The sequence below is a fragment of the Bacillus rossius genome, chromosome 16 (assembly GCF_032445375.1).
Source record: "Bacillus rossius redtenbacheri isolate Brsri chromosome 16, Brsri_v3, whole genome shotgun sequence".
Lineage (NCBI taxonomy): Eukaryota > Metazoa > Arthropoda > Insecta > Phasmatodea > Bacillidae > Bacillus > Bacillus rossius.
Window position 1 is genome coordinate 11,218,765 of NC_086343.1, and position 60,948 is coordinate 11,279,712.

At 38.9% G+C, this 60,948-nt stretch overlaps 2 protein-coding genes across 3 annotated transcripts; one reads left to right on the plus strand and one right to left on the minus strand.

The window, feature by feature from the left end:
• Window positions 1-569: 569 nt before the first annotated feature.
• LOC134540308 (mucin-2) lies at window positions 570-15,470 on the plus strand. Its single transcript, XM_063382968.1, has 6 exons — window positions 570-886; window positions 3,401-3,706; window positions 7,519-7,655; window positions 9,596-9,748; window positions 10,783-10,968; window positions 13,553-15,470. Exons 1-6 carry the CDS (start codon window positions 570-572, stop codon window positions 14,254-14,256), a joined length of 1,803 nt encoding a protein of 600 aa, XP_063239038.1. The 3' UTR covers window positions 14,257-15,470.
• A 4,710-nt stretch (window positions 15,471-20,180) lies between these two features.
• Window positions 20,181-48,847, minus strand: LOC134540375 (protein rhomboid). Of its 2 annotated transcripts, none has more exons than XM_063383063.1 (5): window positions 48,090-48,847; window positions 40,974-41,150; window positions 32,908-33,130; window positions 30,391-30,491; window positions 20,181-27,832 (listed from the first exon to the last, which is right to left on the minus strand). In XM_063383063.1, exons 2-5 carry the CDS (start codon window positions 41,091-41,093, stop codon window positions 27,509-27,511), a joined length of 768 nt encoding a protein of 255 aa, XP_063239133.1. In that variant the 5' UTR covers window positions 41,094-41,150; window positions 48,090-48,847; the 3' UTR covers window positions 20,181-27,508. The 2 variants fall into 2 exon arrangements, with proteins under 2 accessions (XP_063239133.1, XP_063239132.1); XM_063383062.1 differs by having other exon boundaries at window positions 40,974-41,179.
• Window positions 48,848-60,948: the final 12,101 nt, after the last annotated feature.

Below are 60,948 nucleotides of genomic sequence, written 5' to 3' on the forward strand. Positions count from 1 at the left end.
GTTAAACTATCGTCCGTAAACCGACTTTACAGACAACCAATTTTTTTAACAATAAAATGGTTCTCTTAAAAAAAAAAGGACTCATAACATCGTCACGTAAAACCTTTCATGCCGACTCAACAAATTAATATTTCTGGATGATATTTGTTGAACATAGAGATTAAAATATGTAGAAATAATTGTTGTATTCTCCTCTGAAAAGCGTCTGGGCGCGGCGGTGTTGGGTGTGGAGCTTGGAGCTGATCTACTATCTTGTATTGTGACGTCACCTTTGACATTTGATCTTGACCTTCAAAATTTACCCAAAATTCGCCAAAATTTCCAGTTTTTTTTTTGGAAAAAAAATTTCCGCCAAAAAAAATCGAGAAAAAAAAATTCAAAAATTAGGATTTCGAAAAACCTCAAAAGTATTTTTGCCTTAGAAAGAACACAAAATCCTAAAAGCGGCTTAAAAGTCCTAAGAGCTAGACGCTCTAAGCCGCCGAAGTCATGTACTTGAAAATTAGGTTGCCATGGCAAGCTGTCTTGCTCTTTTTTTTTTTTTTTTTTCGATTTCGTTTCCCGAGCAGATGGGCGCCGCGCGCCTCGGCGGAGACGCGGCCGAGCCGGGGCGGGACGCGCGTCGCGACGCCGGGGGCGGGCGTCGCCACGTGGTCTCCGGTCCGGGGGCGGCCGACGCTACGGACGACGAGGCCACGACGACAGACGCCGCCGCCGACACGACCACGACGACGACCACGACGGCGGAGGAGGACCCCGCGACGACCGCGACGACGCCGCCGCCGCCGGAGGCGGAGGCGGAGACGACTACGCCGATGCCGCCCCCGACGACGACGACGACCGTCGATCCCACGACCGCCGCCGAGGCCTCGCTCGGAGAAGAAAGGTTCGTACTCATCACAACATCAACGTGTTATTAGTTCCGAGGACTGGGCGCAATCCACCCAAAAAATATTAGGGTACTCTAGTATTTCAAACACGCGTAATCATGCGTTTTGAAAATTTACCTTTATTTACTAGTGTCTGCGCTTTTTTTCAGTGGAATAAAAAAATAACATGATACATAACCCTGTATGAAGTGTCTATACAGATTGTAACAATCCTAATGCTATTATCTTTGAAATATTTGTGCAATGGGAGTGCATGACTTGATGTAAGCTTTTGGACATACGCCAATTTCTAAGCACATGTTTGTCTGTAGAAGAAAACTACAAAAAAACCCAAAAGACAAAAACACAAATTAATCAAAAAAAATTGCTGTTGTCAACAGGATATACGTAAACGCCACATGATATTCCATAACAGGATAATATGGTCAACAAACAAAGAATTTTTTTTTTTGTCTTTTGGTTTTTTTTTTGTAGTTTTCTTCTACAGACATACATGTACTTAGCAATGGCGTATGTCCAAAACCTTACATCAAGTCATGCACTCCCATTGCACATATCTTTCAAAGATAATAGGAAACCGATTTGTTAAAATAGTTAGTTGTGAAGATTAAAAATATACAAAAAAACGCAAATTAAAATTTTTTTAAATACCTCCGACTTTGCAAATTTCACTTGAAGCTACTGTTAGTAATTCAAATGCATTAAACACTATCGTCGCATTTTACCATGGTTTTTTTGTAGTCTGTACCGTACTACAACCACCAACATCATCCATGTTCTTGCAATGTCATTAAAGTAACAGGATGCAAAATTTCGAATCGATCAGACTTTTGGAAGTTGCTCACGTCCCTTCATCGACTAGAAAAGAGCCGATGATCTTCAAACGGCTAAATAGATTTTCTTGAATCGTAACTAATAACACACATGATCAAGTCACCAGCCTTTAAACTACTTGAGGAAGCCAGTCACGATTACTTCCAGACATTTAATTAAATTTAATACTGCGCTTTGACCAAGCCGAGGTTTTTTTTTAAGTAAAGTTATAGTGGCATGAATAAGAACCTTTGAAACCAAGATGCCGTCTCTTTCGGTCGGAGGGGAAAAAATTGGGTGTGGCTGTTTCATGGACATGGCCGTGCGTTGTACGCGAATACGTGTACGTAACAAGTAATATTCTCTATACAAAATATAAAATACGCTATTTTATGTATGTTATAATCATGTTTTTTTTTATATATTTGAACACCACATATATTCACTGTAACTATGTTACACCAATATTTTATATATGCAATCGATATATTTTAACGAGAGCTGACGATTGTAACTCAAACGAACGTCGTGGCTTCTCCGGGTCAAAGGTTAATTACAACATGGAAATCTCGAAACGCAGCAAAATGACCTCAAAATGGCGGCGCTTCCCCCTCCACCGCGCACGAAGCGTCACAGTCCTCACTTAGCGTAACAAATTCTTTGATCCTTCAGCTATTCGGTGGTGTAATTAAATTTTGGATGGAGATGATAAATATTTAGCTGCAACAACAAACTGTATCCCCCGATTTTGTTATCATTCTTTTTTTTTTATCTGCCTCCAACAATGGAAGCAATTTTAAAGACGTATTCACGTCAAAATCAATGACGACACCGAATTGCGCTAGATTATCCGTACCCCACAATTAAGGGTTTTAGCCATGCCTTTGACAACACGTGCCCTCATTGGCTTCAGCTCTCCCAACCCTTCTGGCGAGTAATAAAATCTTTTACTGTTTACAACCGGACTCGCTTACGTCACTTCAATCATTTTTCATCGCTGGAACCGGAATCTTGGGCAGAAGTGGTCCATGCTTCTACAGAAACTTCATACAGTCTTCGCTTATGCCAGTTCAACAGTACGGGTGTATGATCAAAAGATTTGATTGGTACGAGCAAACACATTTTTTTGGATGGAGATGACAGATGTGTAGCTGCAACACCAAACTGTATCCCCCGATGATGTTATCATTCGTTTTTTTTAATTGCCTCCCACTGAGGGGAGGAATCTTTGAGACGTATTCACGTCAAAAGACTTGTCTTATCTTCTCAGCAGCAGCAGCAGCAGCAGCAGCAGCAGCAGCAGTAGTAACAGCAGTTATCATTCGTTTTTTGAATTGCCTCCCACTGTGAAAGGAATTTTTGAGACGTATTCACGTCAAAAGACTCGTCTTATATTCTCAGCAGCAGCAGCAGCAGCAGCAACAACAGTTATCATTCGGTTTTTGAATTGCGTCCTACCGTGTAAGGAATTTTTGAGGCGTATTCACGTCAAAAGGCTTGTCTTATCTTCTCAGCAGCAGCAGTAACAGCAGCAGCAGCAGCAGCAGCAGTAACAGCAGCAGCAGCAGCAGCAGCAGCAGCAGCATCAGCAGCAGAAGCAGTAACAGCAGTTATCATTCGTTTTTTGAATTGCCTCCCACTGTGGAAGGAATTCTTGAGACGTGTTCACGTCGAAATACCTTGTGTTATCTTCTCAGCAACAGCAGCAGCAGCAGCAGCACGATGACGCCGGCTGAAGGCGCCCTCCGCCGCCAGGACACGGATGCGACCACCGTCGCGCCAGAGGACGTGACGCCGAGGAGGAACGCGAGCCTCTCGGCCGAGGAAGAGTTGGAGGAAGAGTTGGAGGAGGCGGTCGGAGGACGCAACGGCTCCTCCCCGCGACCGCCGCTCCCACCACACATCGAGGCACTCATCAACATCACCCGCGGCGCGGGGGAAGACTACGGCGACTACGACTACGGCGCGCCGCCGTCGCTGCCGCCGTCGCTACCCAACGTCAAGTACGTAGCCGAGCACCTCACTCCCCTCCCACACCCTTCCCCCAATACGCACACAGGGGCATTGATGGGAATACTTAATTCAACGTGCTGGTCAAACACGTTTAAATTCTTCATTTAGAACTAGAAACTATTTCAAATAGGTTATTGGCACGTATTCCACCGGAATATAATTTATTATGAAAGAACATGGACGTATTCAACATAAACCAGCTGAACCGTCGTCGGAAATTTAAGTTCCCGGCCTGCTTGAAATTTTTTTTGAAAGAGTTATTTTTGAAAAACATTTGCAGTCCATTCCAGGTCAAGATTTTATATCTACAGTAATTACAGATAAACTTGTAGACTTTTTCAATTGTTTAACTTTCACGATATGAAATATATATTATACAGCGTGTACTTTTTGCATGTTTAGCTGCCAAAGTTACATTTTTAACGTTTTTGTGTTGTACAAATAAGGAGAATTTAATTCATTGCAGAACTGTAACTTTTTTTAGGTTTAACTGCAATGCCACTGGCTAATTCAAGAAATGATTTGAATTTCTTTCAGAAAATATTAATTAATTTTACCTGGCATTTCAAAATTCTCAAATGTGTTACACGATTTTGACAGCCAAGAAACATGAAATGGGATTTTGTGATAGAAATGAAAACCATATCATGAAGTAGCCAGTGGCATTACAGTTAAACCTAAAAAGTGTCAGTTCTGCAATAAATTAAATTCTACTTATTTGTACAACCCAAAAACGTTTAAAAAAAAAGTAACTTTGGCAGCTAATTATGCAAAAAAAATTGCGCTGTATATATTTTTAATTTCGTGAATGTTAAACAATTGAAAAAGTCTAAAAGTTGACCAGTGATTAAAATAATATAAAATCATGATCTGAAATGAGAGGCACCTCCTTAAAAGTGCGACGGTATGTCGCCAACCGGGAGTCTGGTGGTCGGACGCCTGACGGGCGACTTCCCGCAGCACGCAGGCACTGTGCAGGCAGCCGCACTTGCCGGCGCGTTACCTGCTTTTGCCTCCCTGACTGGCCGAGACCTTTTTCTGAAGCCGAGTGTTCCTGTTGCAGAAACAATATTCTACATTTATAAAACAGTGTCACACTTTATTCCATTCCTATAACATTTAATGAAAATTCTCTAATCCATTTTCTTAAACGAATAAATAAAATGACAAATCGCTGTTGGTACCAAAACACGTTTAACCTTTTTGACAGCTGACAACTAACTAAACATCCTATTTGGTTAAAACGCGCAGGTATTTTTCAGATATGTTTACCAACACAAAAAAGAAAAAAAAATTGCGTGAATAGGACGAATACAACCCACAAAAATATACAAAATTCTCGTTACTTTTTTCAACACACCTCGTTCAATCTCTGGTAGACTTCACACTGGTAGATAAACATTTTTTAACGCATAAAAGTTTCTTTTAGGAATTAATGTCGAGTTACAGATATTTTTTTTCGTATCTAGCCTTCAAATCCAAATTTATCTAAACAATATTGTGTCGATTATGTTATGTGTGTGAAAACAGGTTCGAAAAGGATGGCCCAGTTAATAAAATAGAGTTCCATTTATTCTTTATATTTAGGGAGTTCGTTACGTTATACCAATTTGATTGCATGTCCACAAATTAATCACTCTTTCATTAAGTACATTATTTACTCTCCCCACTGGAGCTCGGCTCGACAGTGGATCTCTCTACTGCTCGTCTCTTACCTCGCACCTCGGCCCCAACGCACTGCCTCGCACCACTCACTCGTCCGCCGCGCACACAACACAGTTCCAGATGCTTCGGTCCCGATGCACACGAAGCCCGTTTCTCGCCGTCCGCCATCGCTCGCCAACGGGTCACTCACACTCTTCACTTCACTGCCCTCGTAGGTCAGTCTCACCGTTTATATACCTGCCAAGTACTGCCCTGGAAAGGTCTGGTATCCGTCCGAGAGTCCGAGAACAATGGCGTTATAATTACGCCACTTCACACACACGGGGCTCTGGGAACGTGCCGAACCCTTCGAGAGCCGTGGAGAATACCCCGGGCTCAGTAATAACAGCACTGAAGAAGGGTAAAGGGGTTAGTGAGGCGCCGCTGCTAATCGGATTAGGCGTGTAGCAGAAACGTGGCCGGGGGGGGGGGGGGATGGGCGCTACCTGTATCGCGCATGCAGACGCGCTAGCTGGCTCGCACGTAAACGTGCTGGTGCGGATTGGTTCGTTCAGAGCAGGACAGGAAAAAAGTCCGTTTGGTTATTTCTCTCCGGTTTTAGTTATAAATATTGCTAAACGTAGCAGTTCAGAAGACAAGTGGCAGATACGGTTTTCGTAATAACGTGTGTCACCGGCACAGAATCATCAAACTAAATTGGACTTAAGAGTTCATTTTTTTTAAACACAAAGCATAGCAATTATGTCAAACTCCTGACAGAAAACAATGCGCTGTCCGAATGTTCCACTGACAATTGTGATTGCTTAAAAGATTTGGACCCTTTTTAAAATACAAAATTTAAATAAAACACATTTTGTATTCTTAATTTATGTGCAGTAAGTAACTAATTTATGTATATATTTTATTACTTTTATTTTTAGATAAAATTTATTTTTTAATTATGCTAATTTTTCTGTTTCCTTGTGTTTGTTATTGTACTGTGTTTGTCATTAATTTTTCGTTATCATATTTTATATTTATGTTCTCCAATGTTCATTATTGTGATTTTCTCTGTATTTTATGTATTATTTGTTAAGTGCCTGCCTATTAAAAGCTGTACCTGTTGATAGGCACTGAAATCATAAGTTTATAAATGAACATCTTAAAGAAAGACAATTTTAAAAAAAATGTAGGCGCGGAGTCCACGCGCGACAGGTGGGAACTTTTTGCTTTTAAGGTATGGATAGAGATTAATTATTAAAAATTTCCATCACACTATTAACATAAAAATAAATGATACTTATAATGTTTATTACACAAATCAATAACTCTTTTCCACACGAATAAATAAATTGTAGATACTTTAGATAAAATAAAAGAAAAATGGTAGCGAAATCCGAGGAGTAGACAAACACAAACAGCGTTACGAGAATTCCATAGCATCACTCCTGCGTCGCTTATACATCCCCCCTTCCGGCCGTTACAACTAGCATACAGCATGCTAGGCTACGTGCCTATCCCCCCTCCCTTGACGTTTTCCCATTCGACCGCTAGTGCATGTGTTGAAGTGGCGTCGCCTTTGATACACTCTCCTCCTCCACCGGTTCCCTCACCACTATTCCCCTCTTGCGATCGGAATTTTCGTAACACTCGAACATTGTAGCCCCCCTCAGATAAGACGTTTCACTTCAAAAATAAAACATAGTCTGTATCCATTTGGAATAATGCATTTTTGAAGCAGAATAAGAATTTGTTAAATCGTTACAGAATTTTTTATAATATTAGTTTAGAAACATTCGCTTTTAGTTTCAATAATAAAAGTTTTGGGTACATGTGCCTATAGTTTCAGCTTCTGGGAATTAAGTCGAATAATAATTGAAAGTGTAATTTTGGCTAGGTTTGGTCAGCTACATTAATAAAACGTAATATATTTATCAAAATTATTAATTTATGGAGATAACAATGCGCTGTTATTCTCTTTAAAAAAATTATTTTTTTTCGCTTACGTTGTTATTTGATTTGACTTCACAGAAGCCGCGACTTTTAGACGTTTACCAGTAAAACGTATATTTTTTTTTTAATTTTTGAATGGTTGTAGTTTAGCGTTATGATTGAAAGTAGCTGTAGAGCTCTTCCGATACTTCACTTTTATTTGCAGAATTATTCCTTTTGTGGCAGCAGATGCGGTACTGGAAAACGGCGAAGGCAAAGCTACGGCATACCCAATGCAAGATAGGCATCTGCCTACTGATAACCCATTATACAGTCGCTTCTCACCGCCCATCAAGACCGAAGGTATGTACCTACATTGCACAGCACACGTGAAAAAAAAGGGGTGTGGCTGTGTCATAGACACAGCCGTGTGTTGTACGTGAATACGTGTACCTAACACGTAATTTTTCTATACAAAATATAAAATACGCTATTTATTTAATTTTAAAATCATGTATTCACTGTAACTATTTTACACAAATGTTTTATATATGAAATCGATATATTTTGACGAGAGCTGACGATTAAAACTCAAACGAACGTCGTAGCTTCTCCGAGTCAAAAGTTATACGAAATGGAAATCTGGAAACGCAGCAAAATGACCTCAAAATGGCGGCGCTTACCCCTCCACCGCGCGCGATGCGTCACAGTCCACACTTAGCGTAACGAATTCTTTGATCCTTAAGCTATACAGAATTGTAACGATGCACATAACATCAGACTGCATTACATTTCCACAAGTAGCATTGAGCCCTGTGTAATGCGTTAGGGGTCTGTAAGCAATAACTGTATGATCAGCCACGAAAATAGTTTTCATTATTTAATTTTTTTTCTGGTTTGATTTTATTTTATGTATTTATATTTCACCATTTACGAATTAAACATAAAAAATTAAAAAAAAACCTGCATTTTATATGAAGGCAGTAAAAAATATTTTGTAATACATTGGTTATTACATTTAAAAATGAATAACCGTATGCCAAAAATTACAAAAGCCAAAAATCTTTAAAACCGGACAATTGTGTACGTGAAAACCATTATATTCAACCGATCACTAAAACTTAACTTGAAATTAAGAATTCATAAATTTAAAAATTAAATTGTTTGTAACATTACTAATAAATTGAAGAATAAAATTATAAATAATCCTTACATAATTTATTTCTGTTTATTATCTATATATTTACATACTTAGTGTATAAAATGTGTTTTATGTTAATTTTATCTAATCAGCAATACTGTGTTATGTTAGTTAAATTTATTTAGATATCCGTGACACGTATTTAACATTGCTAAATTATTAATTAAGTAAAAAAAATTATTATCAATATTGGTAAATAAATGTGTTCTTATATTAACGAATAATTTTAAAACTACAATTAAAGAGAGAAATGACTATATTAATATTGAATATTTTACTTTAATAAAAAGTAAAACTTATACATAACTTATATATGTTTTATATGTGTGTATATATTTATATGTATATATATGAGATAGTCTTTCAGTCCTCGCCAGAGATGTGTAACATATAACCTCGGTAACGAGCAAATTATTTTGTTCTCTTGCTACAAAATACACTTATAATACGAAACTCGGACACGAAATTTAACGTAGAATTCTTTAAAATAATGCTGAGAGTGATAAATATACTCATCTTGGGTTTTCAACTATATTTAGTGACCTTAATCACACGAAGTTTCCGCACCTGCCGGGGCAGCTATGACGACTATTCAATCATTTGATTGGCCGATCAAAATTCTTAACTACATAATGAAACGGCCCCTATAAAAGATTTTTAAAAAAAGTCGTGAAAAAAATACTAAACCACCGTCTTTGGACTTGAATTTCGACAAGGAATTTTATTAAAATGCTGCCCATCCTTGTAAAAATTCACTAACAGGTTTTTAATATGAAGTTTCCTTTTGCCTTAATTAACTTTGATCCGTCACAGATGGTGGCGCCGTGGTTACACATTTCCGTTCCGTGCGACTTCCGATCCATTCATGAAATTAAAATGCCGTAGGTATACTGAAAGTTAAGGTGTTATAAATAACAGTACAAACTGTCAGGATCATTATTTTTTTCTTACTCTCTACTTAGTTCCTTACACTAGCATTCACTCTCGCTCTCTCTTTTTCTATTCCCCCTCCCCAGGAGCGTTAAACGTTTAACGCAACCTTGTTGGAAGTCGCATTAGAAGTATAACTTCAAAAAAAAATTAAGAGGATTGACTGTTTCAGGTGGATTCCAACCGCGAGAACCTATTCTCGATGGCCCATTCTACGAGTCAAAAATTGACGGGCCTTACGACACAGCTGGTCAATTGCAACTCGACATAACGTCTGGGACACCTATTCCGCCTTCCATCACGACTCTGCCCAAAAGTGAAGAGAGTAAGTTGGCGTAGTTCATAAAAATTTCTCTATGGCATCGTCCTACCTCTAATGTATTTTTTTTTTCACCATACCAATTATCAAAATTCAGTGGCGTGTATTCAAAGCCAAAATTTTCTTCACCCTTCATTTGACCTTTTACAAAATCTTATAAATGGCTAAAAAAAAATTTCAATTCATGATTGTATAGTTAGATGTGCGTGCCAAGTACAATTTTCTGTTTGCATCTGAACCTGAAAAATGATTACAAATAACTCCCACTACAAATTCAGCAAAAATAATGTTTGTTGATTTAGAATGTTCAACAATATAGCTCTTAAGTAATATGGCTTTCTGTAAAGAATATATATATATTTCAAATATTCTGAAAAATAGACACTTTTGAGAAAATGATACCGTTTGGTGATGTTTCTGGACGAGTGATTTGTATTCTTACTGTTTTCATGTACTTAGAATCATGCCAAATTAAAATAGCAGGTATCTCTAAACATAGTTAAGGACTTACCTAGTTTTAAAATTTACATTAGAAGACCCCACTGAAACCTTACGATCACAGTATAATTATTCCAGAAATGGCTCAGTACCTATATTAGAGATTCCAAATACTTAAGTCACAGTTGATGTCGTATGAACCTATGAACTAAAATCTCAATAAACAAAAGACGTTCAAACTATGTAACACTCGGGTGTTTTAAAAATATAAATTTATTGCAGTCAATAATGGTACTTCAATTGTTGTAGCGCTACTTCTGTTCATAACAAACTTAAACTAGTTTACATTATGCCTTTATGAGAATCAACTTAGTTATGTTTGCTTTCAAAAACAATTTAATATTAAATTTATACTATTGAATTTACGTCAACCGTAGTAGTATCACATAGTCTGCAGAATAAGTGACGAGATTACAGGGCGTGCCTTAAACTATTCTCAGTTATAATCTCTTGTTCAGTTAAATAAAGTAAGATGCGAAATGAGTTACTTGTACCTACACACGCAAGGAACGGACGAACACTACGTTGTTTGTTGGTTGCAGAGGTGTGCTACTCGGATGGGCGGGAACACGCCCACGGGGACCTGCTGTCCGAGCCGGGGGCGTGCCTGGTGTGCGTGTGCCACCGCGGGGAGGTGTTCTGCCAGCACACCGAGTGTCCCGCGCCGGGCCCGGGATGCACCCGCGTCGAGGGCCAGCGCGCGTCCTGCTGCGGGCGGCTGGTCTGCGGTGCGTGCCGCCGCCTCCCCCGTCAGCCTCCCGTCAGTCACCCGTCAGGCCTCCCGTCAAGCCCCCGTCAGCCTCCCGTCAGACCCCCGTCAGCTTCCCGTCAGTCACCCGTCAGATCCCCCGTCAGCCTCCCGTCAGTCACCCGTCAGCCTCCCTTCAAGCCCTCGTCAGCCTCCCGTCAGTCACGAATCAGACCCCCCTGTCACCCGTCATGCCCCCGTCAGACCCCCGTCAAACCCCCGTCAGCCTCCCATCAGTCACTCATCAGACCCCCGTCAGCCTTCCGTCAGTCACCCGTCAGACCCCCGTCAGTCACCCGTCAGTCACCCGTCAGACCCCCGTCAGCCACCCGTCAAACCCCCGTCAGACACCCGTCAGCCTCCCGTCAAGCCCCGTCAGCCTCCCATCAGACCCCCGTCAGACCCCCGTCAGGCACCCGTCAGACCCCCGTCAGACCCCCGTCAGTCACCCGTCAGACCCCCGTCAGTCACCCGTCAGACCCCCGTCAGCCACCCGTCAGACCCCCCGTCCAACCCCCGTCCAACCCCCGTCAGACCCCCGTCAGACCCCCGTCAGCCTCCCGTAAAGCCCCGTCAGCCTCCCTTCAAGCCCCCGTCAGCCTCCCATCAGACCCCCGTTAGCCTCCCGTCAGTCACCCGTCAGACCCCTGTCAACCTCCCGTCAGTCACCCGTAAACCTCCCGTCAGTCACCCGTAAACCTCCCGTCAGTCACCCGTCAGACCCCCGTCAGTCACCCGTCAGCCTCCCGTCAAGTCCTCGTCAGCCTCCCGTCAAGTCTCGTCAAGCCCCCGTCAAGCCCCCGTCAAGCCCCCGCCAGCCTCCCGTCAGCCAATCATGCACCACTGCCGTGCGTGGGCTAGGACATGATCCTGTAGTACATGATGCTTGAAGTTTTAAAAGATCCTGAACATAACAAAAAAAATTATCACAATACAAACAAATTACGTCAGGTCTCGAGGAATATTATTTTTGTATTCAACTTGCTATCATAATTATTATTTTTTTATATATTACATGTTTTTCTCCCCTCAAGTCCAGGATCTGTCGACGTACTTAATTAAAATAGCAAGAGCATCATGCACCGCAGGATCAAGGGACTAACCTGGGATGCGTGATAACAGAACTTTCTTCCACCCTGATTGTTGGCTTTCCCATCAGATAGGACCGTTAGGCTCGAGATCTCTCAGTCCGAACTGACGCGTGGGTGTGTGGGAGACAGCGCCTCGCCAGACCGGACTATCAGCGGCTGTGTGTAACCATATGCTGGTTCATTTAGTAACTCCATTATTTGTCGAGTTCATGTTACTATAGCATTTTATCATCCTAACTTAAGGAAAAGCTATCTTATATTTTTTCCCTGGATAGGATATCGCCAGAATAAAATGTTCACTCATGGTGTGATTACACGAACGAAAAATACAAGCAGTGCATCTTGCTTGTGATTTCTTAAATTTGTAACATACTGTTTTAGAACACTTTCATGAAGGACTCTTTCACCTAATTTTTGTTACAGTATCTAATAAATTGATGTCTGAAAAAAAACTATAATTGGAAAACTTCAACACTTTATGAATTTTTGATTTTTATTCAAAACCTTCATTAATTGACTTAACAATTTTTCTCAGCTTGACGTTGAGTTAAGGCACGTTCTGTAATCCTCCACGGCAGATATAAAATATGGTTTTTGTCAGGGGATCCCCACATAATGCAGAAACACACAACTTAGAACAGTGATAACGTAGAATTCTCGAAAAGAAATCCACATAAGATATAACCGTCATAAGTTAGAACGATAATAACTTAGAAACACACGACTTAGAACTGTCCAAACTTAAAACTGTCGAAACCTAGAACTGTCGAAACCTAGAACTGTCGAAACCTAGAACTGTCGAAACCTAGAACTGTCGAAACCTAGAACTGTCGAAACCTAGAACTGTCGAAACCTAGAACTGTCGAAACCTAGAACTGTCGAAACCTAGAACTGTCGAAACCTAGAACTGTCGAAACCTAGAACTGTCGAAACCTAGAACTTTCGAAACCTAGAACTGTCGATACCTAGAACTGTCGATACCTAGAACTGCAGAATCCTAGAACTGCCATAACGTAGAACTGCCATAAATTAGAACTGCCATAACGTAGAACTGCCATAACGTAGAGCTGCCATAACATATAACTGACATAAAGTAGAACTGCCATAACGTAGAACTGACAACGTAGAACTGACATAACGTAGAACTTCCATAAAGTAGAACTTCCATAAAGTAGAACTTCCATAAAGTAGAACTTCCATAACGTAGAACTGCCATAACTTAGAACTGCCATAACTTAGAACTGCCATAACTTAGAACTGCCATAACTTAGAACTGCCATAACTTAGAACTGCCATAACTTAGAACTGCCATAACTTAGAACTGCCATAACTTAGAACTGCCATAACTTAGAACTGCCATAACTTAGAACTGCCATAACTTAGAACTGTCATAACTTAGAAATACATGACATCTATTATAAACTTGTATCCGGCGTGTTTCCAAGTGGTGACAGCACCCCGTGTTCCCGGCAGACGGAGGAGACGAGTTCCCCACGGTGGTGCTGTCTGGAGTGGTGCCTCCCGTGACGGTCGCCGACGGCGTGGTGACCACCATCGACCCGTTCAGGGACGTCATCCGCACCGAGCCCGCCCCGGACCTGCCGTCGCTCATCGGCGACCTCAAGCCGTACCTGCTGGACCGCCGCCCCACGTCGACGCCGCCCACCACGTCGTCTACGTCTTCGTTGCCGTCGTCGTCGGTCAACGTGACGCGACCGCCGCAGCACGAGGAGTCGTCCCTGCTGGACAGCGTGTTCCAGTTCCTGTTCGCAGGAGTCGACACCAGCACCACCACCAGTAGCACCACCACCGCCCGGGCTACCTTGGTCAACGGCAGCTTCGCCGTCCGGACGGAGGCCTCTACCTCGGAGGTCGCCGTCAACGGAGGAGAGGTCGCGACCGGCCCCTTGTCGGCCGGGGAGAACGCTACCTCCGGGAACGCTAACGCTAACGCGAAAGCTAACGCGACCGAGCCGCCGCCGGGCCGGCCTCCCAACATCATCGTCGACGTCGACTCCTCTTCGGCGGCAGAGTCCCCGGGTCTCCTGAAGCTCGCCGGCTGCAACATCTACGGCCGCATGTACCGCGTGGGGCGCATCATCTCGGAACTGTCGTCGCCGTGCCTCGAGTGCAGGTGCACCGAGGTGGGCGTGCAGTGCAGGCAGCTCAAGTGTTGACGTCCTGGGACCGCTTCGTCCGCAGACCATTCCTCATGTTTCTATCCCCTTCCTACCCCCCTTTCCACATTTCCTATGCAAACTGATCTGTTTCTCTTCTCGCTTCTCCCTCGCCATATTGATGCTGAACTCAAAACGAGTTGTTGTAACTGCCAAGTATAGACTGCCATCGTTTTAGACTTTTTCTCAAATTTTACATCTCTCAGATGGTCTTTTTCCCTTTTTTGGCACCGTTGTTCCGATAACGGTGTTTTCGTAAACAACGTCATATGTGACAGTTGGGAAATTCGTACCACAGGTATTTTTTTTTTTAAAACTGTGTTAAAATTTAAGGCAAGTTCCACGAGAAAAAAAATACAATGAACTTAGGAAGCATTCTAAAATCGCATACGCTGTTGAACCTGCAAAAAAAAAAAAAAAAACCTCCGCTCATGTTACATTGTTATGTGGTGGCTACAGTGTTGACTTTGGTCAACTACTCTTATTTCATTTAGACAACACGGTCAGGTTTAACAAGTCATATAGTTGACAAACATACATATTAAATATGTAGATATTTTACGTGAATTTTTTTACTTTTTAGTTTGAAAATATTGGATATTGTGAAATTACTGATTCCAACTTTCAGAAACGGTGTCACCCAAATAATTTATTTATTGTCGTCGCAGCTTCCAATGCATGCTTTTTGAAAATGTTTTCTTCACCTTTCATAAACTGTAGCTATTGTTGTGTGTCTTCCACAGGTTATTGGTGACCGAAGTTGTTTTTAAGTGAAATATAATATACCATGGCAGAAAAAAAATTAAGCCATATAGATAGTAGCTTCCAATTGGTAAAATTTTAAGTAATGCTGACATTATTATAAATAAGGGTACGAAAAAAAATGAGTTTTTTTTTAACCCATAGTCGCTTAAAAACTTATTTGGCTGCTCAGTTAAAGGACTGATACATAGCGTTGTGCTCATTAATTTATACGGCAGTAACAGGAAGTTGTAATCATAATCCATGCAAACAGTTTGATCTAGTAATAATTCAGGAAACCTTGATAATACACATTTTATAATTTTAGTTTTATTCACTTCTGATTTTATTTAGTAACAAAGGCAAATATTTTACCATGTTTACGATGTTTTAAAAGACAATCGTAGCACTGTTGTTTTCCGCGGTTTAAAACGATTAAATTTCATGTTATTTTAATCGCAAAAAAAAAAAAATGAAATGAATACTAGTTTACATACAATTTTTGAAAAATTTACAAATTCGTAATGTGTCATATACAAAAATAGATGTATACTGTATAAAAATTATTTTTTTTTAGAAACTTTACAACACATGCACATCTCTCTACACATAAGTTGCTGATGTATTATTACAAAAATATATTATTTTTAAATAACGTATCTTAAAATCACAGATAAGACAGATATATACTATACTGGTTACTAAGTGGTTACTATGTGTTAAATTTTACCCGAAATTATATTTCAGATCAATATGGCAAAAACTAAATAAGGAGGCTATATATACTTTGTGAAGTTTAAAATTATATTTATAAAAACTTTTAATATATTGGTTTGAGCAACTGCGAAAATGTTATAAAATTAATATTAATGTTGCAAAAACCTTTTGCAGCTTACTTTTATAAATTTTAAATGAATAGTTAGCAAATGTAAATTTATCTGAGTGGAAACGATATGTTGAACTAGCATAGGAAGGACCCGCTAGGCTTAAAAGCTAATACTTTCTGATTGGATGATATTACAAGAATTGACCCGTTACTCATAACTCAATTACCCACCGAAAAATAAAATAAACAAAGAAATAGCTAGGTCTGTCATTTATTCTCGCCCACAGACCACCCAACTACGATTCATGTTGTGTAATTTATAAGTCTGCTCTTAACAGCTTTGTTACTATTAGCGTAAAAGTATGATCATGTGTGTTTATGTTCAAAATGTCGTTTAGTGTGAAGTAGGTGCGTCAATGACGTAAGTGTTGATTGATTTTGGTGATGTTAGGCCCAAAGAAATGTGCCAGCAAGAGGCTTTTTTTTTTTTTAACTGGTGGAATTGATTTCAGTGTTATGCATTTACTGTAGGAAAAAATAATGTTTAGGACTATTGTTATGTTATGAATAAGATGTAAGAAAAACTATACTGTTTGCAACAATTTTTTGAAACATTTTTTAAATCTAGATGTAATAGAATAAATATGACAGCTTGTGCATCTTATTATATATATATATTTTTTAATGAGTAATTACAAAACTAATGTTAAGATTTAGCAATAGTGTGCGCTTGTTGAAAAGTTAATAATTATAAATGAACAATTTTCTGTGATGACATGAATAAGTTAAATTTGAAAATTTGAATAATATTAATAGAATTATGTAGCAGAAAATGTGTTATGGATATATAAACGGCATAAAAATGAAACGTACGTCCTGCTTTAACTTGATAAACTCAATATCAGTAGTATTTACAGCTTTACTGAAAGATAATCCATAGCAATTTTCTAAAAAAAAAAAAAAACTGTATTTCATAGCAAAAATTATTCTATTTGAATGAAATGGTATGTTTTCTTATTTTATGTATGTTAATGATATATAAGCTGTGCCATCAGTCACCATACATATGAGTGTTAATGGTGCTGAAAATAAAAAGCACTCATTTATTCATTGCGACTCAAAAGAAAATTTCACACAATATTAGCAAAAATAATTCAAATCTAATAAAAATAGAAGTGTAATAAATATTATTATTTGATGTGATGTGCACTTAACGTAGGCAGTAAACACTCTAAAAAAATTTCAAGTAGAATAATAATTTGGGAAGGGTAAGTTTTCTGATATTAACTATAACGCGCTAAATAACTTCGAATTACGGCCCCCGCCTACCCGGCCACACACTCTGTGTGCCGAGCTTCAGAAGAAACCGCACAATTTGAAAACTGTTGAAGATATCTGACTGGTGTCTGTTTGCGAAAACCAATTAAGAATGCGATGAGGGCGGACGGGTGTTTCTTTAATTATTTCGCTTTTAAACTGTATTTCTAGGAGTGATAAGCGGTAAAACGCGTGTATTCGGAATTACTTAAAGCATGAAACACCCGGTACAGATCGTTTAAAGCATCCAAGGGCCATGCATTACACATTTTATCTCTTTTTTCTTCGTCATCTAATGCTACGTATACTGTACAAATTTCACAGTTGTCCTGTGCACGACGAGAAGACTGCGCGCCAGTCCAGAGGCGACACCGCGCTAGAAGCACCAGCGAGCGTCGCGCTTATCATCCCGCCTCACCGACACAGATACAGCCCTGACGAGGCGAGGCACCTTAGTAAGGTTTCCACGGAATATAATTCTGTTGGGAATTCCTCGAGCATGCAATTTGAGACTACAGAAATCCATCCTACCCGTTATCATCATCAAAAAACTTAGAGAAAAGCATCTAATGGGTAGCGACGAAAGAAAACAAACCATTTAAACTCTGCACGTGTTAAATCTTGTAGCTGTCCCATTAAAATCAACAGCATGCTCCGTCACACTTAAAATCCGTCCTACGGAATGTGCGTGTTTTCCGTGTCCAGCGACTTACCTCTATGTGCGTGTCGTCCGCCTGACCTGACTCCTCGACGCAGGCTTCCAGAGTCGACCCTTGAGACTCCTGGTGTCAGTTCCTCGCCGTCGACCGCCGCAGACAGCTCTGACCTCCGCACTAGTAGCCGGCGACACTACAAGTCCCGGGGCCGCATGTAGTTCGCACCTCAACACTATCTGCCGCTGCTAGTTTGTTTCTGCACGTCTTCGGGCGCACTCGGCTCTTTCCGCAAACAACCGAAGCGGGAATATTTAGCAAGCGTGCCTCGGGAAAGCGCGAATTACAACCAGAAAAAAATTATTTAAAAAAATTGCAAACAAAAAATATTACTTTAACCAGACTAAAAAATAATTACGAGAAATAAAATCTAATATTAATAAAATAATAAAATAGTAATTAAAAGCAGCTACTAAAGCGTATTTAAATTCCAATTGCCAACTTAAGGAAAAAGTTACCAGACAACTGGTAACATTACACAAAAACAAACTGAAATTCTAGGTGTCCCTATAAATTGCAAATCACTTTAAAATGACGAATAAAATTTTTTTTTTAATATGGTGCGCTAGACAGTAGTTATTTTTGCCAAAATACACATTTTCTGCTGCATGAAAAAAATATGGTGTCTGATTTTATATTATGCTTTGTGATAGTAACATTTTGATGTTAACTTTTTGTTAGTATAAAACAACAGATTATTGTGCACTCAAATAAATTATTTTAAAAAAATTACTTTTTTGTTATTATACTAGCTAATAGCCAGTCGCTTCCCTTGCAGATTATAGCTGATATTTTACCACTGTAAGAGAAGAATGTGGTTAATTCCAAACTTTTTTTCACTTTTTAATTATCACATTTGCTACTATTACGCTTTCATTTAATTTAGTTTTATGCATAGTATAGTTAAAATAAAACTTCCCTATGGTTGGACGCAAATAGGTTCATGCATGTAAATAAAAATAACACCACTAACAACGATGTTTAATGTATCTAAAATAAATGGAATTTTGAATCCAAGAAAAATAATTTCCGGACTTTCCCATCGGTCCATAGGCTTACCCTTGATACTATTTATGGTGGTGTAGTTAACGGCAGCTTTATAGTTTTTTTTTGTGCTCAGGCACCTCGGAAAGAGGATAGAATCACTATGTCTACAGACATACATGTGCTTAGCAATGGCGTATGTCCAAAAGCTTACAAGTCATGCACTCCCATTGCACAAATCTTTCAAAGACAATAGAATCACTTCTCGCTACACAGATGACACTGAATATCTGAACTCATCCCAAGTGTTATTGCTTCAAATATTTTTCGATTCGGGCAAATGATCATTGCTAGGAGTTTACTTAGATCTAAGTGGATGTCTGGGGTGGGGATGAAGATAATTTATACAAATATTAATTTAAAAGAGTTTGCATACACTATTCATGCAATCATGCAGATTTCCTCTCAATGGCTAATTATAATCACACTTGATTCAATTAAGTTAAATTCAAGAGGCATAGTAAAATGAATTTTAAGTTATCATAAGTGTATATATATATGTATATAAACTATTTTGGATGTATAGTCCACCCTGACTGCCTCGCTCTGCAGCTGTTATATGTAGAGATGATAATTAAGAGGCCACTCCAGTGTTTCAGGGGCACTACGCAACCCGCATTAACCTCATAAGATTCAATGCTATTTTCATTTTGCTTATAACTAATTAACTAATATAGATTTCGAAATGATGCTTGCTTGATATGTAAGACAACGATGCTCTTATCAAAGCCCCTTTCTTCAAAAACGTGCATAAATTATGGTTTTATACTAATCTGTACTAATATGAATAAGTGTATTGTCTAGGTTTGAACCATAATTTATGCACGTTTTTGAAGAAAGAGGCATTGATAAGAGTATCGTTGTCTTACATATCAAGCAAGCATCATTTCGAAATCTATATTAGTTAATTAGTTATAAGCAAAATGAAAATAGCATTGAATCTTATGAGGTTAACGCGGGTTGCGTAGTGCGCCTGAAACACTGGAGTGGCCTCTTAAGTGAATGAAACTAAGCTAATAAAAGAATGATTTGATCAGACAATATTTTCAACTAACATAAAAATAAATTTGTATTTTAACAATTAAAACTACAATTGAATTATTTTTTATTATAAAAAATATAAAAACTGTTGGAACAGACCGTTACTGAATTGTAAATGCCATGAATTACTGATTTTATTAAGCATCTTAAGCATTTTAGTGGTTTTATTTAATGCTTATTACATTACAATCTGCATTAACTTTTTCGACTTTTATACACAATAGTAAAAATACTTATTAAGTTTGAAGTAATTTTTTTAATAAAATAATCTATTTTTTTGCTAACACATTTATACAAACAATTAAAAATCTCCTTTTTATACACTATATGAAATTTTTTTATTAAAATACACTAAAATTATTCCATAGAAAATTAGTTCACTACTTTAAAGTTTATCTATACAAATTAAAAAATATATTACTGCAAAGTGAAAATACAGGGCAAAATACAATTATACATTATAGATATTTCATCTGTTGAATGTTACCTAGGTATGCCTGGCTGCACTATCTTTTGATTGTGACCCTTCATATATCCGAAATAAAATATGAATGTTATTGCGTCAACTCGCCCTTTCATGTTAAAAGATGTTGCTACGTCGATTGTGTCATAGAATTATTGTTGGTGCATTTTCGTGGCTATCGCATGCATCACTTGATCATTATTACCTGTATGTAATAAAATGTAGATTCCACAGTTTAGCTGTCAGTAATGAGAAATCACAGAAGATTATTGTTCAAAAGTGTAAGAAGTTGCCATGCGATGAAACTTAGATTTTTGTATAAAATAATTTAATGTACAAAACCCCTGGTTATAGAGCTCCTTCAATGATTCTTCCAATGGGAAACATTGAATTTAAACAATTTCACATACATATACCATTGCTGGTTTACACTGTATGTAATAGAAACATCTTAAGAATGGACAAGAATTTTTTTTATACAAACACGGAGGGATAAGTCAATATCAGCTGAAGTCGAATATTACATGCCTAGATAGCACAGAGAATTCAGTGGAAAATATTTAGTCCGAAAAAATTACAGCACAAATACAATGGGTTGACAACGATGAGAATTTTGTAACAGTAACAGAAAACACGTGAAATAAAATCTACTTTAGACAAAGCAGTGTCTCACAAACCAACCCAACGATGAAACTAAACAGACTAAACATACTTGCCATACTGGTGCTTAGTTTGCATACGTGCTTCTGATGAAACATCAAATCAATGATGTTATTCAAAAGGCAAATGAACATTTAGCCCAATAAAAGGATACTCAACTTTTATGGTTAAATACATACAATTTTTAAGACATACATACAAGAATGTTTGCTTCCGTAAATGACATCGTGACTCTCACAGCAATATCGATTTTTTACGGGTACGTAACGTATTATATAACACTTGTCCAAATTGTACCTGCATTTACAAAGATATTGTATTACACACGTAGCAAAAATTCCACAAGGACACTTGAAACATAGTAAGATAAGAAAATCAAAATAATCAGTCAAAAGCAAACGGTAAATTATGTCAGAAAGCTAGCGGGGTTCTTGCATGTAATCAATTTTACTGTTTACAAGTTATTGCAATCAATCATTATACAAATACACAACTATTAAACAGTGAAAAAAATATTTAGTTAAGCTGTACAAAAATGCGAAAGTTAAGAGCTATTACAGCGTTGGATTTAATGAAATAATGACGTCAAAAATAATTTTTTGACTAAACATTTAAATTAATATGTAGACATTTTTCTTATTTATTATACGTATAATGATCTCTCTTATTGTACATATTTTTCTAGACTATTTAATTTTCGCTTGGTTAACAATTTTACAATTCACACTACTCATCCCACTTTTAGCGGAGCCAACGGTACTTAAAATGTAAGGCTATCTTCTGTTTTAGAATTTTAAATTTTCCACCTTTAGTGCTTGTACTTTTCTCCTATCATTTGAGTTGTCTCGTGATCTGCTTGAGTCTGCTTCATGCAATTTGTTTCAAAACTTAGATTGCTCAAAAGAAGTACCAATCATCTATGTATCCATCTGCCTATGTGGTTTTGTCAGAAATGTCTGTAAACAGATTGCTCAAAAGAAGTACCAATCATCTATGTATCCATCTGCCCCTGTGGTTTTGTCAGCAAAGTCCGTAAACTACTTCACGGGGTTGTTAGGTGTTCGTAAATAATCAATGTGTGTTGCTCTGAAAATTACAGTTGGAGAAAGGGTGCCACTGGTATTAATTTTGAAAAAATGTAAATTTTAGCCATTACACAGACATTAATGCCACAGAAACACTTTTGCAAAATATTGCACATCGTAAATGTGTTTTATAACTGGTGAAATTATTTCAGATGATTTCAATAGCCTGCTGAAAATTTACACAAACTAACAAATCTTTTAAAAATCAAAACTTACTTTCCCAGTTATTAGTTGTGGTTTTGTTTACAATGAACATTAAAAACACATACATAAATTAAAAATTTGTAAGCCTGTTGTGACTCACGAATACTGACATATAATTATTGTGAAATATGGTACTTGGCATGTGCTATGAGTGCACTATTTTACCATGTATGCAACGAGAAATAATCAAAAACGCAGGTGAAGAAAAAAAAATTGGTCAATCAAACAAATATAAATTACTCGTAGTAAATTTTTCCACGCAGGCTTGAATTTCTGCAGGTTGTTACAAATATCAAAGCCGTCTTTAGAATAACGCAGAGAGTCCAGTGATACAGAACCAGGACTGAGAATCATAGTTCTGAAAATTATGTGCGCATAAGCGTACGTTCACGTCCATTCGTCCCTATGTCTTGTTCCCAACATGTCTTAGTTCACGCACAATCAGCACTTCCGTTATGGGAAGCCGAAGATGTACATCAAGTTCTTTCCCTGCCCGAACACGTCCGAATATTCACCTTCGGCCAACCTCGGGTTTATTTATATCTTATATATAAAATTCTCGTGTCACAGTTTTCGTTGCCATACTCCTCCGAAACGGCTTGACCGATTTAGATGAAATTTTTTGTGCTTATCCGGTATCTATGAGAATCGGCCAACATCTATTTTTCATCCCCCTAAATGTTGCACTAAATTTTATTTTTTATTTTTTAGACAAAATTTTTAATTTCTATTTTTGGTAGGAAATCACCATGGCAACGGCTGTTGCTTTGTTGATGCTTCATTCGTTTCTATGGCAACGACTATTTCATTGATAGTGCAGTCCTCATCACCGTTGAAATTTTGCGGGTACTTTAAATATCAAAAATTGCCCCTTTTTTTTTCAAGTATATATATTTTACAGACTTGAAACTTCACAGTAATGTTCCTTATGTTACGCAGGATGACATTTTCCGAAAATTAGATCTAATGGGTGGTTAAAACCAGGCAACAGTGGGTACATTGTCTGCATGAGAACAAGATTTTGCATTGTTCATGCCTTCTGCGTCTCCATGGCAACAGGCATCGCGCGGCAGTGGCGTACCCACAACGAGGGGCATGTATTATGAGCGGCGCAAGAGTGATCTGCCTGTAGACTGCCGTAGCGAAGTACGGGTACATCAGTTTTATGTTGCGTGCACGAGTCGGGAAACCATCGGTACATTATACAGCATTGTAATAAATGTTCACGGAATTTTTTATTATTTACCATTACTGTAAATGGGAGATGTGGCATAATTTTTTTCCATTAGTATAGCCGTGCGAAGCCGGGTCGGGCAGCTAGTATATTTATATTTCTCTGTTTATTTTACTGCAGCTATACTAACCTAACAAACCGTCCATAGTGTTTTAATGTAGCTAACCTAACCGACAACTATTAATATTTGAATTCATTTTTCCTGCGCAAAAATTAAACAAATCCCGAGGTTGGCCAAAGGTGAATATTCGGGCGTGTTCGGGCAGGGACAGAACTTGATTGACATCTTAGGCTTCTCGAAATCAACACCGGGAAAAATAGAGCTAAGTGAAACTTGCACGTAAATTTAAGTTCCCGGTATGTCTTGGCACGAGCGGAATCGCATGTTCGTTACCGTGTGTGAACATTTCTGAACATTTGAAAACTGAAAGACTTTCCGTGGGCACCACGGCGAAGACCATTAAGCCCAACCCACACGATGCCCATTTTCTGCTATAACTTCTGTTATACCCATGGGTATAAAAATTTTCATAAAAATTTGTATAGCAGAACCGCAGAAAGATTTCTTAACTCCATACACACGATACCTAGAATGCTAACAGAAAACCAGCCAACGCAGTTGCCGACCAAAGCAAACATATCAGGGGAGGATAAACCTGTCGTAGTCAACTTATCAAAATACTGAAAAAAAAGTGAAAGTTACACCTGTTTGTGTTAAAAATTATGTAACTTGCGGAAATATTATTTGATATTTTATCTTATATTTTTCATTTGCAAATAAATAACAAAATTGGTTTTTGTATTTAAAAACAAATTAAGAGCAATTTTGGAATTACAAATATATTTTTAAGTTGTAGGTTAATTTCAAAATCTAAAAACATATAAATTTAAATGATACAAGGGACATTGGGTTTACTAAATGTAGTTTATGTACGGTTTAAATTCTAATATTAATTTAATTATACAGTTAATCAAGCTAATTTCATTGTAATAGTAAAAAAATGCTACCGATTCATATATGTTATATATAAGATTTATTGATTACTTATATATTTAACTACATAATTAGAGGAATTGTAACTAATATGTTTTGTAACCCAGTGAGACAAATAAACACGCACATACCGCGTAATAAATTTAAATCTTAGGTGAAGAAAAACATTTTGCATGTTTTTTTTTACCCTCACAGGTGTGTCGCTATGAAGTATCAGTTTATTCATTATTAATTTATGGACACTCGTTTCTTAATAAACGTTGGCGTTTTAATTATAAAATTAACTTTTGGTTTAAATTATTTGTGAACATGTGATTTTACTTTACTTTTTTAAAAGTAAAAATAAATCTAGGTACGTAGTACTATGAATAAAATCAATGGACTGAGACACCTAAATGTAGTTAATAATATTATATCATAAATTAATTCTAATAATTTATATTTGCAGAAAGCACAGTATGTACAATTTAATTATCTGTTATTTAAAAAAAACTAAAAAAAATTTGGACTGATGAGGATCCGAACCACATTTAAAATCACCCTTCTTCCCCTGCCATCGTGCACTTCGCCACTACGCTACCGCAACTTCTACGAATGTGATAGGAGATAATGGATAATATAGAATGCAACGTATTTTCATAACGTATTTAAAATTTCCGATTACTTCTTTCTGTGGCAATTTCAGCTTAACAAATATATTCCATAGTAGTTTTACTATTATAAAGTTTCATTTGGCATACCATTACATTTGTTACGTCCCTTAATGTTGACAATACAGACTATATACGGGGTTATATTGCAACACGTGGGTCCGCCATCTTGACGGCTGCAGCTCGTGGGTATAGCAGAAAAATAGAACACGTTCTATTACGCTTTTGGCTAAGACTTCGGTTATGAAAACTTTTATACCTAGAGCCAGACCCCTTGGAAGGGTGCTGAAATGTTACCCACACGGGAGCAGGCGTGCTAGCATAAAAATTACATGAAAACTGCTAAGGAAATGGGTGTCGTGTGGGGCAGGCTTTAGCCTTTCTCCCGTCGAAGCTTTCCAAGACACAGCTAACGGCAATGGCAGTTGTCGCGGACTGACACGTCAAGTGTCGCAGCCCACAATTACGGGATGCCATCTTTTCACAGACGAGAGAGCCAAACGCCCGATCGTGCATCTTCGGTCGTTTTTTTTTTTGTTCATTGTAAATAAATATGGCGGTGTTGATAAAAGGATACTAATGGTCAATTAGGTTCGGTTAGCTACGTTATAAATACTTTAAAACATTGTGGAAGGTTGATTTGGTTAGGATAGCTACATTAAAGATACTGTGAAATCATGTAAACTGTTTCCTAGCGCTGGATAGCTGCATATTAAAAAGTTATTTGCTAAGCAACCATAAAATCATTTTACAGTATTTTTAATGTAGCTATACTTACCTAATATAACCAAACATCCACGATGTTTTAAAGTATTTATAATTTAGCTAACCTATCATATGCTTCTTTTGACTAAAAAAAAAACAGATACCGTTTTATCTTCATTTACTGAATAATTATTTAAATTACTTCTTGCTAATTTTAAGAATGACATCTTATAAGTTAAACCCGCGCATTTGGAGGATAAATGCCCGCGAATTTTCTTTTCCTCCAAATAAATACACCTGTTGTGGTACGAAAAAATAAATGCGAGCATGAACTTCGGGGAACTTAGGGTGTGGCTCTCTCGTCTGTGAAAAGAAGGCTTCCCCCACAATTACTGCCTCTTGCTTCTTGAAGTTCAACGTATGGTATTTCTGTGGAAGGACACCGTTCGTTCGCATTGCACAATACTGTGCGAGTACGAAGTACAGTATAGGTACAAAATTTTGTTTCGACGCATGGGAAAGTGTTCAGGTTCAGTTTCTGCTCTTCACGCAGCGCAGCCAACACACCGGAAAAAAAAGGGGATAATCAGTGTCGCAACACTTCCTTTGTTTGAAATGCCGAGTACGTTTGGCGGTTACCTTGCTGGACAGGCAAGTTGTGCGATCCTACATGGTCGAAGTCACTAGAACCGAGATCAACTTGCACATAATGCATGTTCACACGCATCCATTTTTATTTCACAGCATGTCTTGACACGCGCGGAGTCGCATATTCGCTACCCTGTGTGAGAGAGGGAAGAAACGGAACAACTTCACGGGAGCTCGTGCGTTGACGCATCCGCACTGAGAGAAAGGTTTGTTTGCCTCAACAAAATATTTGTTTACATAAGACGAAATAAATATATTTAGTTAATTAAAAAAAAATATTTTGTGGTAGGAAAGATTCTGTTTCATCGCAACAAAATGATTTTATCAACTCAATTGTATATTTGGTTGGGCGTAACAAATAATTTTTGCTACTTACCGAGTTTATTTAAACTGCTCTTTTTAACTTTCATTTTTATATAAATAATGTAAAGTTTCTTAGGTTATATTTTATATATTAATTTCTCAGTTATAAGACATTTACAAATGTTTACAATCTTCAAAATACCGCATGTAATTTTGAAGTGACTAGAGGCACTCACATTCAAGCTTGCTTTCATGAGTGCTAAATTTCCTGGTTAATTAAGTGAATATTGATTACAAAAGTGTAAAAAAAATGGGAAATAAAAATTATTATTATTATTATTATTATTATAAACTAACATGTTTTGTTACGGCAAGTAAATATTATTGTTTCGCCGTATATGAACAAATATTTGTTGTGATTCAGAAGAAATCTTTTTTTTTCTCTGTGCACGCGTCGCTCGGAGCCAGGGTGGGTGTCCCACAGCTGCAGCTGGCGCGCGCCCAGGTTGTTGGCGGCGGCGGCGGCCGCCCAGGCGAGCAGGTGCGGGTCCCTAAAGCTGCAGCCGGCGCGCGCCCAGGTTGTTGGCGACGGCGGCGGCCGCCCAGGCGAGCAGGTGCTGGTCGCTACAGCTGCAGCCGGCGCGCGCCCAGGTTGTCGGCGACGGCGGCGGCGAAGGCGGACAGCAGCACGACGGCCGCCGCCCAGGCGAGCAGGCGCGGGTAGCCGCAGCTGCGGGGGGAGGCTGCTTGCTTGTCCTCTCCCGGCGCGGAGAAGACCACGAGTCCCGCCAGCAACCCCGCCGCGGCTCCGCTGCAGTGCGCCGACCAGCCGATGCGCGGGCACGTGTTGCCGCGCGAGTAGTGGTGCAAGGTGAAGGCCACGTCTGAGCCCGCCAGCAGCGCCACCGCCCCAGCGCGGTACGCCTTGAAGCTCAGCGCGCGGTAGTTCTGCCAACGCGAACACCAACAAATTACCCCCCCTTTTCACATTTACAATACTCCACACCTCAGATTCTTACACACGCGTGTGTTTTATCAGAGTAAATCCCACCGCACACGGTAACAATATTTTCTACACTAGTTTGCTTACTATAATAATATAATAATAATAATTTATTTCCCATTTTTTTACACTTTGTTGACAATAGTCACTTAATTAACCAGGAAATTTAGCACTCACGAAAGCAAGCTTGTATGTGAGTGCATCTAGTCACTTCAAATTACATGCGGTATTTTGACGATTGTAAACATTTGTAAATGTATAATAGCTGAGAAATAAATATATAAAATATTACATTAGTTATATAAATATGAAAGTTAAAAAGAGCAAATTATTAAAATTCAATATTATGTATAAACAAAAAAGTATAAATTATATCATTGTTACATGAATAAATGAAAATTCAATTAAATAAAAAATAGTATTTAAGTATAAAGTACAGGTACAAAGTTATAACAATATATAAAACTTACTTAAATACCAAAGCCATCTCTTCATCAGTTAAATTATGTAGCCAAATATTAACATATTTTTTCATTTGAAAATAATTTTTGGTTTTTAGTTTTGCAGGAAGAATAACAACAATTTTTGGAAGCAAAAATTCTAAAGATCTCTGAGATATTGTTTTATGAAATTGAGGGATTTGTAAATTTATATTCTGTCTATGTCGTGTGGGATAGTTATGAATGCTTACTGGTTTCCGTACTGCGTAAGGCTACAAGCTGAAACACTAGGTGCGCCACAAGTTTCTGCTGCACACGATTCTAGCCGCCTTACTAGTTTTGTCAAGAGAATATTCCCCACAACAAATTTTTAATTATGATAATTCACTTTTTTTTTACTGCATACAAACAAGGCTCTTCTTTTTGTGTGCATTTATTAAAACGAGGAGTTGGTCACTAGTCCACTTCTTTCCATCCATGTTTATCACGACATGCGCGCTTGAAAGTGTAAACAACCTGTCATGCTGTTTTCGTGAGTTCTGATTGGCCACTCCTTAAATATTGGAACACACCAAGCAACGAAAATAGGACGCAGTCTATTACGCAAAACCAGTAGTCCAGCTAGTACAGCTACTAGTATCCAGTTTGAATCCGAGTGAAGAAACTAGTAGTAGAGCCAGTACGACTCCTAGCTTACAATATTGTAAGGAATATTGTATCGTGTGCGGCGGGCTTAAACGTAATTACAGAACTGAAGTAGCCTTCTTTTCACAGACGAGAGAGCCAAACGCCCGATCGTGCATCTTCGGTTTTTTTTCCTTCATTGTAAAAGGTTGGGTTAGCTTCATTATAAATACTTTAAAACATTGTGGACGGTTGATTCGGTTAGTATAATAGCTACGTTAAAGATACTGTGAAATCATGTAAATGGTTTCCTAGCCCTGGATAGCTACATATTAAAAAAGTTATTTGCTAAGCAACCATAAAATTGATTTTACAGTATTTTTAATGTAGCTATACTTACCTAATATAACCAACCATCGACAATGTTTTTAAGTATTTATAATGTAGCTAACCTATCCTAATCGAACGCAAAATTTAATGCCACACCGGTTTATACAATGAGATAGAACGGCAAAAAAAGCGAGCATGAACTTCGGGGAACTTCGCGTGTGGTTTCTCTCGTCTGTGAAATTAAGGCTTCCCACAGAATTGTTTATTATTCCACAGGTAGCTACACCTATGCTCTTCACAATTAACATAGTTACAGAATTGTTTAATAGGCCCTATTCCACAGATAGCTACACATATGCTTTTCAGAGTAAACGTATTTAAAGAATTGTTTAATATTCCTCATATAGCTACACACATGTTTGCCAGACCACGAAGTGTGATAGTGTAAATTACTGGCTTTATTTGAGAAATGATTTTGAAAATTTCAATGAATTTCATTTCTGAATTACGAAAGTGTGTGTGTTGGTTTGTCCTCATTTCACACACCAATGGAGCAACGGATCAACGTGATTTTTTTTTGCATCTAGAGAGTTCGTGTGCTGGAGAGTGACACAGACTCTCTGAAATTCCAACCCCAAGGGAGTGGAAAAGGGATGCATTCAGTATGATTGATAGAAATCATATGAGGTAGGTCAGATACGCACAAACAGTAAGATTGTGTTGTTTCTCTATGACCGCCACACGGTCATACAGTAAGGGATTGTATTCGACAACTAGACTATTTTTTTATGCTTATTAATGTGCGCAGTTAATACTTGAAAGCTGTTCTGGGAACGGTTTACAAAAATAACTTCAACTATTGGAGACACTGGGATAACACAAATCATAAATTACCTGGTAAGAATCAGAAACCATCATTACTGCGAACACTATTTTGTTGTGATGCGATGGTTTTCATGTACATAAAACCATGTGAGTTTACGTGGATTTTTCTGTTCCATTTACAAAAAAAAAAAAAATTACTGTGCACGAGAATACTTGGGAAGAGTTCAAACTCGACACAGGTTGCACGACACAGGGTAATGTTACCGCTTAACGTGGCGACTCACCAGCAGGATGTTGGACAGTTGTGATATGAGCAGAGCGTACACGCCTCCCGAAGAGCCCATGAGGTAGAGATCAGGTTCCAGTACGGACGTGCCCAGCGATCCTGCATGAGCAAAAACCCACAACATGTTCAAAAACGTAACGTCGCACATGCCATTAAATTCTAAGGCATTCATACGATGTGGAAAAATAAAACAACCATTACTTGATGTAAACTTTTGGACATACGCCATTGCTAAGCGCATGTATGTCTGTAGAAGAAAACTACAAAAACCAAAAGATAAAAAACACTAATTAAGCAAAAATTGCTGTTGACAACAGTATATAGGTATACACCACATAATATTCCATAACAGGAATATGGTCAACAAACAAAGAAAAACAAAGAAAAACGGACTAAGAACGAAAAAAAACAACCCACAAATGATGAATGAAATTCAGCACAACAGTTGTGTTTTTGTCTCGTTTCAACTGTTGTGCTGAATTTTTTGGGGTTCAATTCATCATTTGTGGTTGTTTTTTTTCGTTCACTTAGTCCATTTTTCTTTGTTTTTATTTGTTTGTTGACCATATTACTGTTATGGAATATTATGTGGTGTATATATCCTGTTGACAACAGCAATTTTTGCTTAATTTGTTTTTCTTGTCTTTTGTTTTTTTGTAGTTTTCTTCTACAGACATACATGTGCTTAGCAATGGTGTATGTCCAAAAGCTTACATCAAGTCATGCACTCCCATTGCACAAATATTTCAAAGATAAAACAACCATTGTTATGTTTTACCTTTGTTTGACTAACGGAGTTACTCACTGGACAATAATTGTGTGGGATATACGATATAGTTTTACATCACATAGCTTAAGAGTATTTCATAAAATTAAACAGATTGTATCCAGAATACTTTAAATGACTACGTTTGTAGCCCTTCTCATCTGCCACTAACTTGTAGTATTTAATTGAAAGAGCGAACTACATTTAAAATTAAAATTATTCGTAATTTAAAATGTATACCGGGAGAGCTCTAATTAATATTTCGGAAATGATTATGAATGCTTTCAAGTTAAATATACGTCGATGTAATTTAAATATGTGTTAATCGAAAAAAAGTTATATTTAAATGTCAAAAATTATTGTAATGTAGTTTCTTTAAAATACATTTAAACGCTTAAAGGAGAAAATTTGTGAGTTTAATTCCAACAAGTAATTCACACAAGCGAGCGGCGAAATTAGGTTATGTTCGGGACGGATCAGAGGTCAATGAATCGCAGACTTACTGAAGAAAAAAAAATTGCATTCGTGTGCAACTTCGGAATTTCACTTATACAAAGTTTAACGACGATTTTACAGAATTACTGTGTCTTCAAACCCTTCACTTAAGTTGTGATCTACTAAAACTGCGGGGAAAAAAAAAACAATATTACGAGATTGCAGCATTCGGGCGGTGTGACAGACTGGGTGAAAATTAGGCTGCCGGTTAGACGTCATTTGTGTGTGTTGCGTGTTAGGTGAACGAAATCATCTGACAAGCCTCAATAACACCGCGTGATGTATTTTTTTCCTGCCATATTATAGCGACTGAAGTGTTAAAAACTGAACCATATGCGACTATGAAGCTTAAGCAACAGACCTAAAAATATTGTGGAGTTTGTTTTAGTTTACTGTGGCGTAAACTACTGCTCTTCCCTTCTCGCGCAAGACCAAAAATGGCAATCGATTATACCCAGTCTTTAGAGGAACATATAGTATGTATGGTCAAATACTTTAATTTTATACGCAGAGGTTTTTACTAGCAGTTGTTCGAATCACCTCGCTTCCAGAATATTTCGTATAAAAAAAATTACAACATGTCTTTAAGGGTTATGAAAACACTATTATGTAATGTAAAATCATCCTTACGAGCATGAGACGGAGCGAGGCCGGCGCAATGTAGGAACGAACAGCAGATACAAAGATGGCAGCATCCATCGGACGAAAAAAAAAAAAAAAAAAAAAAAAATTTGCGAAATTCAAAATGGAAATTTTCTAGAATCCAAGATGGCAGTCAATATGGCAGCCGTGACATCGTTCAAAAATCAATATGAAGTTTCAAGGTCTTAGGAAAGTTAAAAATTAGAACAGACCATAACTCATAATTCTTGAATACAACCACATAGCTTTAGAACTGCCGTAAGTGAGAAACAAAACGCCGAAACACATGCCTTAGAAACATAATAACCAAGATTCATAAATTATAACTATAAAGACTTAGAAAGTCATAACTTAGAACTATCAAGACCTAGAACTATGATGACTTAGAAAATCATAAATTATAGTCATAACTTGGAACTATTGAGACTTATAAAGTCATAACTTAGAACTATCGAGACTTAGAAAGTCATAACTTAAATCTGTCGTGACTTAGAAAGTCATAACTTAGAACTATCGAGACTTATAAAGTAATAACTTAGAACTGCCAATACTGGTAAAGTCCTAACTCGGAACGGTCGTGAGCTAGAAAATGCCGTCTCGCGCGTGACGCACCTGCGACGCCGCCGGCGAGGTAGACGGCCGCCGTGCGCCAGTGGCCCTGCTCGTGCTCAAGCGGCGCAGCCAGCACGCACTGGACCGCCACGTTCAGCGAGAGGTGCAGGCTGTCCGAGTGCAGCAGCATGTAGCTGAGGAACCTCCACAGCTGCGCGCGGCTGCACGGGCTGTAGATGAGCAGCTCGCTGGAGCGCGCGTCCGCGCCCACGTACACCAGCACCTGAGACCACCGGCAAGGCTTGCTTTCCACACACCTTCCTGTTCGATACCAGCTTTGAATATATATACTGTATAGAAGTCGCGAGTGGATAGGATTTACTCTACGTTTTTCAAGAGCGTATGACGAGCAGCTTGGGAACTTCACCGCTGCAGTGCGCTGCCGTAACGCCCTGCATCGTCTTAGGTTGTTATTTACACGTTAGAGCGCAGCGCTGTCGCCCGCTGTCATTCCCCGCACCCCTCATCCATCATGCACTGCAGCTCAAGGTCGTTCAACGGGAGGGGGAAGGGGGTGTTTGAAGAGTTCGACACTTGTCCGCTAGGGACCACCACAAGTCGGTGCCCTAGAGATGGTGGCGATTGCGGTGGTGAATTAACAAACTACCTCAGAACCGTATTAGAAATTTTAACCTGGGCTGGCGACTTCTATGCAATATATATATATATATATATATATATATATATATATATATATATATATATATATATTCAAAGATACCAGCTTGTCTTACAGAGTAAATACATATTATTGAACTACCACAAATTTCACAAGTGTCTGTGTGTGTCTCTGTGGGTGTGTCTCTCTGTGAGTGTGTGTGCGTGTGTGTGTCTCCATAAATAAACCATCAGGCCACTTCCAGCACCCCTTTCCGGAACGTTTTGGATGTCGCAGTGTGATCACGTTGGGGGGGAAGAGAGACTTCAACTACATACGTCACGACAGACCGTGTACCTCGACCGTTCCCAAAAAGCAGGTCCTCAACACGATTTTCCAGCGACGATCTAGCTTACATTTGAAACTGCGCAAGCGCGTTCACACACACACACGTTATTTATTATTATTATTTTTTTTTTAACTCGGCAATCAGATTCGACTCAATTCACGTGACCCCGTGCGGTCTGGCCGGTGTGATGGTTCGCGCAGCGTCCGCCAGGAAGCACCGTGGGCGCGGTTGTCGGTACGCGCACAAAAGAAGGTCCTTCCTGCCCGGGGTTGAAAAGGTTCACTCCATTGCGTTGTGCCGGCGATCGACGCATGCCTGTCAGGACAGGGCAAAAGGGCCATGTATAAAGTGTATATATATAGTCTAATAATAAAAAAATAGTAACATAAATGAAACCACACAAAAGTATACAACTGTAAAATTCATTTTAAAAAATGGGGATTGTCTGTAAAGTCGACTTACGGACGATAATTTTACGTGATAACGTCGTAAGAAAACATTGATGAATAATTGCATACTTTTTAATTTTCAAATATTATTTACAGTTTTTTTTTTTTGCAAATTTAATATAAATAATTTGTTTAAATATAATCACGAACAATTAGTTAAAAAGCCCGCCTTAACCTGTTTGATATTATAGAAGATTTTCTCGCACGGTGGTTGACAGGTTCTTGCACGCTTGGCTCAGGCGGAACGTGACAATTTTTCGTGCGTGCAGCCGGCGTTCATATAAATATACGACGTTATCACGTCCAAATAAAGACTAAGGATAATTTGTAGCCAGATTATGACATCACTGACCACCCAGAGCTGACAACCACATCAACACGACTTCTTCTTGTTACAGGTGTTAAAAGGACAACAGCCCTATGGGATCTCTATACGCAGCAAATGATTTAGCCATACTTCGACTAAGCAGTTTGGAACGCAACAGATTGGTCCCAAAGGGCGATCAGCAGTGATGAATTTTATTTACCGTTCGCCAACACGACCACACGATGGTATGCCTGTGCGAGTGTCAGCCCTGAATTTTCTGGACATGTCATGCGTTCCGAGGTATTCGTAGGAGCGGCTCGCACAGCTTAACACTACACACGCCACACCAGAGTTTAAATAGGTCACTTGCAATTTCAGCACACTTACAAGCCTCTAAAACTCACCAAACATGACACTACATCACGCCAGTTGGCCGATCTAACTGGTGGGGAGCTTCTATCCCTCCCCCCCCCCCCCTCCACCACCGACGACAGGTACACGTGAATTTCTTTAGCATTACACTACAGAGAAGCCTAAGATGTCCATCAAGTTCTGTCCCTGCCAGAACACGCCCGAATATTCACCTTCGGCCAACCTCGGGATTTGTTTTATTTTTGCGCAGGAAAAATGAATTCAAATATTAAAAGTGGTCGGTTAGGTTAGCTACATTCAAACACATTAAAACACTATGGACGGTTAGTTAGGTTAGTATAGCTACATTAAAATAAACAGAGAAATATAAATATATATGAACCCGAGGTTGGCCGAAGGTGAATATTCAGGCGTATTCGGGCAGGGACAGAACTTGATGTACATCTTAGGCTTACCTTAAACTACAAGCCAGTGCACACACAGACCCGTGTACAAGACACGCGCCCCGCCCGTTGATCCAAGTGATTCTAACAAAAAAAATTGTGGGGTGCATCTTGATTTACCGTGCACTGGGCGAGTCATAGAAACCTCTGTTTCTGGCCTCGCGCGCACTAAGTGCCTCGGATGGCAGTATGATGGATCGGCGGCCAGTAGTTCAGACTGAAAGAGGTAAAGTTGCCTCCTGGCTAGGGCGCCTCCGGCTCGCGCATCACACGAAAACTCGCCTCTACGCGCCAGGCACCGAACTTGGGTGCAGTTCTTCTCGTCGGTAACGCACCTCTGTGGAACTTTAAAAAAAAAAAAAAAAAAAAAAAAAACTCCGTAATTTTATGCTGAATTATCACAGACAAAGCTCCATGCTTGTTCCTATGCCACTTAAAACACTTTGTTTAGAATTTCTCTTACCCAAACAAATATCAGTGAAAACATCCGTTTTAGATTTTTTCCACTGTGCAGAAAATACACGTTACACACGAAATCACGGGACTAGACTCGCATGGAAACATGCAATGGCTCTTAAACGCTATTCGTAATCAGACAGACACTTTGTAATGGATCAGGAGCGTTCGGCGTGAAGACCTCCAAGTGTTAACGCACCATTGAGGTTCATTAAAAGTGTCTGTTGACGAATTTAAGAGCCAATGCACTTGTATATACAAGTTTCGCTGCACGGTTTTGTCTATGACACGTGCATTTTGGACAGTTGAAAAGGCTAAACAGAATGTTTTCATGAACGTTTTCAGGCATGAAAAATTCTACACATAATATTGTACATGGCATGGACATAGCCAGGATTTTTGTAGACGGTTGAAAAAGAGGAGGAAAAAAAGGGGGGAGGCGAGAATGAAGCTCAAAGAATAATTTTTTGATAAGCCTATGTCTGGGGATGTTGGGGAGATGGGAATATTTTTTTTTAAAAGGTGTTGTTTTAACCGCCCTTTTGGGCCATCTGAGGACCCTAAAGTTATTTTCAATTTAAAAAATGACACTTATGATAGATACATCCTTGCAATGGCACTGCCTTGGATGATGTCCTACGAGATTAATGCGAAGGCTGCTGTTTGATTTAGCATTTTCGGTAGCCAGAGATTGACCACACAGTAGAAATTCAAAGCTAGTTAATGAGATTCTTCCGAGGGGGTGTAGGCAAGTGTGAGAAGCCTTATATTCCACCATCAAACTACAGGATCACCGCTCAAATTGTCACTGAGACGCTTTACTATCTTTCACTGCGAAGGGGCTTTAACATGATGCATTGGCGGTGTAAGCGGCCCGTGGGGGAAAAGGGGGGGGGGGGAGGACTCCCCACCGGATCGCGGCAACATCCATCAAGTTCATCCACTTACGAAAAAAGAAAACACCCGGACTTAAAAGAATCTCCTCAGTTGCGCGATAGAATAGAGAGACAGAATGAGGAGTTGTAGGACTTCGTAACTCCCGTTGCGTCTTCTGATCACGGCCTATGCATGGCCAAATTGCAAACACGCGTGCGTATAAATTGGCTGCCATATTGGGGAGCTTTATTGGGGGGGGGGGAGGTTTATCCGTTACGAAACCCGGCCTCGCCGGAGGGTCGTCACGTAAGCATTCATTCTCTTCGCCGACGTGTTCCTGAATGGCAATCGGTTGCGTCGTCGCGCCGTCTTATATGCTTCCTCTTGTTTTGAAAGCCGCCGCCAATCGCAGCCCAGAGAGTCGGGCCGATGTCGTTGCACTCGTGAAGTCCAAAACTATCCGAGACAGTTCCCCCCCCCCCCCCCTCACGAAAACTTTTCTCTGCAAGTAATATCTCTCTATAAAAAAAAATTGGTTGTCTGTAAAGTCGGTTTACGGACGATAGTTTAACGTGACAACGTCATAACAAAACATTGATGAAATGATTGCATACTTTTATGAATTAAATTGAATTCATTTCTATTGAATTATCACTATTTTGTATGGATACAAAGAAGGAGTGAAATGAAAGCTACAATTTAATTGATAAATTTACGTTTGATTGCACTCATTAATTCAAATATGTTTATTACTTCAACGAACAGATTATTTTAACTATAACTTTTATACGTGTTTGCTATTTAACTTCTTCCAATCTGTGTTATTCTGTTAAGGATAGGACGATGATAGGAAAAGTAGGAAACGAATGGGAGTGTTTCAAGTTTAATGTGCCTCGAAAAAGTCAAATCGATGGTTGTTCCAATCGAGTGGAAGAGAGATAGATGCGGCGCAAGCGTACAATGAGAGTAACGGGACAATGTGCGTAACGGGACACTTAGTCATCCTTTTTCGTGCGTGCAGCCAGCGTTCATCGATTTATTAGACGTTGTCACGTCAAAAATTGGCTGGTGGGTAGAGTAACTGTTTAATACCACGTAATTATTTTTTCGGCGACTCATGGACATTCAGTAGTAGTACATTAACCACATTCTCACTGATCGTAGCCAACTGTTTGGCGACCCCGAAGGTCGGCATTCTCCACCACTTCTCCCGAATATGCGCCCTTAAGGGTAGATTGGTAGTCGGCTTACAGAACAGTTTATAACTTCCAGAGCAAGTAAATTGAGACCGACCTGTCAAGGGATTTCTTGTAGTATTACAAATTATTGCTTGGCAAGTCGTTTTCAAAGAAATCTTTTGTTAAAGTACAGAAAAACTTTTTCTGTGCAGATTATCTAATCCTAGTTCGGTAGTACATCTTGCACAGGGTGGTCAGACACGTGGAAATAAAGAGCGCTTTTGCTAGAAACTTAACAAGTTTTCGAAGGTGGTGTAAAAATTTCAAGATGAATCCAGCAAGTCTATTCTCAAAGCGAAAAAAAAAAAAAACAAGAAAAAAAATAGTCCCAGTAAATTTACGGATATATTAGAAAAGTTACAAACACTCCTGGATAAATTTTAACGAAGTGAAAATTTTTAACAGTGTACCGATAAAAGTGGCCAAGTTGATCAATCAAGCACATTACAGGAAATACTTTCAAATCAAGATATTATTCCAATAACTTGAAACAGGTAAAAGCGGGAACAGATTAAGCCGTATCCAAACGGTCACAGGTTCAAGAACTGACCAATCACCAAGCACCTGATTGGCCAGATCATCAGCTGTGCTCCCGTGCGGACCAACCACACACAGCTACCTGATCCTGTGCCGGAACCGAACTTGAAGATGGCTGCAACGAGGCGTGCCGAAACTTCCGTACACGGGAATTTTTTTTCCCCTCCCTCCACAGACGTGGTCTCAATCCAATAGCCGAATAGTCTGTGGATGTTTCCTACCCGAGTGAACAGTAAATATTTTTGTAGATGAAGCGAGGCTGATTAAATCTTGATGGTCGAGATCTACTGCATGAGATAAAAGCTAGAATCATTATTTGCACAGCGAAAAGAACAATTTTAAAAGTGAAAATGTTCCAGGATGTTTGAGGCATCAAGAAATACGGGCGGCTGAGGACTTTTATGGGAAGAAGACGGATGGCGGTTAGAGGAGGGGAAGTGAGTTGTTTGCAATAGTAAACCTATCCCAAGGTCTTTTGCAAAAAAAAATCGCGTTTCCAGGAATAGACTGCATGCACCAATCTCGGGTGAATCAGCATTTTTTTTCTCGCCACTATATAGCCACTACGTAATGCGTGCGGGGATAATTTCTCGCCTCCGTAAACATTTACGGCTATTGAGCATAATGTTTTACAGACACTGCGAGCCCTTGAGACCACAACGCAAGCACATTATCGTGTAAACTGTGGGAACTCTAAACCGGCTGCGTTGCCTCAAATCAAACATTTCTTCAGCTGCTGTCTGTCAGGGACGCTTTAATGCCAACTTTCCTCTCTAAAAATTTTGGTGAAGTAAAAAGGGAAGGTGGAACACTAAAATAATCACCGGCATCTTATGAAACTAGTCGAATTACTGAGTCTTTCGGTTTACACCATAAGGGGGGGGGGGGGATTTGTGAGGTGTGGGGTCCGGACTCCTCTTTACAAGAATTTAAATGAAGGAAAACAAACATAGAGACCACAGAATTAAAAATTACAGCAACTTAGCCGTATAATGTTACAGATAGCTTTATTTGGAAGGATAATTTTAAACCTAATAGTAGGCTAAAATAAATGCATTTCCTCTCCCATCTAGTTCAATCATATATAGAGGCGACAGGTGAATTTTGTTTTCACGCAGTCTGCATTTAATGCCGGTTTGCACTCCTGTTACTTGTAAGCATGTCATTCATACAAACTTGACGTACGTTTGGTGTATTGAATAACATTGATATATATATATATATATATATATATATAAAATTATGGCTTGTTTTAACAAAAGCATCTTACAGTTGACTAAAGAAAAAGTATTAAAAAATTCGAACGAAAGCCAAAATATAACATTTTGAATTACCATTTTTCAAACAAAATCATTTCTTACAATTCCTATGTGCAAACGTGGAACTTCTAAAAGTCTACTGTTCCCTGTGATTTTGGTGTAGCATTTTTTTTTCTTTTAGAACTCAATTAAAAAGAAAACTTACTTTAAACGTTTAAATGGTTATACTGGACTGGCTATTTGTCATACTGGACTTGTTGATTGTCATACTGGACTGGTGACTTGTCATAGTGGACTGGTGACTTGTCATACTGGACTGGTTACTTGTCATACTGGATTGGTTACTTGTCATATTGGATTGGTTACTTGTCATACTTGACTGGTTAATTGTCATTCTTGACTGGTTGATTATCATACCGGACTGGTTGATTGTGACACCGGAATGGTTGATTGTGACACCGGACTGGTTGATTGCTATACTGGACTGGTTGATTGTCATACTGGACTGGTTATTTGTCATACGGGACTGGTTATTTGTCATACGGGACTGGTTATTTGTCATACGGGACTGGTTATTTGTCATACGGGACTGGTTATCTGTCATACGGGACTGGTTATTTGTCATACGGGACTGGTTATTTGTCATACGGGACTGTTTACTTGTCATTCTGTACTGGTTGATTGTTACACTAGACTATTTGATTGTCATACGGGACTGCTTGATTGTTATACGTGACTGGTTATTTATCATACTGGACTGGTTGATTGTCATACTGGACTGGTTGATTGTCATACTGGACTGGTTACTTGTCATACTGGACTGGTTACTTGTCATACTGGACTGGTTACTTGTCATACTGGACTGGTTACTTGTCATACTGGACTGGTTACTTGTCATACTGGACTGGTTACTTGTCATACTGGACTGGTTACTTGTCATACTGGACTGGTTACTTGTCATACTGGACTGGTTACTTGTCGTACTGGACTGGTTACTTGTCGTACTGGACTGGTTACTTGTCATTCTTGACTGGTTACTTGTCATTCTTGACTGGTTACTTGTCGTACTGGACTGGTTACTTGTCATACTGGACTGGTTAATGGTGACACTGGACTGGTTAAGGGTGACAGGGAACTGGTTAATGGTCGCGCTGCGACCTCCCACTGGCTGCGGCCACTGACCTCGAGGCAGCTGGCCAGCAGGATGAAGAAGGGCGGCCTCCAGCGCGGCTTGGGCGGCGGCGGCTCCGGCGGCGGCGAGTCCTCGGGCAGCAGCTGCACCAGCACCTCGGCGGCGGCCATGTCCGCCGCCCCCGGCCCCCGCGGCTAGACTGCCGTCCGGCGCGCCCCGCCAGCCGCCTGCTGCCCAGCCACGGGATTACGGCACGCTTCCGACAATAACCACCCACCGCGCACAGAATAACGTGTGTTTCAATCACAACAAACATTTGTTCATATATGGCCAAACAAATATTTACTTGGTGGAACAAAATATTCTGTCAGTTTAACCAAACTCGGTAAGTAACAAAAAATGATTTGTTACACCTAACCAAATATACATACATCTGAGTTGACAAAATCATTTTGTTGGGTCAACAGAATCTTCCCTACCACAAAATATTTGTTTGAATTAACAAAATATATTTATTTAACCATATATAAACAAATATTTTGTTGAGGCAAACAAACCTTTTCTCTCCGTGCGGGTTCGACCAAACCCTTCTAGTCACTCCATCATCTTTATAGTCCGTATTTGAACTGAGCTACTATTTTTTTAATAATTATTGTCATATAATTACAATTATTTGAAACATAGCAACCATATATTAATATGATAAATAATTATAAAAATTACTGACATAGCTGTAAATTGTACAATATAGTGGACGAATATACAGGAAAGGTTAAAGCTATTTTTACATGCTTTATATTAGCTTCACCTGTATGTTTGTCTGTCCGTCTGTAACTCTTTCGACTATAAGAGTGAGTGGCTCATCACTGTAAAATGTCCCACCAATTTCATTACGTTCGTTAGCCGAGCGGTCTAAGGCGCGCGACTTCTTTGACGTCAGCTTTCGGATTCAGCGATCGTGGGTTCTACTCCCGGCCACGCCGAATAAAAGAATGTTTCTTTTTTTCCGGTAAATTCTAAGATTATATCCACACGTCTAACTGTAAATGATTCGGAGAGACTTTACCATTTCTTTGTGACGTTGCAACTCCAAATAGTTATCTCAGATGGTAATAGGTAGTGTCGTAACTCATTTCCCTATGATAATTATACATAAATATAGTTTAAAAAACAAAAAAAAAACATGCTTTTAAAGAATATCAAACTAAAAAGTTAAAAATAAATATAGTTTAAAAATCTAAAGAAACATGCTTTTAAAGATTATCAAACTAAAAAGTTAAAAATAATTTTAAAATTTAATTTATGACAATAGTATATAAGCAATACTAGTATAAACGAGAAAAAAGCATGGGGCGCTTAATATACAAAAAATATGGCACAAAGCGCCTCAAGCTTTTTTCTCGTTTATACTAGTATTGCTTATATACTATTGTCATAAATTAAATTTTAAAATTATTTTTAACTTTTTAGTTTGATAATCTTTAAAAGCATGTTTCTTTAGTTTTTTAAACTATATTTATTATATAAGGGATAAACTGTAATTTTTTTTAACACGATCTCCCTTGCATTTGCTGTCCTCTCGCAAATAGTTCTACTGGACGTTATCCTGGTGCAGTAATATGAGTGTGAAACCTTGCGCAAATGATAATAGTTAAGAAGACTTGGGCGAATTTTACACGCGATATATGACACTTATGTGAATTTTTATTGGCAGAAAAACAAATTGAAGGGAGCTACGGAGTTAAGAATACATAAATTATCCTTTACATAAAAGTAATGACAAAAAAATTAAAAAAAAGATTTACCACAAATTAACATGGCGGGAGTGACCGAGCCTTAATTCGGCACTTTCGGGGCCACAGACATGTCGGACAATCGAACGTAAATATAGTTTTACAGGGATTACTAAATGTTAAAAAGTAACCCGTTGAACTAAATTAACGATAGAATATGGGGGAACTAAAAAAAAAAAAGGAGCAGGTAGTGCAGTAATGCATCTTGGGGGCTAAGATCACAGCCAGAATCTAGCTGGAAATTTTTTTTTCTGAAAACAAGCGGCTCGATTAAGTGCCGGATTAACGAATGTGCCGAACCAAATATAATGCCAGATTAAATATATTTTACTGATTTTATTATTTAATTATTTAAAAAAAAGTCATAATGCTATATTGATAATGACAAAGTATTATAGGAAAATGTAAAAAAAAATTAAATAGAAATATTGCCTATATTATGCATTGTGAAAAAACCTATTTTTGTAAAGCATATACATTAGATGAATGGACTTACAACTGAAAAAAAAATATAAATATAAATATTTTACTTTTTTTATACTGTAATGAATTAATAGTAGAGGTCCTACCATTACAGCTTCATCACTGTTCATATTACAGTGAAGGTATTTAATCGGGCATTTAATGTAGCCACGTTCTTTTATCCGGCAACCATCGAGTAATTTGCGTTATGAATCTTTATTTTATTTTATTGGATTCCGCCTGATGTCGCGCTGCCGGCGTTTCAGAGTTCATAGTCCCTTTCGGTTTTCATTTTCATTCTAGCAAACTTCTGTTTTTCTAGCTATTCAGGTAAGATTTAACATTATTTTCAAAAGTTTTTTGTTTTCCCGTCGAAACTGCATTGCTTGATTGTCCGGCGTGGATGTGATCACGGACGCACACAGTACGCAAAGCAGGAAAAATGGTACGGGTACCGTGATTCTGGTACGTCTGACAAAACAGCGACTGTGAGAGGGGGGACATATGACCCCTCCCCCTCCCTCCAAGGTTACCATAGAAGGGGAAGAAGGATTGAGAAGGGGGGACAGGTCTTGATGTAAGCTTTTGGACATACCTACGCCATTGCCAAGCAATGCTTAGAAATGGCGTATGTCCTAAAGCTTAAATCAAGTCATGCACTCCCATTGCACAAATCTTTCAAAGATGATAGGGGGGACAGGTCTAGTCCCCGTTTTTTTCTCGTTAATCTTGGGGCTGATTTTGAACACTCATATTACGGTGAAAGACACTGTAACCGAGGAGTGTCGTGGATATTACCACAGAAAGAACCCACGAGTGTAGTAACACAACATTTTTCCTATAAACTGCGATTGTTGATGACGTTGTGACTGTGTTTTTGAGCACGGCCACACATTTCGGATGGCATTCGGATTCTACATTACATCCACACGCGTGTAACAGTCGGCGGTATGAAGTAAATAAGAGGTTAGCCATGTAATTAAACCATAATAAGCATGAAGTAATGTAAAAAAAAAAACATTCTTGCGACACGATTTATTTCGTTTCGAAATAGCTAAAGCTGTTTTGTGAAGCCAAACGTACCAAAGCTGAAGTTTGACGTGAGTTTATTATATTTTAATTAAATTTTGGTCAACCGAGTCATACGTGATCGCTGGTGTAAATGCACTCGGTAAGTGACATTGAGGACATAAAACATCGTATCGCAATTGTTGGCGCATCGCAGGCTAGTCTGGTGCTAAGGTGATTCCGTGCTTGTTTCGCTTATCACGCCACTGTGTCTGCTGTCGGTCCTAAAGTTGATTAGATTCCTTCGTTCCGGCATGAACAACATGAGTGTACTCAGAACACTCAATCGGCCAGAACCCACCGTTCTAAAACTTAGGGAGTTCGGGAAAAGTTGAGAAATATCAGGGAAAAATCAGGAATTTAGTCAGAAAAAGTAATGGAAATTCCCCAGTGACAGTAATTTTAGAGGAAAATGCTTTACTACAGTCTTATCACACAGACTGAAAAGATTTTTTTTTCAGATGGTGTTTTAGTGCATAGTAACAAATAAACACTAAAATGGCGCATTTTCAGTTCTGTTAGAATTTTTTAGGAATAAAGAAAGCGGAGTCTGGATAGATTTTTCTTCTTTTCAAAAAATTGTGATGCGTGTAGATGAATTATTAAATAGGAGTTAGCTAGGGGATTCTGAAATTTTTGGTAATGGAATGTCAGGAAAATATCAGATGAAGTTTGTTACAGTTTTGCGCGGCTATCCTGTTAACGTATCGGGCGTCATTGGAGACAAACGGATGGTAATGGCGGAATGTACTCACTTAAAAATAAAATCAAAATTAATCCACCTCTTCTATACTCAAAATTAAACCCAGAAACTAATTAAGATTCACCTTCAGCAAAATCAAATGGAGTACGATTTGTATCAGCTAATAAAGAATAAAATAAACACAAAGGAAAAAAAATATATATATATTTATCAACAAAAAACTGAAAATAATAAAAATAAATTTTAAATATCTACCATTGTGTTGATGTGGCCGGAGAATTGAAAAATCACGGTTGATGAGTGGAATTGGGGGAGGGGGAAGCAGAAAATTACATATCTTAAATACTTGCAACAAAAAAAAAGTCGCCGGGAATCTCAAAAACCAGGCACAGCCTTTTGATTTCGAGACCAACTCGAAAAGAATAAAAATTTTGAGCGTTGTGTTTGGTGGCTGCGAGCGAGCGAGTTTCGCAAGTGGCAGTGTGTCAGCCGGCGATGACGTGGTGGTCCAGTGTAACCGAGCCTCGAGTGAGGGTTGGGGTGTCGGGAGGGGTTTAGCCAGCGTCTTTTCGCCTGACCGCGGGGTGACCACGTGTGTGTGTTTGGGGCGGGGGGGGGGGGGGGAGAGACCGCATCGCGGCCGTCATTCGCGACCTCTGCGGTCCAGAGAGAGCCCGGGGTGGGGGGGGGGGGGGACGAGAACAACGAGAGCCTTTCTTCCCGACGACGGCGGGGTCGTTTCCCCGGCCGAGAACTCCGCCCACGTCGGCTAATGTCGACTCCTGTCGGCTCCTGTCGGCTCCTGTCGGCTCCTGTCGGCTCCTGTCGGCTCCTGTCGGCTGCTGTCGGCTGCTGTCGGCTCCTGTCGGCTGCTGTCGGCTCCTCGAACGCCGGAATTAGAACCGCCGCGGAAGAGATCGGCGAAGAGCTGCGGGCTCACACTTAAAAAATTACAGCATACTTACGGACATCTTCAACGAAGAATTCGCCAGAAATAAACAAAATCAGTTTTTGACGTGATAAACGTCTTGTAAATCGATGAACGCCGGCTGCACGCACGAAAATTTGTCACGTTCCGCCTGAGCCGAGCGTGCAAGACCAACCGGCCAACCACCGTGCGAGAAAATCATCTATAATATCAAACAAAATCAATCCGGGCGAACGTTTGTCATGGCTCTTTGCTATTGGCCCTGGCCTATTTCTTCCTAGAATTGGAAAAGTTTGCAGGTCCAGTGACCTCTCTTGTAAGACTTCGTAGTCCTCCGTTAACAAAAAAAAAAAAAAAAATCGCCGGCTTTAGTGACAACCATGCGGAGTTTTTTTTTTGTTTCGGCGAAGATTTTTTCCAACGTTTCTGTAGACGTTTCAGTTACCATAATCAGCAGTTACCTTCTGGGTCAGTTGGTATAACAAGGTACCACAACCAGATTACAATTGCCAGGGTAATTATACTGCTACGTCGACCAAAACGTCAGTGACAACCCGAAGCCAAGCAACTCCTTCGTTTACTCCAGCAATATATATTATATATAGGCCTATATACCAATTTATTATATATTTTTCCGCTGTTCGAAAAAAAAAAACTTTTTTTAAACACCGGAAAGTATATAAAATAGGCAAATTTAAATATTAAAAAAACTATATCTATACATTATACCGTATCTTGTAAATCATACTTAGTGATAACTTATTGGGTATGGTCACACTTCCAAAGTTATGCTTTTTTTTTTTGCCAATCAGATCAGACACGATGGTGTGTTTCTGAAGACTGCGTTAGTCGTGAGCTATCTAATAGTCTGGTTATGTCATTCCACGGGCGCACGCAAAGGAGGAGGTAACCATAAAAAAAAAATTGGTTGTCTGTAAAGTTGGTTTACGGACGATAGTTTAACGTGACAACGTCATAACAAAACATTGATGAAATGATTGTATACTTTTATGAATAAAATTGAATCAATTTTATTGAATTATCACTATTTTGTATGGTTACAAAGAAGGAGTGAATTGAAATCTACAATTTAATTGATAATTTTACTTTTATTTGCACTCATTAATTCAAATATGTTTATTACTTTAAGGAAGAGATTAATTTAACTATAACTTTTATACATGTTTGCTATTTAACTTCTTCCAATCTGTGTTATTCTGTTAAGGATAGGACGATGATAGGGAAAAGTAGGAAACGAATGGGAGTGTTTCAAGTTGAATGTGCCTCGAAAAAGGTCAAATCGATGGTTGTTCCAATCGAGTGGAAGAGAGATAGATGCGGCGCAAGCGTACAATGAGCGTAACGGGACAATGTGCGTAACAAGACAATGAGTCATCCTTTTTCGTGCGTAAATCCGGCGTTCATCGATTTATTAGACGCTGTCACGTCAATAACCTACCATTCCCACCAACAAAGAAAAGAATTTGAGAAAAACAGCAGGCAGATAGATCCCCCCTTCCCTTAAACAAAACAGTGGGTGGCCACACGTCTGCATGATTACGTGGTAACCGGGTGAAGCCATTATTTTTCCTTGCGTCTCACCCAACATAGGTTATGACCCGTTTTCGACTTTCGTAATGAATACAAGAATTAGAATTTCCAGCAAAAGTTAAACACGTGCATAATATTTTAAACATCAATCACGGCGCGAGATCACTTGCAACATTGTGACCATTATTTAGAATGCGACAATTTTGATAAACTAAAAAGAATTTTATTGCCGTTAAATACACACCAGTAGTTCGCCCATAACCTTGCTATTTTCCGTTTTTGGTGTAGGTAAGTACTAACCAAAGTTAGTAACCAAATACCTATTTTCAGAACAAATCAAGGAAATATTTTGAAGTAAAATACTACCAACATACTAACTACTATTTAAAAATTTAATGAGAAAACAATTCCCAGGAAACCTATAAATTTAGGAAATTTTCTACCCGTCCTACAAAGTCTAAGGGATAAAAAAAAAAAAGAACTATAATAAACATACGAGGGAATGTTTTGAATTAAAATAATGCCAAATTAACGTAATCGACAACCTAACACGAAACGCACATTCTTGTACAATTTTGTTTCCCAAAATGAACGCAACGAATATATATTCTTACCGAAGTACGAAATATAATTCTGTTACATTTTAAGACGTTTTACTCACCTTGTGTTGTATCGCAGACTTCGCACCGGTAGGTCGCGAGCTCTCGTGTACGGCAACTAGTTTCACCGACAAAGCAGGCTTCAAAAAACAAACGTTTCTGAAGAAATTAGTTTCCTCGTTAGGGAAACGGACAGGTTCGGACACGTGCAGACTGGACGCACACTCGTGAACAAGTTACCCGACATTGTTCTGCGAACGAAGTCTACGAAACGGGAGAAACGTTCGCTCTGTTTTTTTTTTTTTTTTTTTAACGACACGAAGGTCAAATCGGCCCGCGAGTGTCCTCAAAGAGAAAAAGAGAGATAGAGAGAGATAGAGAGAGATAGAGAGAGATAGAGAGAGAGAGAAAGACTGGCACAAATCACCACGTAAACATGCGAGCATCGACAAGCGGAACTTCCGGCCGGGCTGCTGAAAATACAGTCACGTGGTGTCGACGTAACACTCCACTTCTTGTTGATCGAAGAATAGCAATTGTTTTTTTCAGTACGCAAAATAAAGAGTCGACAGAAATCGCCAACTACCACGCACAATCCTGCTTTATCAATGCGGTGCAATGTTAATTTATTTCATACCTCGCGATACTTAAAAAAAAAAAAAAAAAAAAAAAATGAAAAAATAAATAATGAAAGATGGCTGCTGCTGCTTCAGGACATCTTCGGCGAATATCTTCACCCCCACCAGTCGCAGCCTCGTGCAGCGCGGGGGCGGGACGCACACTGTACGATCACATTCCCCAAATCGAAAAGGCCGGTCGCACGCTGTGTACCCTCGGTTACAATTCGGCCCCTTCGCGAAGTCGCGTCCGGAGGGAGAAACACTTCTTGGCGAAAGAGACGCGAAGCCGACGGCCAACTTCAGCTAGCGAAGGGGCCCCCTGGGGGAACGATAGAAGAAGGGAAAAAAAAGTCGGGTACTTATTTTCGTCCATGAGTGACGCTATTCGGGGGTGTTAGGGAAGGAGTGGGGAGGAGGAGGGAGGGGAAAGCATGTCTCCCTCCCGTCCGCCCGGCAGATCCAGGGGGGAATATTCTTGGCAAAGCCCTCGGGACGCTTAAGACTCGCAGCACGTATAGTGCGTCTCGAGTAATTTGCCTCGAACGCCACAGTTCCAGTGGTCTGACGTATCCCTTCTGACCATTATTATTCTGTAAACAGAGTTAAATAGGGTCGTTATACATCAGTCTAGGGACTGGAAAAAAACTCACGTGTTCAACGATCTCCAAAAGAGAATCCACTAACCTGTGCATACTCGAGCAAAAATAACTTGTTCATTGTCTGCTGACTAAGTGACGTGTCTCAAACCGGGTAGTTTGTGATTCGTAGAGACCGGAAGAATTCGCGGATTCATTTCGTGGAAGGCTAAATTTTGAAATATTTTGCCTCTGTGGAGTTGTTGCCGAATTTGTTCGCAGTTCGTAGGCAGGAATCTAGGCCACAGACTGCCAAGGTGAGAAGTCTCGCAAATCAGCAGCAAATGAACACATTAACATTTTCCTAAGTTGGCGTAGGATGGTGAAGTCTGTCGTCAAGGTCCGTGGAAACAGCGAATTTTCAAGGTTTCCATCAATTCAGTACTTCGTCGAACGAGGATCTCTATAATCAGCCCGCAGACCTCCATATTAACAGGGAGCAGAAACTAAAGTATATTTATTTGAATTTCAGTACATCACGAAATTGAACCCGTCAATTTTTTTTCCTATCTCCGCACATCACGTGATGTTTTTAAAGAGGCGGTTTGGGGAAGCGGGTTCCACCGGCACTTCTTCTAGGAGACTGTCGTATCTTCAGGAGTGCTGTCACAACTTAGAAACACATGACTTAGAAACACATAAGAAAAAAATCTTTTAAGTTATGCCTGTTCTAAGTTGTGATAGTTCTAAGTTGTGATAACTTTCTAAGTTACAACGTTTCTAATTTGTGTGATTCTGCGTTGTGTGTTTCTAAGTTATAATCGTTCTAACTTATGACAGTTCTAAGTCATGTGGTTTTTTGAGGTTTCTAAGTTATGACTATTATAAGTTGTGTGTTTCTAAGTTGTGTGTTTCTAAGTTGTGCGTTTTTCTAAGTTGTGCGTGTTTCTAAGTTGTGCGTGTTTCTAAGTTGTGCGTGTTTCTAAGTTGTGCGTGTTTCTAAGTTGTGCGTGTTTCTAAGTTGTGCGTGTTTCTAAGTTGTGCGTGTTTCTAAGTTGTGCGTGTTTCTAAGTTGTGTGCGTTTCTAAGTCGTGTGTGTTTCTAAGTTGTGTGTGTTTCTAAGTTGTGTATGTTTCTAAGTTGTGTGTTTATAAGTTGTGTGTGTTTCCCGAGACGAGCTACCCGCGACGGTCCGTACCAACGAGCACCCCGGCGTGGAAGTGCTCCCGAAGTGAGGTCGCACCTTTAACGGCCGGGTTTATAATCTTGCGGACGCGGCGGAGAAAAAAAAATCCCTCCCCGCTTCCTGCGAACCTCGAGGTTCAAGCCCCGGCAGCGGAAAAATAATCAAAAATAAAGCTAAAATCAGCCCACGTCAAAACTTATCTGAATAAACTGCACACAGAATTTAGTGGAATTCCGGTATTGAGGTTTATCTATGGCATACAGTGTAATAAGTAATGGTGTACTCACGTTCGAAAACAAAACATTTAAAAAATCAATCTTCCCAAATTGCAAGAAGCATTCAAAGAACGAGGCACATGTTGGTTTCGCCTTATTGAAACCAAGATATGTTTGTATAGAAAATAATTTGTATAAAAATACACTTGTATGCAATCCATATTACAATTTAAAAGAATTTATGGAGTATACTGCTGAAAGAGGGGAAGCATTCTGGTTACAGCCAGACTCCCTTGTATAGCTACAATGCCTAACAACAATATCCTAATAACCTAAATCCTGCTTAATTTTTTTTTCTCTTACTTAATAAATATAAGATATTGCTTGACATATCATGTCTATGGGTATGTAGCCCTATAAAAGAAATAATGTAATATTTGTAATTCAGATTATCTGAAAATTTTTTCATCGATGTTTGTTTAATTTTAAGTTATATGTATGTAAAACTAAATATGTATGTGTACCTATTTAAAACTGTGTACATGTAAAACTGTATGTATATGTATAACCGTAAATATGTAAATTACATGTTCCATAGCCTTATGGTTTCTACCAAAAGGAGACTCAATGGAATACAAAAAAAAATATTAAAAAAATTTAAAAAAAAAAAAAAACAATTTTCCATCAGCGAGTACCGTAGCTTTGCCGTAGTTAGGGGATAGCCGAATCGTACGCCCCGGGCACGAATATTCTGTTTGCAGTTGCAGTTCAACGTGCTCCACAACGCACATTATCAACCGGGGGGGCCGACACTTATCTTCCTCTGTGCTTGCACAGTCAAGAGGGATCTTTCGACCGCTCGCTACCGAGACAACATTTACCCTGTGACCACATTCGAGATATATCTCAGCGGCCAGCGCATTGGTAACGGGGAATTCATTGAAAAAAAAAATTGGTTGTCTGTAAAGTCGGTTTACGGACGATAATTTAACGTGACAACGTCATAACAAAACATTGATGAAATGATTGCATACTTTTATGAATAAAATTGAATCATTTTTATTGAATTATCATTATTTTGTATGGATACAAAGAAGGAGTGAAATGAAATCTACAATTTAATTGATAAATTTACTTTTATTTGCACTAATTAATTCGAATATGTTTATTACTTTAACGAAGAGATTATTTTAACTATAACTTTAATACATGTTTGCTATTTAACTTCTTCCAATCTGTGTTATTCTGTTAAGGATAGGACGATGATAGGACAAGTAGGAAACGTATGGGAGTGTTTCAAGTTTAATGTGCCTCGAAAAAGTCAAATCGATGGTTGTTTCAATCGAGTGGAAGAGATAGATGGCGCAAGCGTACAATGAGCGTAACGGGACAATGTGCGTAACGGGACAATGAGTCATCCTTTTTAGTGCGTGCAGCCGGCGCGGTGTTCATATATTTATCAGACGTTGTAACGTCAAAATTATTTATCTGCGAGGTTTGTAGGTCGTGTGGTTTTCTACTCCCGCAAGTTTTGATAAAAACACCGTATCTCTCAAAACACGCAGGATAAATGAAGTTAGGGCTTTTAAAACATAACTTTTGTCTGGACTGGTTGAATGGTAAACCGTATTCGTTCGAGGACCAAGTGAACAAGTGCCCATTCGAGACAGTGTATACTCCCATTTACGATTCCGATGATGTGAGGCAGTCTGTTAAACACAGTATCGAGGAACTCTTGTCGGGAAGAAAAAGACCATGTAGGCAAAGGATCTGGCTGGTCGGTTTTTAGTAAACCGATTGGAGCTATGAATTAGTCAGTTCAAGCCAATTGCAGAACTAAATGTTTATACATAAGATTGCTAACGTTAGCTAGTGTTCCTGTAGTAGAATAAAGTTATGCAATAAATAGTGTTTGTGAAAAAACTTTTATTTTCGAACCTGTCACTTTTGTGGTATTTATAACAAAATTGATTTTTTTCCCCGCATTGACCGAGGATCGAACCGAGGAAGGATATCGATCGAATAAATTAGTATATTAATGAGTGATTTTTGGAATTTTTCTCAATATTTTTAGGTTTATTATTACGAATTTTCAAGATAACGGCCGAATGCCAAGATGTTGGACGCCGCAGTAATAATAAATAATTACTACAGTCTAGCAGGTAAAAATTAAACTAACAGGGTGGTAACGCACTCTAGGAGTCGAAAAAAGATGGCGGACGTGATAGACTAGCTGGCGATATGTGTACCTTGATATTAGCGGGAGCTTACGATTCACTCGTCCTTCTGGACATACCCGAATGCTCACGTTGGCAAGATTTCTTTTCACAGACGAAAGAGCCAAACCCGAAGTTCCCTGAAGTTCATGCTCGCTTTTTTTTCCGTACCACAACAGGTGTATTTATTTGGGGGAGGAGAAAAAAATTCACGGACATTGTTCTCCAAATGCGCGGGTTTAACTTATAAGATGACATTCTTAAAATTATCAAGAAGTAATTTAAAGAATTATTCAGTAGGTTAGCTACATTAAAAATATTGTAAAATCATTTTATGGTTGCTTAGCAAATAACTTTTTAATATGTAGCTATCCAGAGCTAGGAAACAGTTTACATGATTTCACAGTATCTTTCATTTAGCTATCCTAACCAAATCAACCGTCCACAATGTTTTAAAGTATTTATAATGTAGCTAACCTAACATAATTGACCGTTAGTTATCATGAGTTGTCCAAAATAAACATTCACGTACACACGGCAAACGAAAAATATGGTGGCGTAAAAATAAATATCGTTGCCTTGTTTATGATCTTTCCTTTTATCAGCATCTCCATATTTATTTACAATGGAAAAAAAAAAAAAAAAAGAAGATGCACGATCGCTCGTTTGGCTCTCTCGTCTGTGTAAAGAAGGCTTGCCGACGTGAGTATTCGGGTATGTCCAGAAAGACGAGTGAATCGTAGGCTTCCCTGATATTAGTGGTGGGAGGTCAGTCTGCCGGCGGCTTCAGTAGAGGGAAGAATCCGTCGGATTTTATTTTCCCCTCATCGGGTTCGAACTGCGGACTCCATGATGTGCGTGTTTTATTACAATTTTATTACAATTTGATTAATTGATTTTTATAAATTAAAATTTTTTTCCCATTTATCTGATAATTATGGATTTTCAAGATGGCTGCCGTAACGAAAATTGCAACGATATGTAATTCAAAATGACCATAACTACACGTGCAACGATGACATCATACACATCCAAGATGGCGAGCGTAACGAAAAGTCCAACGTTTCTAGAATCGAAGATGGCGACAGTAACAAAATGTACAACGGTGTTTTTAAATAATATTTTATTAAAATTTGATTAATGAATCTTTCATAAATTAATATTTTTTTCATATTTCCAGCTTAAAAAATGCGGTTTTTAGATGGCGGCCGTAACGATAATTGCAAAAGTTACGTCATAATTCAAGATAGTGGGTGTAACGTACGAATTTTTTAAAATTTTTATTAAGAATGTTTATTATTTTTTATTAATAAATTACAATTTTACTCTCGCCGGGAATAGAGCAGAGGACCGAAATCGATTAAGTAAACATTTATTAATAAGCAATTTTATTGTATTTTATGAATTTTTTGGAATGCAAATGAAATCGTAAACAAAAGCCGCAATCAAACAAAACCTGACTTAAATAAAATAAAATTACGCATGAAATTCGATAAATTTCATTATTTCAGACAATATTGTGCAATTTTGGACTTAATTAGAAATATGAGAAATATGGGGCCAGAAAAGTGTGTCCATTATGAACATTCTTATATTTGTATTACTGATGAAACATTTACTAAAGAAAACATTTTTGATGATTTATTATTTTTATTAAATATAGTCAAAATGTGCGTATTATAAATTACTTTATTGTAAAATTCAGCATGTTTTTTTCAGTAAAAATTACACTAATTTGGTTAAGTATTAAAAAACTGTTTACTGTACTTTTTTTTAATAATTTACTTGTTTTACAGGTAAATGTAATTTATAAAAGTTAAACAAAATTAACGCTAAAACTTCCGGCTAATAAAATTAAATAAGCTTGAAAACCAAAGCCATTGAATCATGTCTGTAGTGATAACGTTTATTTTTTACGGAATCTACATTAATCCCTTTTTTATTGCTGACACTATGGTCAGTTTAAGACATGTATGTTTGTTTGTTTTTCTGACTAGCCATTTTTAAAGCTTAGTTTTATTTTCTCGGAATGATAGCCCGACGTCGCGTTGGGTTTTTTTTTTTTGGCGTACGGACAGAAACACCAAACAAACGTCAAACCGAATCGTTTTCAACAAACTTCTATCCCGTTTATTTTTTTTTTTTTCGCGGTCCACAGTTGGCAGCCGTCGTCGGCGGTCGAAGTGGTCACATTGTAAGCAACGTGGCGATCTGTTTTTGTCAGCTTGCTTGCGTTGCGCCCTTGAGCCTTGAGTTGAGTCCCCGCGCCTAAACCCGGGCGCACACACGATGCGCAGGGCTTCAGAAGAAACAGAGTGATATGAAGAAAAAAAAATTGGCTGTCTGTAAAGTCGGTTTACGGACGATAGTTTAACGTGACGTCATAAAAAAACATAAATGAAATAATTGCATACTTTTATGAATAAAATTGAACCATTTTTATTGAATTATCACTATTTTGTATGGATACAAAGAATGAGTGAAATGAAATCTACAATTTACCTGATAAATTTAATTTTATTTGCACTCATTAATTCAAATATGTTTATTACTTTAACGAATAGATTATTTTAACTATAACTTTTATACATGTTTGCTATTTAACTTCTTCCAATCGGTGTTATTCTGTTAAGGATAGGACGATGATAGGAAAAGTAGGAAACGAATGGGAGTGTTTCAAGTTTAATGTGCCTCGAAAGAGTCAAATCGATGGTTGTTCCAATCGAGTGGAAGAGAGATAGATGCGGCGCAAGCGTACAATGAGCGTAAAGGGACACAGCGTAACGGGATAATGTGCGTAACGGGACACTTTTTCGTGCGTGCAGCCGGCGTTCATCGATTTATTAGACGTCACGTCAAAAAAAACTGCTCAAGGTATGCGAGTGGGGAAAGTTTACAAAAAAACACTCAAGAATACCCCGAGGGCTATCCTGGGCAGCTCTGTTTCCGTATTTCGTTTTTAAACAGTTAGTTTATAGAAGAGTTGAAATGGCTGGAAGGCGTGTTTTCAGAATATTATTATAGGCATGAAACATCTGGTAAAGATTCTTGAAAGCCCTTGGATACTTGCATTACAACTTTTATCTTCATTTCCCCGCCGTATAATGTAACGTTCACCGCTCAAATCTCACAATTTCCCTATGCACGACTAGACTGCGCGCCAGCCCACAGCCTTGCGCTTAGAGGCGACACCGCGCTGGAAGCACGAGCGAGAGTCGCGCCTTTGAATATATATACTGTATAGAAGTCGCGAGTGGATAGGATTTACTCTACGTTTTTCAGGAGCGTATGGTGAGCAGCTTGGGAACTTCACCGCTGCAGGGCGCTGCCGTAACGCCCTGTATAGTCTTAGGTTGTTATTTACACGTTAGAGCGCAGCACTGTCACCCGCTGTCATTCCCCCGCACCACCCTACCCAACATTCACTGCAGCTCAAGGTCGTTCAACGGGAGGGGGGAAGGGGTGTTTGAAGAGTTGGACACTTGTCCGCTAGGGACCACCACAAGTCGATGCCCTAGAGATGGTGGCGATTGCGGCGGTGTATTAACCAACTACCTCAAACCGTATTAGAAATTTTAACCTGGGCTGGCGACTTCTATACAGTATATATATATTCAAAGGTCGCGCCTATCACCCCGCCTCACCGACACAGATGCCTGGTGGGCGGGCCCAGGTGCCTGCTGCCTGACGTTACTCGTAATCACAAAATAATTTAAAGTCATTTAATCTTCTTTCCAAATAACTGTTCGCCGAACCAAAATACAAAGCTCATTATATATTTAAAGCCCCAGTAAATAAATTTCGCCTGCGACCTAAACGAACCATGTCTGGTAGATTTCATGAAGTTTCTTTTGCCACTTACCTTGGAAGACAATGCTGTATCTTGCAGCGACTAATTTCCGTCCCCACTCCCGTGTTGGTACTATGTCCGTCTAAAGATTCATTTAAATTTAAATTTTTTTTGAAAACAACGCCTGATTATTTACCGCAGCTCCGACCGCAACAGGGTGTAAATCCCAAACAAACACACAAGCAAGTGGCTGTTAAATAATGGAGTCACCCACGCAACTCTCTTTAAAACACACTAACGGTCTTGCTTGTGTTCGCATGGCTAGCAACTCTGCAAACAGGAAGACTTGTAATTGCGAAGTCCAGTTTGGAACAGCATTCACGTGAGCGCCTGAAGTTGCAGTCGATGGGAATGACGCACAGACGTCCTTGATACATCGAGCAGGTTTCCCTGCAGGTTTCGCCGAACATGGTTGTTTGCACGATTCCGATGGCGAATATCCGCTACACCTTTCGGCACGGAGATCTTGCTCCCGCGACTCTTAAAGAGTGCAGGAACGTCACGTGAGTGAACATTCTTCTCTCAAGTTCGCTACCGGCGTGACACACATCCTCGTAGACGCGATCGCCTTCACTGAAGTTCCATTAACCGCATTGCGCCGAACACGCAATTAAGAAACACGTGTCGCGTGGCTGCCGCGACCTACCCCAACCGCTCGTCTCGTCTCGGCTGGACTGCCTTGCGTCAACACCCACCCACACTGTCCGCGCCTCCCGTCAACACAAACACAATTTGACCGCGCCTCGCGTCATCACTGTTTGATGTGAACTACTTAAGATGTGAAATATGTAGAAAGAATGGTAGTAAACATTAAGGGCGGAATTCATAGTGGTGATATAAGCAATATTTGAAAAAAAAAAAGTACTGCTTATATGCATGCTTAAGTATTGCATTAAATTCATAGCGAACAAATAGAGCACTTCTTATTAGGACTACTTCAAGTAATACCTCACGAAGCACTGCGTCAAATAAGTACTGCTCAATACGAATTCACTGTCATGAAATAAGTTTGCCTTGTTTTGCAAGTATTCATAATCAAATAAGCCATGCTTATTCATTGATATAAGTAATACTTCATGAAGTCGGCTATCTAGGTGACTCAAGTACTGGTACCGGTACGGATTTGTTTGTTGTAAGGAATAGGTTATGTAAGGTATTAATTCCCGTTAATTTTTCCATATATTAAATTAAAATTGAGAGAGTAAACAAATTCAATTTGGGGAAAAGAAACGAAACAAATCGTTGCCGCTTAGTTTTGTAAACAATACAGGCTACGTACATAACCTCTTCTGCAGCTAGCGTGTTGTTTTGCTACCACGTGGTTAACTTCACCCGCTTATAGATAGAGCTGTAGCAAACCGTATGTATTCGGTACTGAGTAACGGGTGCGCCATCTAGTAACGAGTAACGAAACGTTACACACGAATGCATTTCGTTACTCGCATTTTTCGTATGTTTTACGCATGCGCGCGCATATTCGATGAATTTACGTTACAAAGAACGATGTTTGTTTATTTTAAGTAAATTATAATTTGGAAATTCATCGTCCAAGTTTTTTACTGTTTATTAAAGATATTGCGTGTGTAGACAAAGTTTGAGATTGGAACAGAAACAACGTAATAAAGTATTTTTTTAAAAATGAGAAATATGTATGTTTTTGTTTTTTACTATCGCATATTTTCACGTTTTTTTGTTCTTATCTTAAAAGAGATTATATAATAAAGCCGCTCTAATGAGATTTAATTGTTTCTTGGTTAACAAAATCTGTTAATTATCAAATATTGTTAATTGTTTATATTCTATTTATTATTATTTACGCGACGTCATACTGATACTGTACGCGTACGCAATACGACTCGATTCGTTGCTGCAACATAACATAGCATGTTATGCGGTATCAGAAGTAACGAGTAACGTAACGATACGATAGTAACGAGTACTAATTGTTATAGTAACGAATACATACGGGTACGCTTTTTTTCGTTACTTTTACACCTCTACTTATAGATCACAGACACAAGATGGCCAACATAATTTAACAACACAAACATTCAAAACATATTTATGTAGTTGTTAATTCGTTTTTAATACATGTTCATATTTATGTTATTCAAGTTCACTATCAAATAAGAATAAATATCATCTTACATATTAATTTCATTATTTTAATCGCATATATGGTTTGAAACGTGGGCATTCTTACTTTCAAACAGGTAAATTATGTATTTACAGCGGTATATTTGCTTGCGTTACGTTGACACAAAATTCGTCCTTTACTTTTTGAGATACTTCATCAAGTACAGCATGGCCAATATAAGTAGTGCTTGTTCAAGTATTACTTCGTCAAGTATAGGTTTATGAATTCAATGCTGGAATAAGTACTACTTGAAGAATAAGCACTACTTTATAAAGTATTACTTATTCACCAAACAAGCCTTCGACTATGAATCCCGCCCTAAGTGTCAGCTACAAGTATCGTCTGCAATGGTCAATAAATAACCCACTTTTTGTAGCAGCCTATAATTAAAAAGTACTTACTTGTAATGACTGGTTTGAATGTTCATTTTTATAGGTTTACAAGTTAAAAAGAGTGCTTTTGTGGAACACTTGTACCTGGAGATTTTCACAAACGTGTAAAGTTTTACCTGTCACTAACTTTTCACTTTCGATAGTTGGGCTCCCTGACCTCCAGCTACAGCAGCATTGCCAACCAACCCTCGGATGGCCAACCTGCCCCGCCTCGCCGACTCCCCCCTTCGTGGAGCCTTCATTTCACAGACGAGAGAGCCACACCCGAAGTTCCCCGAAGTTCATGCTCGCTTTTTTCCCCGTTCTATCTCATTGTATAAACCGGTGTGGCATTAAATTTTGCGGTCGATTAGGATAGGTTAGCTACATTATAAATACTTTAAAACATTGTGGATGGTTGGTTATATTAGGTAAGTACCTATAGCTACATTAAAAATACTGTAAAATCATTTTATGGTTTCTTAGCAAATAACTTTTTAATATGCAGCTATCCAGGGCTGGGAAACCGCTTAAAAGATTTCACAGTATCTTTAATGTAGCTATCCTAACCAAATCAAACGTTCACACTGTTTTAAAGTATTTATAATGTAGCTAACCTAACCTTTTACAATGAACAAAAAAAAAACCGAAGATGCACGATCGGACGTTTGGCTCTCTCGTCTGTGAAAATAATGGTTCCCCCCCCCCCCCTTCGACGGGTGCTCGGTCGAGTCTCTCCGCACCTTTTCGGCACAGTTCATGACGTCACATGCCACCTGCGCACGCGGTCAAATGGTCCCAACTCCCCCATTGTACACGCACAGTCCAGCCCGAAACCATTCCACCGTCCTGCCTATAACTTATCACCGAATGTAACTAAATAACGATCGCAGACCCTTGCGACCACATCCTGAGGTTTGAAGGCTGTGGGTTTTTAGGCGCAACCGGGTCAGGTGTTCACCAACGTTTCGGTGGACATTTCATTTGCCATCATCAGTGTTAACAGTCTCCTTCTTACAGCGCAGTCACTTCGGCTTCATATAGGCGCACGATTGGATGCAGCTGTGCGTAAAAAAAAATTATTTCCTTCTGGTGGGCTGGGAATTTTTGGCCATTCGGAGATGGGGTTTCTATCATTGGATGGAGCTTCTGGCCAATCAGTGGCTGAACGTAACGAGACCGATCAATTAATTAAGACCTAAAAGTTGGTGAATTCACTTTTGACGCAGTTGAAGTCCAGAAGACAAATAAACAAACATTTTAACAAAAAAAAAACCGACTTCAAAATAAACAATTCCAACACAAAATAATATGCACTAAAAAGTAAAAAAATAATTGTGTATTCTTCTACAACTTAAAAATAAAATTACTTTTTCTACTCATCAATATGTATGTACGATCTATGTGTTTACCACGCAAGAAGGTAGGTAGGTACCAACCCACTTCAAATATAACTCAACACATACCTATGAATAACAAACAATTATCAAAATGTTTTATAGAGTTCTCCTAAGTAAAATGAAATGAAAAATATTGGACTACTTAAAAGTCAATCAAATTATTACGATAATATAATGTAGTTACAATTATTGTTATTTTTGGAGTCGGTGTCAGCCAAGTATGCTAGTTTATTTGTTTTAATATACAACGGCAGCGAAAAGTAGGAACAGATTCTTTGCACAAACCTTGACTACTTGGCTGACACCGACTCCAAAAATAACAATAATTGTAACTACATTATATTATCGTAA

Coding starts and splice junctions, on each gene's coding strand:
- LOC134540375 (XM_063383063.1), bottom strand. CDS start 41,093: ATGGCCGCCGCCGAGGTGCTGGTGCAGCTGCTGCCCGAGGACTCGCCG. Junction 33,131..40,973: donor TGCTGGCCAGCTGCCTCGAG/GTCAGTGGCCGC, acceptor CGGTGGTCTCAG/GTGCTGGTGTACGTGGGCGC. Junction 30,492..32,907: donor CCTCGCCGGCGGCGTCGCAG/GTGCGTCACGCG, acceptor TTGCTCATGCAG/GATCGCTGGGCACGTCCGTA.
- LOC134540308 (XM_063382968.1), top strand. CDS start 570: ATGGGCGCCGCGCGCCTCGGCGGAGACGCGGCCGAGCCGGGGCGGGAC. Junction 887..3,400: donor GCCTCGCTCGGAGAAGAAAG/GTTCGTACTCAT, acceptor TTATCTTCTCAG/CAACAGCAGCAGCAGCAGCA. Junction 3,707..7,518: donor CCGTCGCTACCCAACGTCAA/GTACGTAGCCGA, acceptor TTTTATTTGCAG/AATTATTCCTTTTGTGGCAG.